The sequence below is a fragment of the Dromaius novaehollandiae genome, chromosome 2, assembly GCF_036370855.1.
Source record: "Dromaius novaehollandiae isolate bDroNov1 chromosome 2, bDroNov1.hap1, whole genome shotgun sequence".
Lineage (NCBI taxonomy): Eukaryota > Metazoa > Chordata > Aves > Casuariiformes > Dromaiidae > Dromaius > Dromaius novaehollandiae.
The window spans coordinates 150,840,015-150,900,962 of NC_088099.1; the positions used below are offsets into that span (position 1 = coordinate 150,840,015).

The 60,948-nt window shown below is 40.7% G+C and overlaps 1 protein-coding gene across 2 annotated transcripts; it reads left to right on the forward strand.

The window, feature by feature from the left end:
* The first annotated feature begins 43,352 nt into the window (after nucleotides 1-43,352).
* On the forward strand, nucleotides 43,353-59,845 carry TRHR (thyrotropin releasing hormone receptor). Of its 2 annotated transcripts, XM_026099713.2 has the most exons (3): nucleotides 43,353-45,051; nucleotides 58,469-58,855; nucleotides 59,587-59,845. In XM_026099713.2, exons 1-3 carry the CDS (start codon nucleotides 44,257-44,259, stop codon nucleotides 59,593-59,595), a joined length of 1,191 nt encoding a protein of 396 aa, XP_025955498.1. In that variant the 5' UTR covers nucleotides 43,353-44,256; the 3' UTR covers nucleotides 59,596-59,845. The 2 variants fall into 2 exon arrangements, with proteins under 2 accessions (XP_025955498.1, XP_025955497.1); XM_026099712.2 differs by lacking the exon at nucleotides 59,587-59,845 and having other exon boundaries at nucleotides 58,469-59,573.
* The last annotated feature ends 1,103 nt before the right edge of the window (nucleotides 59,846-60,948 follow it).

Here is a 60,948-nt window from a genome sequence, read left to right on the forward strand (position 1 = left end):
AACAGGCGATCAGGTTACGATGCAGCGTCGTATTTATGCATTCGGCTTGTCCGCAAGTTTTGCCTTATTATTCCTCTCCCCCATAGGTGTAGGTGCTTCCTGGCTTTGGCTGGTCAGGCAGCGAGCTTGCGCAGGGAGCCTCAGCAAGTTGTTTTTTTCTCTCCAGCTCCATTCTCTCACATGATACGTGCTACTTTCTATGTGTTTGCTATGCTTTACTTCTCTGTATTTGCTTCTGTGCAAACCATTTTCAGTCAGAAAGGTGAAGGAGAGGTTGTAAGCGTAAAGCTTTGTAGCTGCAGGGAATGCTATTTACTGGAGCACTGAAACTTCCCCAGGACTTTCACCTAGATACAGGGAGAACAGGACCTGTGCATTACATAGGGCTATAATGGTGGCATGATCAAACCTCTGCACGATTAACTGCTTCTATCAGTGTGATCTAATTTCCCAAAGCAGAAGAAACTTTTTCAAGGATACTTGCAGCTGCCTCAAATTATTAGTTGATATAAAGGGCATTCCTAAATTGCTAAGGATATGGCAGAGCTGCTTTTTTTTATTTTAGGCTGGCCACATAGTCACTAGATACTCTGAGCCACCAGGAAGCTTTGAGTAGCACCAGATATTTCAGAATGTTTTCCCACTTACAGGTGGGCCCAACTTAAAAAATATGAGGAGTTCCAGGAAAATAATGATAATTTACAACTTTATCCCTTCGGCACTCTGAAAGTAGAGGCTTATGTGCAACTTTTGCAACAGTATGTTATGGATGCTAACAATTCACATGGATTCAGGAGTGATTCGAAAGCTTCATGAAAGGAATCCTTTGGGGTTTAAGTGTACAGAGCTCGTGGGCTGCAAATGTCTGGAGGCTGGGAGAAGTCCCCTAAGAAATATCATCTGCACTTGTCCTCTTGTATTTTTGTGTAGACATCCATTTTTTTGCTTTAGACTGACCCAGTATGTTTGCTTTTATGTTCCTATGTAGAGAACTTTCTGGAGAGCCAGTCCAAGGGAAGCAACCTTTGCCAGGAGTAAAACCAATAGTTTCAGAGTGCCGTGTGGCTTGGCCCAGCATCAGAAGCTGCTATCACCACTGTTGCTGGTGGTGGCATCCAGCACGCATGTACACACACACACACACACACACACACACACACACACACACACACACACACGGATAAAAGAAGAAACCCTGGAAATTCTTCCTTTAACCTAAACTTAAGAGCAGCGTGTTCAAATAAAGCAAATTTGCTCCCTTCCAAATCACTGCATTTACAGGGAAAACATAAATTTTCCTCTGAAGTAAGCTTCAGAGAACACATTAGGGGTCTTAGTCATGTCGCTTAACAAGCTAATGAAAGGAACTCACTCAAGTATGGCAGTGATGGGATGGTATTAACACTCATACACAGCAGACAGTTCTGCTTTAAATAAAATTTCCTGAATTAAAACTCAAGGAAAATCAATAGGAGTTACTAAAAAAGTGCCTGTTCCTATAGAAAGAACATTTCATATAGAAATAATCCCAAATGCACACATAATCAAAGTAATGGCAGTGAAGATTCTTTTCTTCTTGATAGCTTAGCTTTGATTTTGCTTTTTGACCATGATATGCAAAAACAATGCTGTAAAATGGCTGAAGTCAGCAATTGCTATCCTGAAGCAAAACAAATGTTTCTCAACTGAGAAAGAAAACCTCTCTCTCTCCTTTGTCCTTTGGTTTAAGCATTAAGATCTCTGGCTGAGAGAGGCCTTGCTAAAGAGCGATGTGCTGCAGGAGCAGGGCGAGTCACAGGTCAGCAGGATTTCTCAGTGTCAGGGCTGAACGGCTTTACTGCTGTTACCAAAACGCGTGAAATTCCAGAGGTACACACCAAGATGAAGAGATGCTCTTTGGCACCGGGGTCACCCTCATCCATTACCCCTGTGTGAGTATGGCCTCCATGATCCCCACCTGCCCCCAGGTTTGCCTGTCCCTGCCCCTGGCCTGCAGCCCCCCTTCCTGTGTGCCAATACAACCTGCAGGTGGAAGGACGCAGGTGTCCGACCCCCTTTTGGCACTCCTGAAACCCCCGGAGGCTGTCTGAGACAAGGGTGCCTTCTACCCTGCCCTTGCTACAGCTCTGGGTTCGCAATTAGAGAAATAACATTTCAGGAGATGAAATCCCATGTAGCCATAGATATAATTCTCTTCCAGCACTGGATACATACTGCAATCTAAATTTAAACTAGTGTAATGAGTGAAGCTAACAGTGATATTCTGCATTTGAGTTGAATCAGTGCAGGATTTTGAGTGAAAATTTTCAGGGAGAACCTCTGCGCCTCCAGCACCTACTGAGCTGTGATGGGGGTAAGTCAGCTGGGCCCCAGAGCTGGTCTTTGCTCTTTTCTTAGGTACCTGGGGTGGATTCATCTCTGGGTTATAGACATCTAACTTCAGCCCTCTGAATAAAAGTGTCCACCTGTGAGCTGGAGGCTGCTGCCAGCCCCCTAGTACAGATGTCTAGTCCCATTTGAGAGCCCCCGGGGTGCTGAAGACATCAACATGGGGCTGGTAGGACAGTAGTGCAGGACTTAAAGGTAGCCCCGTACTCTTCTGGAATACCAGCTGGATACCCTACGACATCCCAAGAGGCATTGCACACCCCTGCGTGGGCAGCTCTCTACTGACTGTAACAGGAATTTAAGCAAATAAATGCCTCTAATTCAGAGCTGAATTTCACCCCTAGAGTAACAAAGAGAGAAATGAGACACAGTAATAAATAATTTTGAGCTTCATGTACTGATACTATTACTTATTAATTATTTGTTTAAAGTAGGTCCTGAGAACCTAAATCCTTGCCAGGACCCATGAAGTTAGGTTTTGTACAAGCGAGGCTTAAAAGCAAGTTCTGCGCGCACAAAGGGCTTACAGACTCCCAGGGCACCATGGCGGGGAGCAACAGGCTGGGACACGGAGCACACGAGTAAATGCATGTGTGTGCTTGAAAACCTGCAAGGCTGAAAAATGGTTGATACCTCCTGCAACTACTTCTTCTTGAGGCAGACTTTAACAGCCTGGTTGGGAGGTATGCCCGAGAGTGTTTTGTCTTTCATTCAGAGGACAGAGCCTGGGCCCTTTCTTGTATGTTGAAAGGGCAGCGTAAGTAAAGGATAATGTGAGGGTGGCCCTTCAACTAGTGATCAGTGCAGCCTACCACAGAAATGACAGGCTGTACAGATCGGCTCTACTTCGATGGTTAAAAGACTGCTCTTTGGAAAGCAAGGATAAAAATGTCTCATTAGCTCAGCAGGTTCAGGTCTTTACTCCAAACCTTAATTTGCAGGCAAAGCCACCTGAGTACTGCACTTCAATAAAGAAAAAAGAAATTCTGCATATTTTTATCTTTGCCTGCAATACCTTCTAGCTGGCTTGTCTGAGTCACTGACGAACGAGTTTCCACATCAGAGTATTTCTGAGCAGCTTGCATGTATTGTTTTCAGTAGCTTTTTTCAAAATGACTGTATGTTTTCTGTGCCTGCCTACTCTAGTTTCAGCAAAATACCTTTGTTTCCTCTTATTCCCTAAGGGTGAAATTAGTTTTTCTTCTGTTATTAGTTCCCCCCAACAATAGATTTTTTCCTTTTCATTTGTCTCTTAAATAATAACTTATTTTCTGCCTTTACTAATATCCTTTATTAACACTCAAGTGATTGCTTATTGCTAGCAATTTTTATTTGTTTATAATTTTTAGTAGCAGATAGGATATTCTTAAGATTCAGGAAACATTTGGTCTAGTTTTTGTTTTCCTTTTCTGGCCAATAGATGGGACTCTTACCTCTGATATCTCTTTTCTCTTTGATCTTATTGCATAGATAAATAGTGCAAAAACCATGCTTGAAATCTGAAACCCAAAGGATATGTTACCCCACATGTCTCTGAAAAACACATAAACAAAGGACCATAACAGATGTTGACAATTCAGATAAGACAAATACTCAGAGCACCGGAGACAGCAGAACCTCACGTGAGAGCGGTTCCATCTTTTAGACAAACTGTTTCTTGAACTAATTAGAACCACCATTCTTTTTTTTTTCCTCCAAAGAACGATACATATTATAGAAGTCAGTTAACATAAAAATTAACAAATAAGCCAACAAACACGTCAAGTTAACTGAAGGTCAGTTAATCATGAATTTGACTCTTAGATACATGATTGTTGCACAGATTGCTAAAGCTTATCAGGAACTGGCCTGAACTGAACTGAAACACTGGATTTTGTTGGAAAGTGCTGTTTTGGGTGAGGGGTGGTTCCAAAACAAATTGTTTCACAGAAACATTAGTTTCAGCAAATTTCTAGTGAAACACAGGTGGGGTGCCAGCAGATTTCTGCCTAACTTGAAACCCACCAGCTCCCTGGGTAAACCCTGATGACTCCTGTGGTCCCTGCTCTGCCAGCTTTCCCTGCTGAGGGACTCCTGATGGAAATCCTGGGATATTACCAGTGGTGCTCCAAGCCAATGCATGGAACTCCATGGCAGAGGGACTGGGACCTTTCTACCTGCTATCCCGCGTTGGGGAAAGCTCTTTTGCAGACAGCCAGGGAGCTGAATGACCGGAAGACCTGCTATGGTTAACCCAGTGTTCAGAGACTGGCTTCCCAGATTTAATTTCCATTGCATTAATTTTTTAGTGAAATGCTTTAATTACTTTAATTTGTCTTTTAAAATTTTTTTTGGGGGGGGAGGGATAGGAAAGAGACGAGATTAAGTCCCAAAGCAGAATTGCATTGTGCCACAGCAGAATAAATTTTATTTTCTGATTCTGGAACATGCTGTGAAATAGCAGTCTGATATTTGAACAGTTTTATTTCTGAGGATGCATTGCTCTATGTTGCTCTTGTTGCAATGTTGCTCTTGTGCATTTACTTCTAATGTGTTCCCAGGTGTTTGGTTCCCCTGTTTTGCACCTTGTGTGGGGGTGTCTGCACAGCCCCTTCTGTGCAATGGCCTGGATAACACCACATCTGTTAAGATAAGAATGTGAGTGTATGCCGTGTGTGTGTGTGTGTGTATCAAATGCATTTGCCCAGAATGGATCCCATTAAAGAGCATGATGACCATCAACTGATGGTGTTACAGTGGAAAATGACAGTGAGCAGGATTAAACAGACAGTAACCAGGGAATTACATATGACTTTTGACACAGAGAAGGAGTCTCCCTGAAAAGGGGTATAGAAGAAGCATGAAAATTTGTAAGAGCGGGCAGGGACCTTGGAGCAGAAACAGCAGCAGCCAAGCGCCGGTTTGACACCACTAGAAGTCGCCCCTCAGCACCACGACCGCTGTCCTGGGCAGGCAGAGCATCCTCCTGCGGGATGTGCCGGGAGCCTGCGCTGGCTGCTGGGGCAGGACGGGGTGCAGTGCGCAGGACCCGTGGCCGGGATGTATGGGACCCATGCTGGGGTGTGCAGCCCTGACCGTGGTGTGCTTTCTTGCTGGTGTCTGGGTGGATGGGCTGTGGGGAGCAGCACCGCTTCACCCAATGCTGGAGCACCCATGTCTCCCGTGGGATGGGTGCAAGGAGGGGAGCTTGCATGTCCAGGACGGGGGGACCCCTTGCCGCTGTGTGTGTCTGTGTGTGTCTGTGTGTGTGTGTGTGCGTGTGTGTGTGTGTGTGAGAGAGAGAGAGAGAGAGAGAGAGAGAGAGAGAAAGATCAGAGTTTCTGCAGATGAGTTACAGAACCAACCATAAAAATAAAGAAAACTGTGGTGTATATTAACATTTCATAAGTTCTGGTATTGTGTCTATTACTGGTATTGTCCTAAATTTATAGGACACTGTCAGGAGGTTTTACTTCAGACTCTCTTTAGTCTGACACTGGACTGAAAGCCCACTGTCAGTTGGGGAGCTGTAGCTGCCCTCCCGGAGCACATCTTGTGCTTTACTGCCATCCACATGGAATCAGTTTACTGGCTGCTGGTAACTGTGTGTTGCTATTAAATTAATAAACTGCTTTGATCCTCATTTTGGTGTGAACTACATGAACTAAATAGATTTTCCTTCTAATACCTTGTTTTTGAGATGATGACAACAGTACAACAATTGGCATACAGAGATGTAAGGTTTTCTCCTCTGCAGATTTTTGTCCACTTACTTTCGACTTGCTGGACCTCATTCTTTGTCTCACATGATGGAGTTGTACATTTTATCTCTGCTGCCATACACAGGTATCTTAAGTTGTGGAAAGACATTCACTGGTTCTGGTGGAAGAATTTATTGCTTGTGCCCCACCTCGTGTTATGCCCCTGTCCCAGAAGTTCCTGTACTCTGAACCTGGTTGTGGATCCACCCAAGCAAGCGTTCACTAACTCTTTTGGTCTGAACTGGTTGGGTTGGCCAAGAACTGGCAGATGGCAGAGGAGTGTTGATGAAAATCTGAGTGCTGAGGATGATGAGCCTGCAATGAGCTTTGCAGGATGCATGTCTGCCTACACTCTGAGGTGGAAAACCACCCAAGGAACAGTTACAACCTCATGCATTTCTGTAAAACAAATTCTTAATAAGACTAGTTTTTTTATTTAAATGTATTGGCATTTTCTTTAATTCTATTTACTTTAAAAACAATCCTATTTTTAATTATAGCTTGTCCAAGGCCAGATGGCAAGAAACTGAATGTGGAGAAACACAGAAGAGCTACAATGCATAGCACTTCTTTGTTGAGATATCACCTGTGACTGAAAACTGTAGCACCCAAACGAACCTGCTTTCTATTTTTTGTAATAATCACTATTTCACCTTAACTCATTGGGGTGCAATGAAAGTATTAGTATAGTTCTATACTGCAGGTAGACCTAGCACCTGATAAAATGAAATATTAATATTTTTGGTTCTTTCAATCTAAACAGGATTTCCTTATTTTGGAGCAAGCCATCTCCACCATCTGCAGCTAATTCCCAGGTGGCCTCCCCGGTGAGCTGGGTGTGCATTAGACAAACGGTTTTGGCAAATCACGCAGCATCCCACTCAGAGCACACTGAAAAGGGGTGGAGGCTTTGATCACCTACTCATTAAAAAAGTAAAATAAGTGAAAGGACAAGGAAATTTTATGATTACATAGAAGTTCTGCAAATAAAATGAGTCATTCTCTTCAACAGGGACTTTCGTTTTTCCCCAAGCTGTAAGCAGGCTGGCCTGACTGCTTAGTCGGATCAAATGTCATGCCAAATGATCAAATGTTATGTTTGCTGTCTTTCTCTGCTTTTGGCTGTCCTTTGCAATGATCTCTAACTGCTGTTTGGACAGAGGCTTTGCTCAGGACTTTACTTACTAGGCAAATGAGAAAGTGTATATGTTATGTAGCAACTTCATGTCCGGCGTATACATAACGTACAGCATGCTTAGGCAATGTATGTGTGTCTCTATCGTCCCGCAGAGGGATCGTGCTTCCAGCCCACACCAACACCTGCTATTCCCACACATTATCTCAAATTATTTCATTCAGGTTCTGAATGAAGGCACTAAGGTTACAGAATATTGTATTTTTCTGAACATCTAAGATGTTGTTAAATATTTTTCTTGTGTCCAGAATGATGGATTTGTTTCTCTCCTCCTACTTCCCTCCCCTATACTCCACAAAACATGTTGAACTGGGTGACCTGCACATTTAGAAGAGCAAAAGGAAGTGCCTTTTTATGTTGCACGTGGCTAACCTCTTACTTCACCAGTGGAGGAGAATATTATTTCAAACATTGCAGGTGTACTTTGATAAGAGCAAAACAATTTTAATGCCTAGTACCTTTACATACAAATATAAACAATTAAGAGTAATCTATCATGATACTTTAAGGCAGAGCATGGTTATATAAGGGGCCGAGAAGCAATATATTTTCTTCCAGATATAATACCGCCCAACAAGTTAGTAATTTTTCCATTTTCTCCAAAATATAATGGTCACTGTTGATATCTGGATGCTTAATTTATTGAGAGGGTAATCTGAATTGGAAGGGCAGACAGTCCTATTTTTTCATGGGAACCTGAAAACACAATGAGATGCACCAATTCTGACCTATGATGCACCTATATTCCCCTTTTCCAGCCTCTACGTTTGAGAGCATGATGAGTAAGAGCCTCATTACATTGCTTAGCGGAGGTTGCTATGTGGTTAAGTGGTTACTTCTGTCCTGTAGCTGTAATGGGAGCCAGATCTTGGCAGCTCAGGATTCAAGCGGGCTGAATTGCTCATCATCCTCTTGAACCTGTATGCCCTTTGCCTCCCTCCAAGAGCTCCATACATCACCCTCCATGTACAGGGGACAAGAGCATTTTGCAGTGTTTTGCATTCCTGGGGAAATATGAGTGTTGAGTCAAATGATACTTTCAGCTATCTCTGGCCAGACATATTTAATTATAGTCCATTAATGTAATAATTATGAATTCATAATGGACAGTGTTTTGCTTTCCTGTAGAAAACAGTCATCATTTTGTAATGTCTTTCCTTGTTTTCCAAGTACACTTGAAGCCTTCTGTCCTATCCACTCACATTAGGGTGAATGACCTTCTTTGCCTCCAAGTTCAGGTAGATTTATATAAGCAAACATTTCCTTTTTGTAGTGCTTAATACTGCTGCAACAGTATTAAAGTCACCAAAAAGAGAAGAGAGGAATCAAGCAGGCAATGACAACAGCAGTGCCAAGCAAACTGTGATGGCCTTACACAAAGCTGAAGCTGGTCAGTGTAATCCAAGAAAGCCAACATCATTCTCTGGTCTTTATTTTACTTTTTAAAGATAAATATATTAACAAAACTTGCTATAATTTCAATAAATTCTCATTTTCAATTTTTTCTCATTCACCATTGGAGAACAGGGACAAGGAGAATAGTGTGTGCCTATACTAGCAATCTGTAGAATTATCTGGTCTGTGATCCATGATTGCTATTACCCACATTTTGCACATTCTACTTTTCTTTCTACTTTTCTCTCCTCAGTGAAGTGGGGGAAGTGCATCCATTCCAGATGTAAGTATTGCGCAGATCAGAGGATAACGTCTCTCTCTGAACAGATTCCTAAAGTAATCTATGGAAGCATGGTAGAAAAATGAGTTTTTCTCTCTCCTGCCTGCACACATGTGAAAGGACCTTCCACAGTCTTCACAGGGAAGTTCAAAGAGGTCCCAAGATGTTTCATATCTTACAAGAACCACTGAGTTCAAACTGTGGAGAGCTCAGACTTGTGTGCTATGATGCAACTAGGTCAATTTTTGGCATTTACCTCTCTTTGCGGTTCATCATCTCCCATTTCTACATCTTGCTATTCCTTCTCTCTTTTGGTTGTTGGGAGTTTTCAGCATTTCTTTTTGCTCCTCATCCTGAAGAAAAGGAAGAGGTCCCATTCTCTCTCCCAAGCTCAGTTGCAGAGATCCTGAGGGGCCACTTGGCAACTGGAAGAGACTGCTGTCTTCAGCAAGCTATGGTGAGGAGGGAGGCAAAGATTTTCTTCTACAAGAATGACCAATATGAGTAGGAAGAGAAGACTAAATTGCCCACTGCTTCTGGTCATGACACAAGGCAGGAAATATGTCCAAGAATGGAAGCTAAAGAGGCTGGAAGCTGTGTTTTTGAAGATTAAGGACAATTGGTTGGGGGCTGCCTGTCAAGTATATTTGCAGTTTTGGAATAAACCTGAATAGAGTCTTCACCTAGGAGATGTCTGCAAGGCTCCCTAGTTCCCCTCATGTTCCAAGGCTCACTACTCTTCTTCAGAAATCTGGCATAGAGGGGGAGCAGGTGGCCTGTTGTGTGCCCTGGCAATCTGGAGAGAGGAGGACCGGTAGGGTGGAGGCCACCTTGCACATCATCTTGCTTGCCATGGTAATGCCAGCTCAAGAGGGAAAGATATGACAGGGGGCACCGAGTGGGAATCAGAGGTGCCTTTCCCAAGGAGAAAGATATGGCAAGTGGCTTCCAAAAACCATCCAGCCTACTACTTCTGCACACAGTGGGAATTGCAGACCTTTTAACCTGCAGCTCGTTGTGCCCAGTGTCCAGCATGTGCCATACGTATATGGTCTGATATACCATAAGAAGCCATTGGAATGAAGATAAGGCTCAAAGACACCAGGATAAGAAGAACAACTTTGCAGAGAAATCAACGAACAAGCGTTTGCGCCATCTGCAATGCACAAGTATGTTTTGCATTTGCTCTCTACCTTGACTTCCTGAAAAATCTTTTCATTGCAAGTGGAGCAAAGAGCTGATAACTGCTTTACTACATTGGATTAGAAAGGACTGGCTATATAACAATAGCTGCCATTCAAATTACTTACCTTAATAAATGTCATGTCTTGGGGACTGAATGAAGCGTTTGCTTCTTCAAGAGAAGGGAGTAGAGCATTTATTCTGCTATTTTTAAGCTGGAGAAAGAGGCATGGTCCTTTTCTTTCCCAAAATAATATAGTTAGCAAGCTAAATTATCACATGCAAAACTCAGTAACAGGCTTTAATTTTTCACACTTTTACAATACATTCATTAGTTTAACTCTTAGAGCAGCACCGCTTTGTGCTTGGTACTGTACAAACCTACATTAACAGTCAGTCCCTGGCTGACAGTGGTTATAGTCTAAAGAGACAGCACAGCCCAAAAATGCAACAAAGGATACAGTATCCTTATTATCGCTGGGGACCAAGATGCAGAATAAATCATTTGCTTGGGGTCTTGAATGATACAAATGAAATTTTCTTGGTCCAGGTCAACTCAGTCCAGTGCCTTACCCATTGGCTTTATATATAAGTTACCACAAATGTTCTGTTGAGATTACTAACCTTTATAGTTAAAACGAATGAGTTTTTGATTAAATTACAAGGATTTGGATCAGAAGTATATATTACTAGATCAATATTTTCTGTTTGGGATGGCATAGTGTGATACAAGTACTGCGTGGTCATACATTTTCAAGCATTAACATAAATATCATTACTGTGATTAGCATCCTTCTCCCTTTAAAGCAAGAAACAGTCAGTATTTCACCCACAGCTATACTTTTATGTGTACAGAAAATTACAATGAAATTATCTCTGAGAAAAATCAGTATATAAAACAGGAATTTGTAATATGTGCAAATAAGTAGTGTTACGTAGAAAAAAACTATTACTTGATTTAAGAAGCAGCTTATCAAGGAAAAAGAAAATTAAAATAGTCAAAACTATTTAAGGGTTCAGAATTTGCAGTTACGGTCTTACTTGATCCATATGGGAGAGCACAGTAAGATCAGAAAGTGTTATATATTTGAGAAACTATTTTTTCTATTGGCCATTTTTTCTCATACTTTTTCCTCCTCTCCAATGTCCTTTTCAAAGCTTCCTGTGGTTCTGAGTTGAATGCTGATGAGTCAATACTTGGTACAAATATATAGAGTATGTCGAGGGACTTAAAATTTGTCACCACAGGAGATCTCTGGCTTTTCCATCTGGAAAGCTGAAAAATTTAGCAAGACATGTCATTTATTGATAAATTATAAAAATGAAGCGCCAGTGCATTTTCCTCATTTGGTGAAGTTTCACTGGATGAAAATGTTTTTATTGAGCTCTGAATAAGAAAAGGAAATAATAGCTGTGAGCATGTGATAAATATGAGTGAAAGCGGTGGAGACTTCATAAATTCAGCACTGCTGACAGTCAAACCGAATGGTGAGGGTAGAGGCTTTGCCTTCATGTGCCCTGTTTAAGGAGTATGTGAGTAACCGGTATCTCCTGCTCCAAGCACGGCACCACGCGGTGCTGGCTCAGCCCAAGGCAGGAGGGTTTCCAGATAGACAGGGCAGGTCGGGACCGAGGGACGCCGCTCCACCAAGGAGTCTGTCCCCTGCTCCGGGAACTGAGCCGAGGTGAGGAGAGCCCGCGGCCCTGGGCACGCTCCGTGGGACCTACCGTCTGCACCACGGCCTGGGCATGTCCCGGCTGGCTTTCCCTGCACATGTCTGCAGAACTCATTTTCACCCCACTTCCACCTGCAGTTTTCCTCTTTCTAAATCTTTTTTCAGTTCCTGTTGATTTGGTAACGCTCGTAGCCGTCAGTGGTGTGGAAGGTACCACTCCTGCCAAGTCAGAGCAAATTTGGCACAGCCCATTTGCAGAGTATCATCTGTTAAAAAAAAAAGAAAAAAGTGAAAGGATTTTTAGTCTTAACACAAGAAAAAATAAATCAGTCTGAAAAAGCTCAAATCTTTTTATTTATCTGAACAGACTCTAAATGTCAATCCCAAAGATATCCTTCAGACGCATGCAAAGACCAGACTGATTGCTTCGTTACCTATTTCGGGGAGTTACAGTGGGTCTTTTCTCTGCCATGCCTGGTCCTGAACAGGATGATGGGAAAAGCCATTGCTGGGCAGTGGAGTATGATCCATTAAAGTCTGACTGGACAACAGACACAAAATTCAGACCCTTCTTAGAGGACCTGGAATAACAACTTTTAAGCTGAATGAGTGAATTCAAACTACATGAACCTTTGCCACTAAACTACATGAAATTTGCTGCCGTTTGTTACAGACCTGTCACTCAGCCCAGGGTCTCTGCGGTGAAAGTGAACCTTGCCAGAGACCTGGAAACCTCCTAGCAATATTTTCTTACTAAAAGATACATATATTCCCTAACTCAACTAGCTAGAACTGCTAGGATAAGTCACCATGTTTATTACAAAAATCAGAATCTGCCTCAAGGCATCTGGGTTGAAGTTAAACAAGCAAAACATAACATTGCGAAAAAAAAAGAAGCAAGATTCAATTTGTTTTTCTTCTTTTTCCCGGCATGCTTCATATTTGCTGAAGCAAGGAGTCCAGAGTACTGTATTATGGTTCTTGAGATATTGATAATTCATCTTCTGAATGACTCTCTTCTATTATTTATTCATATTTGACATAAACCCTGCAAACCCTGACAAATTCAAGGCCACTGGAGCTAAATGCTCCACAGCACAGAAGTAAAATATAGCTCCATTCCAGTTTTTACAGTCAAACTGCAATGTAAACTTGCAACTTTATTTAAGGAAAAGAAAAACAATAGAGAATAATTTTTTAGTTTATTTTTAGCCCAAGAGGCCAGATTTATTCTAGCAGAAGAAGAAAGTGATTCTGGAGCCTAACTTTTGTTTAATGTAGCATTGCCTATGCACAAAGAAAGAAAGCAAAGTCTATTTTGCCTAAGCACAAAGAATCAGACTAAAGTAAGTGGTTTCTCTTTTTTCTTTTTTCCCTTTTCCTTTTCCCTTTTCTCTTTCTCTTTCTTCCTCTTCTTCTTCCTCTTCCTTATCGTCTTCTGTTTCCTCTTCCGCTGCCTCTTCTCTTTCTCAGCCTCTGCCTCTGCCTCTTGTCAGTCACCACTTGCCAAAACAGAGCCAAGTCTGCCCTTCCCTCAGGGGCAGTTAGCTGGTGGAGCTGAACCCAAAGATTCAGAGGCCCTTCGCTCTGCTCCCAGCCGTGCCCTCCAGCCACCTCTCCTGTGCTGCATCTGGCATGCTTTGACTGCGTGGTGACCCCCTTCTACTCGCTCACCTGCCAGAAAACTAACTGAGCCAAAAAAAAAAAAAAAGAAAAAGAAAAAAAAGGAGGCAGAGTGAGAGAGAGAAAATAATATCCTGTCAGGCAAGCCGACAGCTTATTCCGAGGGCAGACAAGTGTCAGAGCCGTGCACGGACCGGACAGAGCAGTGCGCAGGGAGTGGGCTGGGGCCGGGAAGCAGCGGCAGGGCGGGAGGATTGCCCTTCTCACAGCAGCGAGCCAGAAAGCCGGCAGCACTATGTCTTCTGACTGACCGGGAAAGTGCAGCTCTGTTTGCCATCAGTGTCTCCTGAGTAGCTGCAGTATAAAAGATATTGTACTTCTTTTACTGATGCAAAATCTTCTCTAGCAGTACTTCAAAAAATAAAAAAGAGGCTAAAGCAAACGCATTTTAATTTGGAAGATCAATGTTACCCACAGTTTTACCTTAGTAATAGCATCAAAGAAAGCATCAGATGGTAAAAAAGTGCATTACCAGACTCATGCATCTCAGCAAAGTACTCCACAGTCTGCACTGTGATTAATTCTGGAAGAGCCTGAGGCATATCAGTAAAAATAATTATTGTCACTATTGCTTATGTCAAGATAGAGTCAATCAAGCTAAATTAAATGCTCAGCATTGGGAACAGTTTAACAGAGACATCACTTTCAGACAACTTAACATTGCCATTGACTTCATTAGGAGGAAAAAAAACTGGATAGGATACAGACATCTCATGGCTTATCAACAGTACAACAGAAGATCTCAATTTGCCAAATGCCACAGGTTTCTAGAAATGACAAATCTACAAGATGAAAGCTAAGGTCAAAAAACTGGCTTGTTATGCAAATAAGACAAGGTTACACCTGAGGGTAAAAGGGAAACAGATTTGAAGAGAACCCAGCAACTCCAAATGAAAGCCTTACTATAAAAAGAAATGAAATACAGAAGGTAAACCAGTGCTTACACTTTACAGTATTGTGAAAGCTAGGAAGAAACAATGCAATGAATTGGCAAAATATCAACATTTGCCAGATCAATCAAGATCTACTCATTGCAGTTTTACAATTTTATGGCCAGGTCCGAGAATCTGCTGTTCAGACTCGATGCCTGCCTTAACACCTGGAAATCCACCAGAGATATGGACATATGTTAACCATATGCTACGATTTATTAGAGACAACAATGATTTACTTGTTTGGTTATTCAAGAAAGGACATGGAAATATCAGGGATGTCTTAGACTTGGGTACGGGTTTTAATGCATGTTATAATGCATGACATTATACAGCTGGCAGAACAGGTAGTAACGGTTAACCAGAAGTACTCTTCTGTTGAGTATCACTTACAAGGTAAATTAATCTTTCTTGATTCTTAGTCCTGAATCCTGATTTTGAAAAATGCAAGGTGAGGTATGGATCACATTTTCATCTCAGATACCTGCAGGTGACTCCTCGTCTAGAAAAGACTGGATTTCTATATGGCTATACAGATACATGCATTTGCATAGGTATATATGTATGTGTGAAAGCCATATTTCAATATTTCTTTGTAACTGCCAGAGCAGAGCTGTGCTGGACCTTATTTGTACTATGCAATCCAAAATGGATGTATTTTTCACTCACATTCAGTGAGACCTTTCGAATTTGTTTGTGAGGGAATATAAAAGAGTACATGGAAGTACGTATAAAACGTCAAAACATAAAGTAGTTGCTATGTTACAGACAGAAAGCTGCTATGAATCCATCTGAAGTAATTCTTTTTGTGTGCTCATATCTACAATTTGATGTAGCAAAACATAAACCGAAAATCTCCTAGTAGAAAGACACACCTATCACAACATACAAACTATGTTATTCCATTTCAAATGTTTATATTGCAATTACTATCACTGAAATTAGAAGCATAAAATTGTAACTGACTGCACTGCAAAGCCAAGCTAGAGAAAGGGAAAAATAACCATCATTACTGCATTGTTGTCTGCTTTTATTCCCAGAGCATAGTGTGCTAAGGATATTTAATTGTGTATACAAAGAGCCACTGAGATAACAGTGAAGGTTTTCAGGTTGTCTAAAAGAATAATAAGTTGAGAAAAGAAAAACAGTGTAAGGAGAATTTGATAAGAAGAAGTTACATTAAGATGTAACTACTGTGCAGTTAATAATGTTGGGGTTCTTTGGGGCATTAATTTCTAAGTTGACAGCCCCTGACAGTATTGATAACTACTAGTTCAAGACAGAAGAGAGCAAATTTTCTTCTATGAAAGTGGGTCTTTCAAATGGTATCTGGTTGGACTCCCTCTCAATAGTTAGAGAGAAGGGAGAGCTTTTAAATAATCCTGTTTTGCCTAGGATTCTTGGAGAGAAGAATAACTGTACAAGAAAAAGGAAACTGTATGCTCTCCTCCTCCTCAGAGAAATCTCATAAACACAGAGTACTGCTCCCAAGTACGTTACCTCTGACAAACGGAAATGTTCACTGAGCCTCCTGAGTATGTTGCTGTTCTCTCCCAGCTGTGCTGCAGTGACCATCAGGCAAGGATAAGAACAGCTCTGGAGTGAAGGAGGTAAAAATTTAATTGTGTGTCATCAGAATTTATATATTTCACAAAGAAGACCAGGCTTACCAACCACTGTGCCCTATCAGTTTTCCTTGCATTTATTACATGCACAAAAGAAAAGGAAAAAAAAAGAAGAAAGTTCATTTATCTGCTGAACAAGAGTTCCCTGAGGAAATTCAGTTTTCAAGGAATGCTGTCATGCCTTACAATTTCTCCATGGAAAATGCATTCCTGAGAGTAAAGATTCCCTGTGCTATAACTTTCCATATCCTAATAAAGCTACGCTTTATATTTTGATGACATACAAAACCATTTCAATGGTATGCTACACCTGAAATTAATATAAAGAGGATACTTCAATAAAAGTATAATTGACCAAGTCAAGTGGACCAGATCTGTGTAGTATAAATTGAAGTTTTTAATTAATAAAAAGTTGAACAAATAAGGACCTGGCTTTCCAGAGAGTGCCATATAAATATACCCCACTTTCTGGATCTTGAGCTGGGAGGCACAAGGACAGAAATTTCCTCTGGTTTACACTCATGCCCTGTAGTGCACACCGGGAGGCCAGGTGGTCCCGCAGGTAGGTGGCTGCGGAGTTTGATTCTTGAGGCTATGATTTGAATTTAGGGCTCACAGTTAAGCTGATCTAATGACATTTGTCCCATCCACAGCCGCGTGCTCCTGCTGCTTAGCTTGCATCAGGTCTAGCGATTTTACAGCTGCAGGGAGCATCAATTCATCTTGCTGGTTCAGCAGAAATTAGCCCTGAAAATTAAATTTAAAAGAGAGTATTTTTCTATCAGATCAACCCTGCATTTGCACTGTTGCTGGACCTATAACAGGGAGGAAATGAGCCCAACCAAGAGTGAGGAGAAGAAGGGGGAGTAGGAGAACAGGGAAAGTGTGGGTTTGTGTAACTATCTTGTTAACTGGAACCAGCCTTAGGTGCCATTTCTTTAGTGGCCATTTATTCCTAGGGGGGAATTCACTCCTATGTCCCAGCCAAGACACATTTGCTGAGTGATACAGAGTGAATGACTAATAGGACGAAACGTAAGCAACCCGATTTACAAAGGTTTATTTTGTGCATTTTGCTGTGCTTTGTGTAATCAATTGAGAAGAGATGAAGACTGGGAATTAGTCAAATTCTGCCGCTGTTTTTCTGACAGTTTTGTATTCAAGGGTGGTGGGGAAGAACTGAAGTACAGAAGAAGTATGTCTGTAAAACGACAAAGCTGACAGTGGAGCCAGAAGCAGGTGCAATAAATTAAATGAGTTCTAACTTAATGTTAAACACTGTCTTTAATTTCACAGTAACTTTTGCTTTCACTAGACTTTCAAAATGTGAAGTACAGGAGATTTTAGCTAATTAGAAGCCATCTAGTGCTCTTGTGCAACTGTATCCACCTAGTTGTAAAAGCATTTTTGTATTTTTGAAAAGAGCTGGAACAAGCCTGAGCAATTGCCAATTAGCAGAGCTTCTGGCATCTGAGCAGTAAGGCAAGAAAGAGTCAAAAATTTCAGGTCTATGCTTACATTTATCCTGAAACACCTTACATTTATCCTGAGACAATCAAATAAATGATGCAGCTGTGGGTGCAAACATGTACTTCTTGTTCTTATGCATGGGTCATCAAATAGCTGAGCACTGTAGTTCTGTCATATTAAAGTAAAAAAATGAGGTGTTCTTGCTGGCTTTTCTCAAATATGCGCATTATCAAATAAGTGGGGAGGAAGTCTAAGTTTGTTGACAAACAATTTACCAGTCCCATTCTAACATGATGGATGCATATCACTGCCTTTATAGGATCTATTATTGCTTCCTTTATAGACCCTATTATTGCTTTTTTTCTGTACGTACATACTGGAGTTAACATCCCTTATATCATAACAATTAACATACAGAAACCTCACTCTCATAAATGGATCTGGGAAAGCATAGGAGAGTCAATGCTGGTGCACGTGGTGTCAAGGTCTCCATCAGAGATCTGAAGCCAGAAGACAGCCAGAATCCTAAATAATGGTTTCTTCAAAGACGTTAAGATATCGCGCAGACCCTTTGGTTGCTGACCCCGTCCTGCACTCCCTCGCTTGCTCGTTGGTCGGTCTCTCCCTCTCCCTTTTGCTGATGAACATGAAGGGGTGCATGTGTGAAAGCCACACTAACTTTACACACAGAGTGAGAGGCTCTGAACTAGCTACGCGTTCACAGGAGGCAGATTTGGGAATGGCAATTGATAGCTTTGTGTTTGGTTCAGTGCTGAACAGTGGTTAAAGCAAGACAAACTAATGTTATGAAAGGATCAGAGGAAACAGCAAAGATCTTAATGTCAGTATATACTTTGATGGTGTACTCACACTTCGAAGACTATGCGCAGTCCCTGGTCCTCTGATCTCAAAAAAAGAGAAGGTAGAACCAGAAGAAGTTTAGAGAAGACCTGTAAGAAGGATCTAAGGTACAAGGAATAATTAGGCTAATATATGTCGAAGAGAAAAAAGACAGTTGAAGTGGGATGTGCTAGAAGTCTATCAAATTATAAATACAAGGCCAGGAAAAAAAGAATAATTGTTCATTGTCTTTATCAAAAAGAAAACTGAAAAGTATCAAATGATCAAGTGAAAGATTGGAAAATAAAAAAAAGAGATATTTCTTCTCATTAGTGTCTAATCCAGTATGACTGATCTTATGTTTTGCTTTATAGCCTAATCCCACATTAGACATCCAAACCACTACTGCAAATTTTAAAGTGTATTTAGAGAAAATACTTTGCAATAAGATAAAACTGCTGTAAAGCAGAGTAGCTTCACTGCATAAAAAAAAGGGAGTGGGGGAAATTTGTAGAGGCGAGGAGGGAAGAAAGGCAAGAAAGAGACATTTAAAAATGTCTACGTGGGTTATTGCTTTTTTAATTCTTTGGGAGAGGAACGTCTGCAGGAAGACAGGAGTAACCAAACAAATGATTGCTTTAAAAAAAAAAAAATCTGTTCTCATACTTTCCTGAAATATATTTATCTATACAGTTATTTTGATGAAAATACAGTTATGAGGGTAACAATGTCTTTACAGCCATGGAGCCTTTCTTTATCTTCTGGTCACATAAGCAGTAAGCATGAGTAACTTCCACTGTTACAGGAAAAGCTGCAAAAGGAACTGTCCTTTCAATTTATTTGAACCCTCTTCTATTTAAAAGTTTTAACACAACTCAATTTAGAAAGAATTTTTTTGGTTCCATTTACTAAAAAAGACTGCAAAAAACTGTAGCCCACAGCATTTGAGTAAATTTCAGATTTTCCACAAGATGTTTCCTCCCTGGAGGAATTTAGAGTGCAGAACCTGCGTGTAAAGGTGTGTTGTTTTCCACAGGGGGCTGAAGAAGTTATTGCTTCATTTCCCACATCAAGCTGACAAGTCATGTGGGAAAATATATACTGTAGGCTTGAGATCACATGTTGCTCCTTAGTCTCATTTGAAGATTTCGTGTTGCCTGCATTTTTCTTTGAGGGATATTTTGTTTATCTGAGGCTTACCAATGCACAAAGAACAAGTCTGATATTACTGTGCTTTTAGCCAGGAAGACTTTTATACTGTTTCAGGAAAATAACAAACTAAGAACTGTCAACACTTACTCTACTTAAAGGTCTCCCAATCCTTATGAGATCAGGATCAATGTGTTTTGTCAATAGTTCGTGACAGCTGAATACCATTATGTTCAGATACAGAAATAAGATCTTCCAGTAGGGCAAAGAAAAGGTTATTTCCTCTGTTTAAAGGATAATACATGATAGAAATGGATGAAAAACATTATTTCTGTCTAGTCAAAACCTTAGGGCTGCCTCTGGCTGCTTTCACTCCAGCGCGGTGCATAGCTAGGTCCCTGACAGCATGAACAGACCAGCGTCTGCCGGGCGTCAAAGTCAGCCTGAGCAGGGACCAAAACCTTGGCATTTTAGGGAAGCAGCAGGACCCAACTCATGAGCTTAGAAGAGGAGGTAACAGCAATAAGCAGAAAATTGTAGGGTCACTCTGCCTGAGGGCAAATTATTGCTAATTTTTTAGTGTGAACTGCAGCAGTCCAACCGGAGAGAAGGAACATGGGGAAAATCACCTCTCTGTGAGGACCCTGAATTCAGCTCTCCAACATGAGGCCCGGGCCACTCTCTTCCAACATATTTTCACAGATTCTTTTTGTCTAGAAGAGAAAAACTGTTTTTTTGACTGAAATGTTTCCAATTCAACTTTCATACATAGCAAAAGAGTTATAACAGCTACAGATTACCCTGGCACAGGTTTCTTCATTTTCTGGGAAGGCTGTGTTTCTCTCGTAAAAGAAGAGGCGTTTTAGAAGGGCATTTCTTGAGATATGAATCCTTCTGTACAACAGTATTTTCATTGACTGAAGGACAATAAAAAGTTTCTGAGTTTTTCTTACAATTTCATAGCTTTCAACTTTGACTCAAGGCCTTCTTCCTTTCAGAACTTTTTTTTCTATAATATCCTGAAACTCTGTTTTGTTGTCTGAGGTTTTTTGCTTTGGTATGGAAGCTGTCATCTGTTCAGTGACTCTGTCTCTTTCCATTCCTAAACTTTTGGACTAAAACCTTGAGTCCAAAGCCATGGAAGATGTCTGCTGCTGATCCTTTGCTTTATCCTGACCTTGATTTCTGTCTTTTTCTGATCTGTTTGAAGTGAATCACATGTAACTGATTTTCCTATGTAACAGATGCAAAGGTGCAAGAGAAAATAATAATGTTCTGGAGTACTACCTTAATTTTATTATAATACCTTTTTTGTATCCAAACAAAACATTACACTAAGCTATCCATTACTGTGTGATAAGCAGCATGAAATATACTTTGCTGAGGATTTTTTTGTAATCCTGTAAGTTGAAATTCCTGGAAAACACCTTGATCACTTCTATCTGAAATTACCCTTTTCAGATCATTTATTCTGTAATACTGCAGTAAAGTTAATGATATGTCTACTAAAACTAGCTTGCTAAAATAAGCTTTGAGCCCCCTTTGATTAATGTGCTTGTTCTTGTTAGCAAAAATGAAACTGCAGTCTGTGCGAGGGTTTCAGAAATGCCACAGAGCAATTTCCAGAACATCCTGGAAGCCCACACTGAGAAAGATTCTTCCCAGTTTGTCTCTTTTACCATTCGAGGGTTAATATTTGCAATTCTAAATTAGGATTCATGCAAGCTTTCCTGCACCAGAACCAATGGTCTATTCGGGTCCCTTGTCTCTACTGCTAGACAAATTGGTCTTGGGGAATTTACCATGGGTTTAGGGCAAGAATTCTTGGAAGATTACAATTGCTGAAACGGATCCAGGCACACACTTCTTGTTAGAGCCTTCTCATTGCTGGCCTGGATATTCACCACAAGCTTATCATATTTTGGAACAACCCTGAGCCTGCTCTAACTAAGTAATTCAGGGAGATGGAGTAATGGAAAAACCATGACCCCTTTGCTACCCCACCATTGCGGACTTCAAGCAGAGCTAAAGATTCATAGGAATTCAGGGCATGGCAGCATAGTCCCAATTGCACATCCATACATCTTTGCATCTTTCTTTCAAAAACTGGGATCTTTACAGTCCTGGGCTTTCGAATCATTTTACTAGCTCCCATAGATTTTATGTGCCATTTGACACACAACAAATAAATAGGGATGGTTCCATTTTTTTCTGTATTTTCAAACGCAATAATATCTTGATGTGAAGAAAAAATGGCTGTTTTAAGACTGAAGATTCAGCAAAAAACTTACCATGAGAGACTGTGCCTCTTCCAAATCTGTTCATTTTAAGAACTTCAGAACTTTGCAGATTTGAATGGAGATATTCTTATCTCGATTATTATTAGTGGGGAGAGGATAGATCTTACAAATAGCTCCTGCCTTTTTGCTTTTGAAAGATGACAGATATGATGCCTATAATAATTTTACCTCTATTCAACTCTCATTTCTGTCTCAGTCTTGAGCATGCTGCCTCATAGGCTCGCTCAAAGCCCCATGGCTTTGGTGGTTCTGCCTTTATGAAGCTGCCTCGTGAAGCACAATCAAAGCTTCAAGATCCTGCTGTATTCATGCCTATACAAATTACAGAGAAGGCATGTGAAAGAAGGCATTTGCACATCTTGTGATAGGTTAAAGGTAGGTAGAAAATCCATCCAGACTCCATGAGCCTTCGCTATGTATATCTCTCTATTTAATGTAATTTCAGCTGTGATAAAATGATTTGACCATTAATACTTTGTTGTCAAGGAGATTGTTTGGCCTTTCTCAGAGGCAGTTCACTGTGTGTAAAGCAAAAAGCTTGGGATAATAATTCATTTTAGAAGGGTGCCCACGCATAATCATCAATACTGTACAAAAAGCAGCATACATTAATTCCTTTTTTCTACCTTCATGAAAATCACTAATCTAACTCAGTGTATTTTCCACTTCTCAAACTGGATGGCGTTTGAAATCCTAGAGAAGACCTCTGACAGAATGTTCTAGGTTATTTATGGCTGTCAGGGAGCAAAGATGGGGAAGCAAATTATAACCGTATTTTAGTGCAATGGCAATAGCAAAGAGACTGATTTATGAAAATGATGTTGTAAGTGCAGTCCAGCTAGAAAGAAAATATTTCGGATGACTATGAATAGCAGGATAGGAGGTATTTCTTGTGTCTCTTTGTACGGTCAGTCAGGGTATGATCCAATGTCTATTGGAGTCAATAGGGAAAACTCCTGTTTAAGTTTGCATTCTGGATCCTGTCAGGACTAGATCAGGGCCAAAAAGATCAATTGGAAAGAAACAGCCATGAAGGAATGTCTATAAAATCTGTAAAAAGAACAGGCTGTGAGCATTCTCAGCATAATTTACTGCTGAGTTGTTTGCAAACTTGACACAGCTTGTGCTGAAGGACATACTCCTTGTGGGTGGTTCAAACAAGACTTAGCACTCGGTCCTGCCATTTAAGAACGACTCCACACTAGAGATTCAGAGCTGCTCCTGAATATTTCCCAGGACTTCTTGGCATGCAGAGTGGAGGGTGCTATGGCTGCTTCCTAGGAAAAGCATATGCAGGATGCAATTTGGTAGGAGCAGGGAACTGGCCTGCTAGCCTGTGGCTGCAGACAGGGCATGGTCTCTCTCTTCTTCGCTCCCCTCCTCATCCCTCCTGCCTCTGCCTTTGTGATCATGGACATGGTTGTTTATCTTGAGCTTGTTTTCCCACTCATTTGAACCCTCTCCAAATATAAATTTCACTAAATAGAAGTGGATAGTTTTCTCCTTGGTGAGTCTCAGAGTCACAGAGTGGTTGATGTTGGAAGGGACCTCTGGAGATCATCTAGTCCAACCCCCCCGCTCAAGCAGCGTCACCTAGAGCATGTTGCACAGGATCACATCCAGGCGACTTTTAAGTATCTCCAGAGACAGAGACTCCACAACCTCTCTGGTCAACCTGTTCCAGTACCCTGCAACCCTCACAATAAAGGAGTTTTTCCTCATATTCAGATGGAACTGCCTGTGTTTCAGTTTGTGCCTGTTGCCTCTTGTGCTGTCACTGGGCACCACTGAAAATAGTCTGGCCCCATCCTCTTGACAGCCTCACTTAAGATATTTGTATACATTGATAAGATCTCCTCTCAGTCTCCTCTTCTCCAGGCTGAACAGGCCCAGCTCTCCCAGCCTTTCCTCATAAGAGAGATGTTCATCTTCGCAGCCCTATGCTGGAATCTCTCTCCAGTAGCTCCATGTCTCTCTTGTACTGGGGAGCCCAGAACAGGACACAGCACTCCAGATGTGGCCTCACCAGCGCTGAGTAGAGGAGGAGGATCACCTCCCTCGACCTGCTGGCAACACTCTTCCTAATGCACCCCAGGATACCACTGACCTTCTTTGCCACAAGGGCACACTGTTGGCTCATGGTTAACTTGTCCACCAGGACTCCCAGGTCCTTCTCTGCAGAGCTGCTTTCCAGCACACCAACCCCCAATCTGTACTATCCCAGAAGATAGTATATATGAGACAGGGAGCCAAAAAGAGCTGAAGCAATCTAACAGCTTGCTTGTCATTGCTAAAAAGGGAAAGTCTCCTTTTTCCCTCCTCCTCTGCTCCTGTCCACTTGGTCCTTGCCTCAAACCTGTATCAACTCTGGCAGACCAGACTTCTGGAAAATTCACTGGACCCTTCAGTGATCCAGTTCAATTCACTTTTCTAAACTTTACATTTTCCTGAGACTCCCAAATGATGCCCAGCACATGTGCTGTCATACGCATAGACACAAAGCAGCACTCCATTCACTGCATATCGTATATGCCCTTCCTTTCTTTCTGAATTCCCCATGTTTCCAAATTTTTTCTGATGCCTATATCACAGCTGAATAGCTTATTTGTATTGAAACAGTTCATGAAATGCCTGTTGCTAGGGTAACTGTATGCTTTTTCTGATATGTTTACAAGGACTGAGGCTTCCTGACCCTCTGGTTCTTCGTAAGCAGCTTAAAAATGAGGACTCAAAGGCATATACGTGACATTAAATTAAAGAATCATAAGCCTTAGATGTCATTAAGTCTGATCTGTTGTATCTTGATTGCAACGTGCTTCTAATTGAATAAACTGGAACCAGCCTCATGTTTAACCTTAATTTTAAATATGTGGGGGCTTCAGAACACTAGTTATTCATTTGAAATTGTTTTCACACTCCTCGTATATCTTTTATTGTCGGAATCCATGTACTTTGGTGCTGTTCCCTCCATGAAGCCAAATGACCCTTCTCCCATCCATCATTTTATCAGAAAAGTGTATATACCACGTGTCCTCAAACTGATGTGCAGTGCTAGGTTTTGTAAAGCTTATCCCAGGCTCCTTACTACCTTAGTGAATTGATTCTATTAAAAACTGTGGTGAATTGAAGGACCACGTGTCTTTACTTAACGTCCCTAGCAATCATCTGATGTGGAATAAAGGAAGATCTTCTCCGACTAACAAGCTGATTGAAAAATGGACCAGGTTGCAACTGATAAAACAATGCTATTTTAGTCCATTATCTGCATGTCTTTGTGCTGTCCAGCCTTGTGAATTTTAAGTGACAGTAAGGTCTGCAAATTCTGTCTGAAATTGGCTAACAGAGCTCTGTTTCTTGGAGTGTCAAATGAAGGCAAATATGCCCAACACGCTCTCCACCTCTGCAGTTTTGCCACTGTTTCAACCCATGTACTGACTGAGCAAGCTATGGCTGCAGGGGCTGGAGCCACAAGTTCTCACATTCTTGTAACAGTGCTTATTAAAAGAAGATATTTTGTGCTTGTTTAGTTTAAGACCTGGAGTTCTGAATTGCTTCTTTGTATGGACTATACTGAACATTTTATAGTCTGTGTTATCTAAAGGATGCTTTTCTTTGCGGAGTTGAATGTCATTTGCTGTGAACTTTTCATCTTCTGCATGTGTGGGAACATGGGTGCCAATAAACTAAATTGCTGAGGTAGTATATGGTTTTTAGAAAACAGCATAGCCTTGGCACTTAGCTATGACTTCCTATTTCTTTGCAATTACCTGAAAAATAACAAGGGCCTGACAAAAACACAGAACTTCATCAACCTTGCAAAGTTATATAAGAAGAAGTAACCTTTACACTCTTGCCTGTGCTACTCTACTGTGTCCTGACTTCACATCAGACATTCATTGGGGTCTGGCCCCTCACTGCTGTGCTAGGATCTACTCGGCATCTGCACGTAGGTCACAGCACAGCTGTAGAGGTCCCCTGATCTATATTCTGAGCAGTAGTGCGCCAGGGAGTCTTTTCCAGTATCTCTCTTTTAGCACCATGAAACCACACAGGTTGGAAGGGACCTTGGAGATCATCTAACCCAACTTGCTGCTCAGAGCATGCCCAGCTGGATTAGGCTGTCCAGGTGAGTTCTGAATATCCCCACGGATGGAGACTCCACAACCTCTCTGGGGCCTCTGTTCCACTGCTTGACCACCCCCATGGTAAAGTTATTTTATTACATCTAATCAGTTTCCCATGTTTTGACTTGTGTCTATTGCTTCTTGTCCTGTCACTGTGCACCTCTGACTGGAGTGTGGCTCTGCCTCCTCTGCACTCTTCCATTAGGTACTTGGGAACAGCATATGAACTTGTTTCTCTATTTCTTTTCCTGCAGTGGCTCCCAAGTCATGTCCCTTCAGTGATGTCTGAAACTTCCAGCACATGGAGGAGGAGACCTGGCTCTTCAGATCTCAAAGTGCCTACAAAGAAAGACAGTCCATTAGCCGGATTTATTTGCAGTGCAAGGAAGTGATCCCTCAGACCCACAAGACTTTCACATCTAACCAGTACTATTTGCAACTTTGATCAGTTTTGATATGTCATCTTGCCTCATCTGCTGGCTTGGCTACTTGGCCAGAGCAAGTTAAAAGTTAGCTTTAGAGCAAATGTTGTCATCATGGCCAGCATTTGATTTTTTTCTTGATTTTTTTTTAAGCACATTAACTGAAAGTGGACTGTCTACCCTGCTGAGTGTATGTGTGATTCATAACAGCAGCTCTTTTAGCATTGCTTGATCTTTTTCAGTCTAGACAATGTGTCAAAGATACAGACATGTTGCATGTCTCTAAATGAAAATGTGAAGTGGCATTGTGGTCCACAACTCCAGCTATCTTTGAAGCATGTCTTGAAGAAGATGGTAGTGCAACTACTAGAACCAAGCGAGGATTTAGTCTACAAGGGAGCTGGACCCCAGAGGAGTGTGGTCTACATGCTTAGCACAAGGACTAGCTGGAAATCTTTCTGCACAACAAGGCCAAAAGCATTCTCCCAGAGGAGCATCAGGTACTCAGGCTGATACACTGAAAGTGCTGTTTCATGGATAACCACACACTGTACATTCATGCAACAAAAGCTATCAAAGGACAAGGAAGAAGTCACTGAATGGTACATGTTTTGGCATTAAGGGATTCATCATGTCACCTTCACAGACACTATGAAAGCTTAATAAGCATTAAAAAATTTAGAAAGACAACAACCTAGCCCCCATAGGTATAGTGCTTAAGGAAACCATATTTAAAGGACAGAATTAACATAAGATATCATTCAGCATTTACAAACATTTTCTACTGAAACCAGTGTCATTTACAGGCAAAAGTCCCAGCTTCATTTTCATATAAGTTTTGCTAAAACTGAAATCCAATGCAGGTTTCCAAAGTAACAATGCAAGAGGAATAGCAAATATATAAGAATAAAATATATATAATATATATATATAATAATATATATATATATATAAAAAACAAATTCTCAGGAATGCGTGGCTATGTAAGTGCAGTTACAATCAACAAGGTAACAAATCCTTTCCCTTGAGCTTGCAGGGTTTTTTTTTTTTCTTCTCTCCTTTGTAACTCTTCCGGGAATGTGTCAAGCCAGGAAGAGGAGAGAAAACTGGTGCACAAATATAAATTTACAGAAATGTCAGATTTATGGGCAGGGAACTGCAGAATTCCAGTGCAGGATGGTCTGGATCCAAGCCCCGTTGCTTGTGGCTGTACAGAGCACTGTTGTAGGAGCAGTAAATTGCAGCTGAGGAGGATATGAGCAGAGCAAGGATGAAGTATACCCATACCAGTTTATGACAGCAAAAATGTAGGCAAAAATGCTACTCTGAATGCCCAAGTGACTTGCAGCTTAGATAGACACTCTATATTACTGTTCAACATGATTAATTGTAGTAAAAATAATTTCATCAATCACTATTCACTAGTCACAGCTCTTTCAGAAGACAATAAACAGTGACTTTTGGGATTTCAGGTGGTTTCTCATGTTATTTTATTGCAGAGCTAAAAAAGATGGATTGAAATGTAAAGCAAAAGTTGCTTTTTTCCCCCACCCTTTTCTTCAAAGTAAAGCTTACCAGTGAGCAGCAGTGTTTCACTCCAAGTCATATAAGTCATACCATAATTATTTTCAAACAAATAACCCCTGTATCCATCCTTTTGGTTACAGTGAGGCCTGACCAGCTGCCAGATGTTCAGGGCCATTATATGTGCCTTTGATATACATGCACTTACATCTACACACGCACACACACACAGGGCGAAACACAGACATGACAGAAAATTCAAAGCATTATTACAGTTATAATAAGCTCTAATATCCAGCTTATTGCTCTCAATGCTACCTAATTTCAGTGGTAGGCATGGCCACAGGAGAGATGACGCTAAAACTGTGTGAATGGGAGAATAGCATCAGATTTTTTATTAAGATTCCTAGAATGAGCATATCCATTAAGATCTGAGTTTCATTTCACAGTTTTTCTGTCTTTTTTCCATTTCAAAGTTTTCAGGAGGCAGCTTTTGGGGAGGTTTCTCAAAAGCAATAAGGGCAGATTTGTGGAAGTGCTATCCTGGGTGCCTCCTGTTTACAAGTACCAAATTTACTATCAACAAAATGGATTCAGCGGAGGGAGACTGACAGAGAATTTGGTCCTGAAATCCCTGCCTTGATTTTATGGTGTATTACGATACACAGCGATGTATTTCAAAGGCATGGTAGAAGTCTAGAGACTAAAAAAGTTCATACAGCAGGGGAAATGTCAACTATGTTCAACGCAGGAATCAACTGTTAAAGTAACATGAAAAATATCCATCTGATGTAGAAATACAGCAGTGCAAACAATCGTCCTCTTTCACTAATGTCAAGAAAGACAAAGCTGGGGTACAGCTAGTACCCAGTGAGAACCACATCTGGCTTGGCTATTATTGCCCCATGACCAGCACCAAGAAAAAACAACGTCAGAAGTACTACTTTTAAGAAAACACAGGAGAGCACTCTCTTTGTGATGTGCTTTTTTTTATCCCTAGAGTGAGGAGGGTGCAGCTCTTTGCAGAGCTATTACCCCCTCCAATACATCCTGTGTTTTGTTTCAGAGAAGTACCAAGCTTGTGTGGGCGTCTGCTCCACTTGTTTTCAGTTTCATTAGCTATTGATGGGGAAAAAAACATCTTGTATCTGGCTTGCTCTCCACTCATTGCAGAATGTGACACCTACAGCGTAGTGTCGTCCTAGCTAAAAAGTCCAACCTGATCCTGCACCACAGACTTGCTACTGGTTGGTATGGAGCAGGATCCAGGCCCTACTTCCCTGCATCCCACAGGTTATGGACTGAGGACTGAAAAACACAGGGCCAGACAGGGTGTTTTACTCCAGGGTGTAATCATCCATGGCTTTCCCCATGATCCCATGCAGCCAGGCTGGGCTAGGTGCTGCCTACGCAGGTGCCTGCGGTGAGCGGGCAGCAGGACAGAAGCTACCCCCCACACCTAACCTAGAAGGGTTTCCTTGCTTTGTTCTCCACAGAAAATCTTGGACAACGTGCTCTCACCCTCATTTCTTCAGTTCCCCCACCACCCGATCTCCTTCTTCCACTGCTGTTGCCAAGACCCACTCCTACATCTATGTTACCCCTTTTTTATTTTTCCTCTTTCTTTCTTCTCTGGCTTGTGTGGCTTTCTTAATCCTCCTGGCTCTTTAAAACAAAATCAAAACCCCCAATCACCATCAGCCGTAATACTTCCTTTCCTGCCGCCTGTGCTCCACACCTTTTCCTCTCCGATTTCTCTGGCAGTCATGTATCACCCCATTCTGATGCTAGTGCGAAGGCTTTGCCGCACGGCAACGAAGCTCTCCCTGAGCAGCCACGCTGCCTTTTCAGGCTGCTTTGTCCTATTCCCTGAGCACGTGGCAAGCCGGGAAGCGCAGCGGCGAACGCTGCTGGGCTGCCTGTGCATGCCGCGGGGTAGCCGGGGCCGGCCATAGCACGCATGTGGCCTGCCAGTCGTTTTGGGGTGCCACCACCCAGCCAGCTCTGCAGGTGCTCAGGACTAGTGCTTCGTTCAGACTGAAACAGTCATAAATTCTGAAGCTGATTGCTTTTTTCTAATAAAGGCATTCATTCTCCCACGTTTTTGGCAAATAAGAGAAACTGCTGTTTATAACCTCTCACAGCCTGGCTCATAGCACATATACATTACGCAAGTACGACGCCTGGTCAGAGAGCCAGAGTCTAAGGTCCTTTTAGTTATGGCTCTGCTGGTGTTTACTGAGAGTTGATTTTAGCCTGTGGTGCTAATTTTTCTGGAAATATCCAGTTACTAACACACCACAACTGAGTCTGGCTGTTCACCTTGAAGATTAAACCAAAAGATTACAAAAGACAAATGAAGAGCAGCTCCAGTGTGCTCTTAAATCTACGAAGACACTATAAAATTTCTGAAACCACTGCTAGTAACTTTAGTGCTGCTCCTTCATTGCAATGATTGAGCTCTGGATCACACAGCGTTACCTCATCTTCTGTCCAAATTATAATATGTTTTATTGCATTTTACTCATCTTCTCTGTTGAGAGGCTAAGAGGAAGCTACATCTGAGCTGCCAACAACCTACTGTGCTTCCGATCACTTTGTAAAAACAGATAGTGAGCTATAATCAGCTAAATCTCCACAGGGGGTGGTACTTTGCTGAAGTCAACTCAGCAGGTATTTTCTGCCTGCCATTTTCAGAGTCCTGAGCTTTGAAACCGTTTGGGTAACTTAACCCTGTGTGCCTGTTGCAGCTTTGACTGTGTCACATCACGGGGGACAAGACATATCTCTTAGTTCCAGTCTTGCCATGCTGTGACCAGCGGGAGCAGTGAAAGCAGCATCTCCTTCTTGGGTCATGCAGTGGTGAGCCTGTCTTTGCAACGTAGCTCGTGATCCTTACTGTTTAATGTGGTTATGAAAAGTGTCCACAAAACATAACCAACCTTGAGAGCTAAGGGCAAGGAGAAAACTACTGGAAAGTGAATGTGTTGGGACCATACACTTTTATGGCTGTGTTTATGAAGGGGGAGAGCAAAGGGAAGGAGCTATATATATAGCAGAATGTAGTCTTTCAAGCTGTACAATCCATTAGTAAAAGTGTGTTTTCACAGTCTTGTAAAATAATGTTTCATCTCTTAATTAATTTTTTGTAATAAAGCATATAAACACATCTCTTAATATATCTGAAAAATGTACTTTTGCTAATCTCCTAAAGGATATAACTCCTTTGGTTAAAGAAGTATTAATACAGCTGTGGTGTTTTACAGTGCATTAAAGCTGTTTTCAACTGCTAGATGTGTATCCAACTGCTCATTCACAGTCCAATTGTAATAGAGATGAATGAACCTCAAAACGAGCAAACTTACCATTTTTTGAACCTCTGCCTTCTAAGTAATAAAGGAGTAAAGGAAAAACAAATCAAATCAAGAAAAAAAATGCCTTTTGGTTCAGCTTTATTTCAGAAGATTGCAGCTCAAGTGGGTTTTATTTTATACAAATCTATTTACTATACCTAATTATTGACAAATGATTTCTGCCTCTGATTGTCTGTTATCACCATTTCTTTTAATTAGCTGCCTCACACAGATAAGTCACTACATTGTCTTTAAGATAGTACGTCTCATTGTATTTATCAAGTCAGCCACTTATGAAATAAAATGAGTAGTTCTGTGGGCAGCAGAAATAAGGAAGTTGTATTTTTGCAGAAATCCATCTTCTGGTTAAATTCTCTAATAAGGCACAAAATCTGATCAAAGGTTTTCCCTGCTTTATTGTATGTATAATGGCTATCTCCCAAATGCATTTTCTGATATCCTTTATCTCAGGCTTCTCTTCTTCATGTACCACTTCTGTTAATATTTGTCAGCCTTAATATCTTTGAGACTGCTTATCTTTTTGTCAAATGTATTTGAAGTACATTAATGCATATAAGAATTATTTAGGTTGAACAAGCAAACAAATGAAGAGGCACAAGTTTTGCTTCCTTCTGACACCAGAGTGAAAATCAGCTGGTCAGATCCTGAATTGGTCTAATTGGGTACAGGCCCAAGAGAAATCAAAAGAAAGCATCATAATGTTGCTTTTTGCTTCCTTGGCCATGGGCTAGCCCAGTACTGTCCTAATTCTATCAACAACCACTTTCTGGCTCTGCTGTACTCTATTTCCAAATTTGCAGTTTGTTCTGCTTAATAAATATACATCAGTAAGTGATTTTGTGATTTACTGGCTGTCTTGAAGAGCAAACACATTCAGAGAGATTAACTGAGAGAAAATCAAAACAGCTTTATAAAATTTTTACAAAGCTCATATTATGAAAAAAAGCTTTACAGTTTCAACTATAGAACATGATTCCTCTCTGCAACATTAGAAATATTTTAACTTTTTGAAATGACAAAATAAAATTGTTCTTTTTTAAGTAAAGTTTTTCCAGATTTTTTTCTTCCCAACAAAAGCAATTTATGAGGATTGAAACAAATTTGGAAATTGCTTCAAGTCATCCTATTTAGTGCTATTTATTTTACTGGTATTCATCTGTTTCTTCAAAAACCTTTTTTCTTATTGCACTACCTGCCTATTTGTAAGGAAATGAATCAAGGCTTAATCAACCAGAGGCGAGAGACCTACGAAGCTGACCAGCTGGTGGGTGCCTACTTCAGGCACATCAGATATTTCAGGCAGGTCAGTCTAGGCTCCACTGACTATAGTGGAAGCAAATCACACTTTCAGTAACAACAATCCCCACAGGGTGTGATGAATTTCTAATCCCGGGCAGTGGGCAGCTGCACGAGAGCCCTCCCTCCTCTCCCCCCGTCACCAGCGGGGAATGCTGTGCGGCCCTGCTCCAGCTGCATATGCCGAGTGGAAACTCGGCACAGCTGGAATCAGGAGAGAAGGAGTTACCTTTTGATGGCCAGCTGTAATCTGGAAAGTTTTGTTGCTTTCAGTAAGGTACTGATGTGCAGCTTGAACTCAGAGGGTCTCCAGGAAAAAGGGCACAGATAGAATTACCAAGGATGAGGAAAAACACACAAAAGGTATAGCACAAGCATACAGGGAAAACCTCAGCAAGGAAGAGGTGCAGAATGAGAGTCGTGAGTCTGTAAGTAGTACGAATAAGAGCTATTCCCTAGCCATAAGCAAATCAGCTTTAAGCTTTATTTTATTCAAAATTTGTTTCTTTCACTTGTCAGGTTTTGAGAAGATGAATAAGTAGAAATCTGCAGTCTCCAGTCTACCTGTTTTCAGAATTCAATAGTGAAAATAAAAACAAAATCCAAACCGCCACCTCTGTTGGCTTTCATTTCTTTCATTTCTTAATTTAGCTTGCTTCCCACCTTTTCCTAGAAGAGTGTCCTCATAGGTGCAGTTTGATTCAAACAAAATGTAGAAGTTAATGATTATAAAAAACTATCAATATGGACTTGTCCATCAGGTACAGCTTAACTTGGATGAGAAGTGTAATTTTGATCTTAGCATATGTAAATATTATTTTATGTAAATATATAAAAACATTAGCATGGCCTATATGCACTATGAGAGTGCACCTAAAACATTGTCTCTCAGCAATACCAACAGTTTAGATAAAGTTTATCATAAGACCATAATTTACTCAAAACCTTGTTTATATGCTGCTATAGACATATCAGTTGAAGGTTAATGAGAGGGCAAGCAATGCTTTCTAGTTTTCTCTATTAGATACGTAATATATTCTAAAACACTATTAGCTTATTCATCTTTCTTCCTGCAAGAACTGATCAGTCAGTGTTGTAGAAAAACCTACACATAATAAGATGCTACATACAGGGCATCTGCTTCCAGGGATACAGTTGCGAAGGACGTTCAAAGAAAGAAAATCTGTATCCTTAGCAATGCATGTGACTGACCTTGAAGTAAGTGAGTATAACTAAACTTTTAAAATTTCTATATTTATAATAATAATTTGATTTGCGTATCCTAAAAAGAATCATTATGGGTTTCTTCTACTTTTCTTCTTTCTGCTGGCCCATCTGCCCCACCAGGCAACGCTGTCCAGTATTATATGTTTCTTATGTTATTGGAATGCCTAGAGAAACAAACTTAAATACATAATACTGACCTAGGTGCAGTATAAAAATATAGTAAGAAGTAGCCTTATGTCCCAGAAAGCTTCTAACCTAGCAGTCTTCTTGACTGCATTTCACAGAGCAGTAACTAAAGCTAATCCTGCTAATATTGCAAAGGAACTCAATGGCAGAGACAAAAAAAGGATATAATTTGCCTGGATGCAGAATTCAATAATTCTGCTCAGCACCTGTGCCCAAGCCTACTGGAAGCTGCGGAGAAACAGTTTAGGATCACAGAGTCTTTGGAAAAAACATTCTGCAAGCATGAAAGAAGTTTTAAATCAGTAGCTGAATATAATTTTAAGTAAAGAGTAGAAATTTCCAGCATATGTTATGGTAATTAGCTCAGCCAAAATCTTGGTTTAAGGAACAGTCAATATTGATATGGAAGGTAAAAGAGAATGCACTGATTGCAGTGACAGAAATGAAAGATGTTCTGAAGTCAGGCAGGGTATTAAAGAAGTCGTGTGGTAAATGTGGTGTTCCTACAGTCCAATTAATAGCCACAAAAAGGACAGACTTTTGACAATTGGAAAGAAACTATTCTAAAGATATTTAAATCCCAAAGGATTCAGAGATGGCTGAGCATCTACAGGTATTTCAGAGCAGGCACTCACCTATGTAAAGCAAAAATAACAGGGATTTCATTGCAGGATTGCAAAAACATCAAGTGCTCAGAGGCTGCCTTTGGGAAGTGTAGTCCATGAAAAAGGACAGTTCTGGTGGCTCCTCACTGATCTCTTGCAAAAAGCACTTAGGCGCACCTACGCTGCATGGAAGACATATCCATGCACACCAAAACTGTCAAAAATTTCCTATTGTAATCATTGGAGAGCAAGTCAATACTCCTAGTAGCATCTAAATGCCATTCAGCTGGGCAGGATTCAGTTAGTTAGCTGAAGCTACTACGTACCATGGGCCATGGGAGATGCACTGGCACACCCAAGCCTGGCCCAAGGGCTGGTGAGTACGGCAGCGAGACCCTGTGAGAAGCAGCGTCCCTGCCCAGCCTGCAGCTGGAGGCCACAGAGATATGCCATCTGCAGCTGAAGCAGCACCAGATGCCCATTCCCACCTTCTCCCACCCTTAACTACTATACTGCAGTTTGCCAATCCAAAAATAATGTGTGTATGTACACCTAATCCTCTGTCTAGGAACATATATAGAACATGTTCCCATTGAGATCAATGGTGTCACACAAAAATTTTAAGGATCTACTCTGAGGTTTATTGTGAAGAGGAATTAATCTTTACAAATACCCTTGAAGATGGAAACACTATGTTATTAGTCTTCTTCTTGACTTAATAGAAGTTCTCCTAATGCCCTCTTACACAAACACAGAATATATATACACTATGAAAAAACACAAATTAACCTCTAAGTCAATCAATATTTACAGCATGCAAATGGATTTGCAAGCATGTTAATATACTCTACAGACTCTGGTGACATTTTGCATATTCGAGATAACCAATTTTTTTAGACATTACCAAATCCTTGATGTTTATCTTTTCATTCCAAAGAAATTTAAGTCAAAATCTTTTATATAATAAAACATAAAATAGCAAGACTGGAACAACCACTATTATTGCCTTATACAGCAAGAATGTTTTACAAGGAAAGATTTGAAGGTTTAACAACTTCAGCAATCTGACTAACAGAATATTCCCAGATGGTTCTTAATTGAAAATATAAACACTCATTTACACTGCAGCTTCATCCATGCCTTTTATTTACCGTACTGAATCTTACCGATTAGGGGTTTGGTTATTTTTTGCTACATTTTGAGATTCAGAATAGGGAATTTTCTACTTTTTCATGGGAGAGTGTTGTGACTTTTATTAGTCAGTTAGTCAGTTATACAAGGAATGTGAAGTCAGTGATACAAGGAATACAAAGAGTGTGCATGACTCGACACAGCCTTTTCAGTTCATATCACTTTTATGATTCTTACATGATGAAGTTTTATTTGCCAGAAGCTCAGTGTTGTGAGATCGTCGCCTAAAAGCTCACTGAAATGCATTGGGGCTTCTTGTAATCCAGCCTCTTCCTTAGGACAAATTGCCTAGGATGGGACACCTTAGTTTGTGTTTTTTCAACCATAGCTTTTGTGTGGAAAGCAGTTTCAGAAACTTTCACATTACTATGCAAAAATTTAGGTTGGAAGGCAACTTTGGAGACGGTGTAGCCCGACCTCCTGCTGAAACCCAGTCTAACTTCAGAATTAGATCAAATTGCTCAGGGGCCCAGGCGAGTTTTGCAGCTCTCCGAGGATGGAAGTGCCACCGTTTCTCTGGTACCCTGTCCCCAGCCTCCCCTATTGTGAAGCGGCAACATTTCCAACCAAATGGTTGGAATTTCCCTTGCTGCAAGTTGCGACCTTGTCCTTGCCTTGCGCACCTTTGACAACTGCTTGCCTCTTTCTCCTCCGTAGCACCACCGTGCTGGGTAATTGAAAAATGCTGGTAGACTTCCCCCATTAGCCTTCTCTCTTCCAGGCTAAGCAAACTCCGTTCCTTCAACCTCTCCTTGTAGGTCATGTTCACGAGTCTGCCAACCATCCTCATGATTTTCTGCTGGACTTTCTTCAGCAAATCAAAACCTCTCCTGTACTAGAGGCCGTAAATGGGAGGCAAAGTCAAATGAATGGCCACATGAATGCAGAGGAGAGGGAAATAATCTTACCTTCACCTGTTGTCTATGCTCTTGCTAATACTCAGCTCAGTACTTGTTATTGGGGCAAATAGTAGATAAAGAAGAAAACTACTTCTTCCCTTTGTTTCCCTTCCTCCTCCCCTCACCATTTTTATGAGCAAAATTTATAAATAAAACAGAGAAAATCATTAATATACAAGTATCTTCACACATAGTTTTCAAACTCTGTATAGATGCACTGAACTATTCCTACTGATTCAGCTGTCAAAGGTATGGAGTATCTATCTTTAAGTAACTATGTTTAGGATAAAAGGATCAGTAACATATTCAGCAATTTCTGACTCGCTTGCTGTTTCATGTGGAATCTTTAATGCTTGGCTAACTTTGAATAATACTAATCCAATTGGCTACAGTGTGTGATGAAGTATAATTTTATCAAATTAACTTACTTTTCCCTGCAGAACTCATCATAATGCTTCTAGTACAGACTGAGCTTTGTCACCTAATCGCCTTGTTTCTCTCCGCAGGGTGATGTAATGTATGCACGTGCATAACTTTCCAAGGGTAAGATGCTCCCCATTTTTTATTGCATTTGCCGGCTCATTAGACCTTATTGCTGCCATGAGAAGTGCCACTGGATCTGGAGCTCAGGTAGAATATGGAGATGGGAATGGCCTACTGGAGCAAAATGCTCTCTGAGCTTTCCGCCAGATAGGGAGTGTCAGTGGGGATGCCTGCAATGCCTTGAAAATCTTAGATACGTAACCACTTATTCAACGGGTTCTGCCAGATATTTTGATTGATAGCTAGATAGGTAGGTAGGTAGGCGGGCAGACAAGTAGGGAGGTAGGGAGGTAGATAATGATAATCACCAGTACTATTATCCTGTAGCTTCCATGTATCTGTACTTAATTCTTTATTGTTTCTTTCAGTCCCCTTTCTGCTGTGCCTACCCCAAGTCTTTCAGTCTTTCTCTCACACTTGCTCTCTGCTTCTCTTTTAAAATTCAGGTTTGCAGCCTCTTTCTTTCTGTGCTGATATTTTCTCTGTCACTGTTTTATCACTGATTTTCTTTTTCTCACTCAATTCCTTCAGTGTTCTTCTTCTCCCAAAATTTTTTGTGATGCACTGTTGAAAAAACAAAATCAAAAAGATCCCTTTAACACTTTCCTCTATTTGCTTCTAGACTGACAAGCATTTTCTCACACTTTATTTTTCCTTTTTGAACTTTTTGGTATTGAATATAGGTCTTCAGTGTCTATTTTGTTTTTTCTCTCCCTTTACTTGAAACATGCCCATTAAAATTTACTTCCAAATCACCCTATAGTTACTCACTGTTGCTGAGTATGAATGGGGACAGGTACTGCCAATTTTCCTGCTCTGAATCCTGATTCTCAGTTGCATGTGAGTACACAGGAAAAAAAAAAAAACGAAACTTAATTTTGCAAGGAGATAAAACATTACTCAAGCATAATCATTACAATATATCTCCTTGGTTGTTAAAAAGACAATTCAACTATGTCTTGTGCATATGGAGTTTACTGATTTCTGAAGGAACCACTAAAATACGAATAGCATCTGGTTATCTAAAAAACAGTTAGCTCTGAGTACGTGTTCTGCTGAGTTTAAATTTCATCAGTAACTATTAACCTCATCTAAGATGTAATAGAAGAAATGAGACTCCAAACAGCATGAAATTGCACAATTAGAGTGCTTCGTCTACACTATTTGACATGTGCACATTTTTGATATCATAAGTCATGCCATGTTCTTAGCATGGCTCATTATATTTCAATTAATTCCTTCAATGAAGTAGTTCAGATTGCAAATGTCAGCCCAACATAAAGATGCTTTTCTTGACAGCTGTGCAAGGCACTTGTTGAAATGTAGTATGATATAACACTTCTAATGTAAAAATAGCAAAATACGAACTAGTAAGCAACTTCTATATTCTATCACTGAAGTAATAAACATCATCTGTACATGAAATACTTGGAATTGTATTTTACCAGCAAAAATATCCCTTTCCATTTTAGTTGGCAATAGTATTTCGGGGTGCTCAGGTCTACTGAATGCCGATGATAAAAGTACAGAGTGATTTAGTAGTGTCATAACCACTTTTTATCAGCATTCTGTATGATGATCCTACAGAGTTAACAGAGCTATGGAGCTCTTTTAAGTACAACTGGAAAATGTGAGTATATTAGTAAAATTCTAGGCATCCTTTTTAGTCTAAAAGAATATTAAATGATCATTTGAGCTTGAAGCATTTATTTCTTTGAAAAGCACAACTCAGCGCATTTGTCAAAATGTTATTTATCAGCCTTATTTTTTTGATGAAAAATTATGGTCAATATAGAATTCAATATTTTAAAGATATTAAAAGGAAATATTTTCCCTTGCATTTTAACATTTTAAGGTACAGTGCCTTTTGTAATTGATATCCTGAAGGCTGCTATTCCTTTTCCTTTTCCTTTTCCTTTTCTTTTTCCTTTTCCTTTTCCTTTTCCTCTATCATAAAATGACAGTTTCTCTGTGTCTCTGGTGCACTTATTATTGGGAATGACTGTATCATTTTGACATTTATTATCTCTTTTTCTTCACAGGTAAGAAGTGGTATAGGAAATGGGAAAACAGATAGGTTCAGACCCCTAAATGGTTCAAATCAGCATAGCCCTATTAAAACCAATTGGTGTATGATCTTTCTGCTTTAAACTTGCTCCTAGAGCTGAGTGACCAGAATTTAAGTCTCACAAGTACTTTTGAGTGTTTTTGCTTACTGCTTTCTCAGGCAGCAGGAATTGTTTTAAGGAGCTTTTTCCGACAAAAGGTTTGGGAGGAAGGCAGGATAACCAATGTGATCTACAAAAAGTCAGTTATCCTTGATGATAATCTTTATTTGTAACTTTGATTCAACTTCATTGGCCACAGAGCTTTGCATAAAAGCCTGAAAAACACTGATCCCTCAAGATGGTGATGAATTCGTAACCATATCATGACTGTTTCTTCTACTACTCTTCAACTACTCCGGTTTATATCCCTGTCACGGACATCTGGAGACCCATCCAACTGTGCCATAGCAAAGTAGAGCGCCCTAAAGAGGCCCCATGCTCCTTATCAGAGAACTGTCCAAACTTCACAACTTTTTAGATGCTTTCCAGCTTGCTGTAAGGAGATTGAATTCTGTAAGACTGAAACTCCCAGCACAGAGAACCTCAGTTCTTAGAGTTATATGCCTGTAACTTGCCAAGATTGGCAGAGTTTAGGGATTTCTCCTTGCTTTGACTAGCCCAAATATTATGACTTGACTTTGCACGAGGTACCAGGGACCTTTTTCTAGCTATTGGAGTCCTGAAGGTATTTCTGTGTTTCTTAATGCTCACCTGATGATCTTCCACATCCCACTGAAAATCCGAGCCTTGTGATCACACTTCTCTTCTTCAAGGATGTATAGGAGAGGAAGCAAATGAACACAGACATGTCCAAGGATTACAGTCATGGAATCAGAAGGCAGTGAGGGCCAGAACAGACCTCAGGAGGACATCCAGCCCTTCCTCCTGCTCCCAGGCAGAATCAGCCACCTCTAGGACAGATGTTTTTTTACTTACCTCTAATGCTGGAGATCTAGTTTCCCCAGACTTTCTGTTACAAATCCTCAAAAATCTTCACTGGTAAAAGGTTTTTCCAACCTGAATCTCCCCTATTGTAGCTTCAGATCATTAGTTCTTCTCCAATCATTGCCAGGTATAAATCCAAAACATATTTAGAGTTGATCATGCCAGTAACTAGGTACTAACTTTAAAAGTCAGCCTTTGGACAATACTGAAGTTACATAATCAATGGTGACTTTTGCTCTCCATAACTGTTCTGCTGGGTAAAACCACAAACTTGGAGACCTTTGTAAAGCAGTATGTACTTGACACTCCCTCAGAGGTACACATAGAATTGAGAATCCAGGTCACTTTTTCTATGAACTCTGCATACAGAGAGGTAATAGAGTATCAAGTTGCCCTTTTCACCTAGCTGTTTTCCAAACAGAAAAAAACATCAGGGAAGTGATCTGAGTTAAAGAAACAGAATTAAACATAATTTATAGCTCGTGGGGGAAAGTGTTTATAGTAATTCACTGTTCCATCTCAGTGTGTGTTTAATGTTTGTTGATGGGTTTTCTGTGCCTCAGGTGAACATAGATGCATTTTAATAGAGACAGATGGGAAAAAAATTGTACAAGACTGTTAGCTAAACAGTATACAGCACAGGGTGTATCAACAGTCAGGGGAGATAATACCCCTTCCTCTCCTCCCCTACCCAAAAGTTTGCACCAACGGAAATGTATTAGCAAGAGGCAGTACATATCAGGAGGTCTGTTTTTCTAGCTGTTGTTGTAGACTTGCTAATGGCATCAGTACTCATATGTACATGCAATGTCATTTGATGCTGGGGCCAACATGTGTACAAAATGGTGTAACAGACATGCATTAAAAGTTGCAGAGAGATCTATGGTCCATCTGCTTTCAAAATACCTCTGGCGCAGCTGCTGAGCTTGCATGTATTAATGATGAATTGTTTTTGACACTAGCCATTGTCAAAAAGGCTGTAATCTCACACCCCTGAACCACACTTACTGGTGAACTTCACACAGCATAAAGTGGAAGAAAGAACCAAGTCCACAATACCAGATGATTTAATTACATAAAACATATCTTTACACTCTCTTGAAATTCCTTTGATATCAGAAATTACTGCAGATTTTACAGGAACATAATAGGAAGGGGAAGTACTGTGTGGAATCATGGAAGGAAAGGGAAGTGGTCAATACAAGATGTTGATCAGTGTTATCAAAATCCTGTGAACACCTGCTGTATATATATTTCCCATCTCACCATGAGCCAAGCCGTCTATTTTCCATAACCTATGGCCATACAGTGACAACTCTGTTTTTTTGTTTCCCAGAATGCAACACCTGGCAAAAAGCCATAAAAAGTGAACTACTGGGTCAGACAAGATGTGCTGTCCTCTCTCTGATATAGACCAGCAGTGGATGCAGAGGGAAATGGCACAAAAACAGACAAGCATGAAATAATACTTTGCTTGCACATCTTCCAGACTTCCCATAGTCACTTCAAACTCATGTGGACTTTTAAACATACTCCAGCTATTCTGAGTCCTATGTCCTTGGCCGTTATTGCTGGCGCTACAAACATTTTCATACTTTCAGATGCGCTAGGTCCTCAGCCCCTACTCAGGCCACGCACATCACCTACACAAGCTAACAGAATACAGGCAATATAAGGAACAAAACTTCACTGCAGAAAAGCAAAGGTGTGGGAGAAAGACATCAGACCATCAAGTAACTTCATTTCCCAGCTTGATCCCTGATGCCAGTTCCCTGATTAAGTCCACTCAATATGTGCTAGTTTACACCTGAGCTCCCTCCTGGCATGTTTTAATGCTATGTGGCTGAACTAGGTAGCCCAGGCTACAGGCTATGTAGCCTGGGCTACATCCACATAGTTATAGAAGCACAGATTGCTAATGGGGAATCTATTTGGTTTGAAGGACAAAATGCTGTACAGTGTAAAAAGGGAAAGGAGGAGTCCTGTTTTCTGACATGAGGTGTTTGAATAGCCTAGGCCTTCTTCCTCTTTCACTTGTGTCAAAATAATGGGATCTGCAGATCGCATGGAGCAGAGCCTCTGATGAGATCCATGGTAGAATCCCATTGGTAAAGCTGCTGATTACTGGTAACCAGCAACCTGAATTTTCCACACCCTGCGACTGATCATCTGTTAGGTCACTGGCAATGACTCTGATTCACTTCATCCCTGTTTCTTCATCTGTTAAATAGGAAAAATGGTACTTGCTCTACTTGGCAAAGTGCTTTGGAGTTAACAGATGAAAAGCTTAAGTACTAGCTTCTGGTCAAAAAGGAAGCACAAACTGGCAGAAAATGACTGGAAAACTTAACCAAATGGCTTCAAACCTCTGAAATGGCTCGAGTCTAATTTCTAACTCTAATTCAGTCGGTATTCCCTTTTTGTCGTCACCTTTAGTCTATTTAACATTCTAGTTTTACAAACATTACAACATGTGCCTGTCCTAATCCTTGTCTCTTAACACTAAAATCTGTTTGAAACCCAAGTTGCCTTTCCCCAGTCAGTTGTGCAACGTGCTATTTTTGGAATAACCCTTGCAATCCCGAGGAAACAGCAAAAACGATTACACAAAATGGAAAAGAGGGACTTTAAGACAGGTTTAATCTTCTGCCTTTTAATACAACCCTATAAGCAGAAACAATGAGTTGAAACACTGATGGGGGGCTGGCAAGGGCACTTCAACAGAGCACTGGAGCGTGTTTTCCTGCTGTTTCTTTCTGTGAGACATTAAGATTCACAGCAGGTTCAAAAGAAAGGCTCTGCGCACACTTCCAGGTGCTGTTTGGCTAGGAAATGTGTTAGCAGTTCTTGTGTAGCTACTGCACGTGTAGCTTTTTCATCAGCGCAACTGCAAGCAATTATTTCTACTGGTTATTTATTCTTCTGTGGCTTTACACAACCTGACTGAGCAAGGAGGAGTTTATTCAGCCGGAGGAGAGTTCTCGCTGAGAGAGCTGCAGTGGATTAGCAAACTCCGTGTGTGTGCGTAACTGATCTCATTTCTGTGCTCCGATAGTTTTGTTGTTGCTGTGTTATGATCCAGAAAAGAGCTGGAAGGGCTGAGGAGTGATGACAGCATTAGTAGCAGAGGAGTTGTAAAGTGAATTTTGTCTGTAAAGTAATGTGTAAACTAAAGTTTTCTGCTGATTTCAAGAGCTGTGGTGCTTTTCTTTCTGTAAGCTGTGAACGGGCACATCCAGCTCCCCACAGAGCCTGAGGCCAGTGTAAATTACCACCGCTTCCACAGGGACAGGGACACAGGGGAAATCGGAAGTTTAGAAATCCGTGTATTTTTGTTGCCAGTTGATCTCCCCTTTGTTTGTCAGCGTGGATGGAGATCGGTGTGCTCAGTAAGTGAGATGGCCATCTGAGAGCAGAGGGGGAGAGCAGCGTGAAGTGGAAAACCTGAGGGGCTTTGCGAAGCGCTCTCCTTTCACCTCCCCCGCTGTCTCCACCCTCGGCGCCTTGCGGCTCCTCCTGGAAAGCGGCGATGCTGAAGTCTGCCAGGACCGGAGCAGCACAGTCCCGTGCAGAGCTTGAGCCAGCTGGCGGTGCAGCAGGGGCTCTGCCTTCCCTCCCGCCTCCTCCTCCTCTGCAGAGGGGAAGCACCCATCGCCACATGCTGCGTTTTCATGAATGCCTCAAGCCAGCTGTGGAAAACCAGCTTTTTAACCTGTGCAAATGAAATGGAGTCTGAGGAGGATCTACCTGTCTGGTAACTGACGTTACAGAGACGGACAGTCCGGGTGCTGTAGGGTGAGTGGAAGACAAGGCGGCAATGGGACTGTGACTCTATGGCGAATGTGCCGCAGGGCTACGCGCCATCCACGCTCTGCTCCGCGCAGCGGTTTGCAGGGAGCCATGGGGAGCACGTGCTGAGACCGAGCGCCTGGCAGAAGCACCACCCGGCTGGTGAACATGGAGAATGGCACGGGGGACGAGCAAAACCAAACCGGACTGCTGGTAACGAGCCAAGAGATTGTCACAGCCGAATACCAAGTGGTTACCATTCTCCTGGTCCTTGTCATCTGTGGACTGGGCATCGTGGGCAACATCATGGTGGTTTTGGTGGTCCTCAGAACCAAACACATGCGAACTCCCACTAACTGCTATCTGGTGAGTTTGGCTGTGGCAGATCTCATGGTGCTGGTGGCTGCAGGACTGCCCAATATCACAGAAAGCCTGTATGGATCCTGGGTGTATGGCTATGTGGGATGTCTCTGTATTACTTATCTCCAGTACCTAGGGATCAATGCTTCTTCTTTTTCCATCACTGCCTTCACCATCGAGAGATACATAGCCATCTGTCACCCAATCAAAGCTCAATTCCTATGCACTTTTTCGAGAGCCAAAAAGATCATTATTTTTGTCTGGGCTTTCACCTCCATATACTGTATGCTCTGGTTTTTCCTGCTAGACCTCAATACAGTAGTCTACAAAGACACTACTGTTGTGTCCTGTGGCTACAAGGTGTCCAGGAGCTATTATTCTCCTATCTATATGATGGATTTCGGTATATTTTATGTTGTGCCAATGGTACTGGCAACTGTCCTCTATGGGCTGATTGCTAGAATACTGTTCCTGAACCCTATCCCTTCGGATCCGAAAGAAAACTCTAAGACGTGGAGGAATGACTTGGCTCCCCAAAACAAGGCTGTGAATTCCAAGATGACTAACAGAAGTTTCAATAGCACTATTGCTTCTAGAAGGCAGGTAGGCAACTGAATTTGAAATGGCTTTCTGAAACATAAAACCCGCTTGTTTTTGAGATCACTAGCTTAGACATTTGGAAAGGGGCAAAACATATTATCCCTTTTTATTATGCTGTCAAGCCAAAATAATATGATACATATACATATATATTTATGAATACTTTTTTTTCTTGTCTATACATTATTGCCTCCTGCTAGAACTGGGGCAGATGATATTTAATTTCCTATGTCAAAAAGCAATTAGGAAGTGTCCATAAGGAATGAAACACACGTTTGACTGTACTTTCCTCATATTACAGCCTGTCAGTAATGCTGTCAAATATACAAAGTGACTCTTGATTTAGTTTTGAGATCTGAGGAGAAGGAAATTGCCTGGGAGTTTAGCAGACTTGAGGTTTAACAGATTTTGAGTGCTAAGGCACTGTGTCACTGCATGAACAAAGTGAAGTTTTTACTTGCTATGAAACAGTGAAAAGTCTACTTAAGCAAGTCTGTATATAAAAATGCTCTATAAATGTTAAGCATCCTTGTTACTCTTTCTTTCAGGAAATATTTTTATGTATTGATGGCTCAAAACTGAGGCATAGATTTGACTGGCTTCTTTATATTTTTACTTATATGTGCTGCAATGTGTAATTCTATCACTAGAATACAGTTAATGGAGTAAATACTTTATAGCTATTCACAATAAAGCATACTACCTTGCACTCAGACAGCACGGAGCGGTTAGCACTGTTGGGTCCAGTCCTGGGAAATGCAGGGTGCATCATTCTGCCATCGCCCCTTGGGAAGAGGCTGGGGCTGTGTTGGTGTGAGTGTGGGGCCCCGCTGCTGCGCACCACGCCACGGGGCTGACACCCCCTCAGCTGCTGGGGTGACCAGCTTCGGAGGGCTGCCTTGGCACAAAGGATGCGTCAGGTGGCAACGCTGAGGGGCTCACCTCTTCGGATAAGCTGAGTGCAACCTGGGTGAGGGATTGAGCTTTATTATCTTATTTCTTTATGTAGATTGCTACCGTTTAATGAAAGGGACTTTTTCCCTTAGCATGAGCCATTGACCTCAAAAGTTGACTGACCTGCATGCTATAATACCAAACATTCAGAGCACTAGAGGTTTGTAGGTTTGCCTAGAAACCTACAAACTGAAACATCTGAGCTAGTTTTTATTTAATTATGTCTCCACTTATAGGTAAATATTTGGATTAGAAGTGCTTAATTTTTTTGTCTATTAATTAGTAGAAAAATAAAATAAACTACTTTTCAAGTTGTCATCATTACTTTAGTATACATGCTTAATTATATGTACTTAGTGCATTATATGTGCTCATTTGAAAAACAGAAAAATCTTTTAAGTATTTGAGCATTGCAGACAATAGATAGTATTCTATTATGAAAACCTAAGAGGATTATTATACGATGTCTTTTGTGTCTTATAAAGATAGCAAGATTTCTTCTAAAAGTGTAAGTAACTTCATGGATTAATGTAGCTTCATTATCAGTAAAGCTAGCACGTGCATATAATACAATGGAGGAAGCAAAGCAAGGATAGTGTGACATTATTAGTAATATTATTTATAAAATAGCAGCATTCAAAATATACCAAGTGGTGTAAAATGGGAAAACAAAGTCCATATTCAAAGAGTCTAGAGTCTCAACAGCCACGAAGACACGAATTTCCCACTGTTTTAGGAAAGACTTAATACAGGTATAACTGAGAGCATATTTTGGCCCCACAGTGAATTCTACTCTCATTTAAAGAGATATATATATATGTATGTATGTATATACACACATATATATGCCTTCTCAACATGGTGCTTTCACTAAAGTAACAATTGCATATGATTTCCAGCATGTGAGCTGCAGAAAAAGTGACAAAAAGTGTGGTCTATAGTTCCTACTTCTGTGGCAGTTCTCATTCTTATCCAAGAATGTTTCTACAAAATGAAATTATTGCATGCTCCATTGAGTTATTATGAGTTAATTATTATTATAATTGACTTATTATGAGCTCACATTTATACCAGAATAAAGCAGTAAGTTAGATAGGATTCCTGAATACTGATATGGGTTTAACCCAAGGTATTTCATAGCCATTTTTGACTGTGATTACTCCAGCATGGCAGAGCATGTGAATTGATTTACCCATGCAGTCTGACCTGGATTGCTTCACTAATCTGGATTTAGCTTGACCCAGACCGACAGATCATACCATTTCCTTTAATCACCTTGGGACTTCCCATTACCCTATCAACATTTTGAAAATCTCCCTTTGTTAAAACTGGTTAAAACTTGCTATTACCAGGATAAGATAGGGTTTTGTCCTCTAACTTATCATACAGTCACTGTGTTTTATTTCAGGAGCACTTTCTGAAGCTGTTTCTAACTCACAATAGAACTCATGACTCCTATTTTTTAGAAAGTTTTTACCATATATTATAATATTAGCATACAGTGTGTATTGTCAACTCTGTCTTTCTATGTCAGCTTCCAAGAATTGGGCTCAGACTTCTACGTATGGTCACTCACATGTTATAAGAATGCAATTTCAATTATTTTTTTGAAAAAATGGCAATACAGCACCTAGGTCCTTGGTATGAGGAGTAAGCCCAGAACTAGAAGTTGATTGACTGAAAAAGTGAAGACCAATCTGGAAAACATCTTGGATTCAATATCTCAAGCCTGACACCAATGGAGAGAGCAAGGCAAGGGAGCAGCAACCCTGACATGACATCTAGAATAGCTCTATGCTCAGGGAGGAAGCAAATACAGCGTAAAATAACCATTTCCCCACAGCTGTGGAAGGCAGCTGCTTGAACTGAGGCAAGGGAGGCATATGGCAGCTTGGCAGTGAGACAAAAAGGAGGGAGGGAGATCGCTGTTGCAGAAGCAGCATAGATGGACTAAGCTCACTTTCCTTAGAACAGGTATTTTCAGTCTCTGACAAACAGATTTAATGCCAGTTATAAAGGGGGGAGAAAAGAGGTTAAGGACTTTTGTTCTGTTTCCAGAAGAGAACAGTGATTTAGATTATTTTATGATTTAGAAGTGAGGCCTGAAATATTTTTTAGAGTAGTCAGTCAAGCCTAGTTTGACATATTTTTCCTGTGAGTGCTCTAGGGATGAGCACAGAATGAGATGATATTACATCACCAGTGAAGGATAATCAGTTATTCCAGGTAGAAAGTGGTCCTCTGCTTACTCATTCTATTCCCTGTCTTCATCCTCCCACCCACATGATTTAAAAGTCACTGAACTATGTTAGTTCAAGGAAATATTTATCTCACTCTAATGTCTGCAAAACTAACAGGAACAAAATCTATTTACTAAAGGAACAATAGCCCCATATCAACAAGTGCTGGTGGACAAGTACTGTTGGAAAAAGCCATCAAGCTGCTATTCAGGGTCCCCCAAAGCACTGCAAGACAAAACTGAACGGGGAAGATGCGCAAAAAAAGACATAAAAAGTTCAGCCCTTCCTTTAAAATCTCGAAGGAGAGGGAAAGTATCTCAATTTCCAATACATTTTTAGTTCACTAAATAGCATCTGTTTCTGCTGATTTTGGGCAGTTACTTAGATTACGAGTTATTTACATTGCAAGCAAGAGTTCTACTGAGAAATTAAGTACTGATACGTAACAATAGGATGTGTTAAACTCTATTCTTCATTTTGCTTGTGGAAAGCTAAAACAATCCCATGACCATGGATTATTTATTCTGTTTTACGGAACTATACTAAATAGAAGGGTCTGATAAATGTATTTTAAAATTTTTCAGAAAGAAAACTAGCACTATGTGGTAGTCAGGCAAGTTGCATCAGAGTCCATTTCCAGTTCACTTCATTTTCCATCGGGCTTATGTACCAGAAGGAACAGAAACCACTTCATTCCGTTTCTGAGATGCATTGGCACTGTCAGAAAAAAAATTAAACTGATCCACTTGTTATGAAAAGCAATAAGAGTCATTTATTTCCTTTTCAGGGCTTTTGATCAGCCACTAAAGTTAGCAGGTAAGACTTGATTGTCTCCTTAGTGAAGATCTCTGCCAGAAGAAGGTGCAATATTGATATGCTCCACCTTCTGAGAGGAATCAGCTTGTGCTCAAGGCTACATGGCATTGGGCTTCATTGCCGTGAGCCATAAACTAGTATTAAGCTTGTTTTAGGTACCAAAACATGCTGGTTAACTTTCAAGCATGTGCTTCATTTGTCTCTTGAAGAAAAACCTTAAAGAACACCTATTATGTCTGATGGCACTGGTGATGTCTGCATTGAATGGGGTTTCAGCCGTGCTTTGCAAAAGAAATAATCTTGCTAGACTGGACTTCATATATAATTGAACAATACTGTGGAAAGGCACTTGACTACCTGTAAGAGGTTTCAGTGATAAAGAAACAGTGACTTTATGGACTACAGTTTATGTAGTTTTCTGCAAGAGCAGATTAGGAGAAAAATAAAAGGGTCACTAAGAGAAAGGTGGGAGGTCGTTGACCACAGAGAAATTATAGAATATTTTTGCTAAGTTACATGCTTTGCACAATTTGAACCTGAGAAAACAGAATGAAATAGCCCTGGTGTACATATTTCCTTGTAATGAAGTTCAACTGCAGGGTGGGTGAGAAAGCAAAGTTTTCCAACACACAGCAGTCAAACCCAGTTCATAGTAGCTGAAACTTCAAAGCTTACCAGAGGAAAGATCAATAAGAGTAGAAGACAGTGTCTTGGCAAACATTATCTCTTAAGGACAGGCAGTTCAAAGACCCATTTACTTTATTCGGAGTGCAAGAAGGGACTTCAGTGCAAAATCTATATTCAGATTTGTTTCACTACTGTATGGTCATTTGTACAGATAATCACTACTCCCAAGGAAGTTAATTGAAATTGATTTCTTCTCACTTGCCATAAAACACAGACTATGAATCTGAGACAGTCCCATTAAACACATCTTTTGAAACTGCGAGGAAATCCAAGCCCTCCTGAAGCATTTAGGAAATTGCAATTGTTGCCATGAGACTAAGGTAACTGCTGCATATAGTAGCAACAAAGCTTGAAGGCAGATATTTTAAGACATTTTACAGCCAAGAGGAAGTATAACATCTCAATCCCTTCAATCAGTAAGAGATCAGCAACTGATTTCAACAAGGCCAATGTTTTAGTGGCACTCTTCCTTTAAGTAGGTGTCTAATGAGATGTCACAGCCTGTCAGTATAGACAAAACTGCTCAAGATTTCAGAGAAAAAAATGTGATTGAGATTTCAACATCACAACCAGCATAACACCAGAGTGAAGCTTTTCTCTCTTTGCTTCCTATTAGGACTGTATTTTATAATGGGGCTTCTACAAACATTTCGCTTGTCCTCTACGAAATCTCATTTCTTAAGAAGCAAAGAGATTGCAGATGTTATTGGTGTATTTTTCCATTTAAAAGGCTTTGAAATATAGTGAAGAGAGTATGGCACAAGGGTCAGTGGGAATTGCACAGCGGTGGAAGGCAAGACAGGAGCTGGTTTAAAAGAGACATCGGTTTTTACTTTGGAAACATTCACGATTACAAGAATGCTTTAGGAATAGCTACTACCCTCACTTCCCTGAAGAATCTTTTTCCCAAGTTTGAAGAAAACTGGCCTAGATACTTACGAGTAACAGTTTATAGTGATATGAATAGTCAACTTCTGTCCAGCATCTCTTTTTCAGTTACTTTGTCCCTCCTGAGCAATTGGAAAGGCAAAAAGTTTGCAAGAGTATTAAGGCAAGTATTAAGGCCTAGGCACCTGTGTATGGACATTGAGACAGGATACTGGGCCTGACCGACCTTTGATCTGATCTAGTATGGATGTTTGTATATTTTTATGGGTAACTATCGGCTGTTCCAATATTGGCTGTTCCACTGCTCCAAAGCCTGTCTTACAAACCAAGAAGGGTCTTCGTCTCAAATCCCTCAGGACTTTGGATCTGAAGAATCTGCCTCCAACACTTTGTTGTAATTTCAGTACTAGTTGAGCCAAACTAACAGCTTGCTGATGCCAAAAGGGAGAGATCTTGTTCCTTCTGCTTCCATCCCCATTCTTCCTTTCCCTCCTCCTGCTCCTCCCTTCTTGGCCATGAAAGTCTGTCCCCATTTTGTGCTGGCTTTGGAATGTGTCAGGTCTCAGCTCTCACTAACTCCATAGAAAACTTCCACTTTTTTTCTCCAAATAAGTTGCCTGCTGTTTCAGTGAATTAAATTGGCTCTGCACAGGGTTTGATGAATACTAAATCCAGAATAAAATGGAAAGGAAAATGGGTGTCTGGGAACAAAGGAGGCAGAGAAATGAAATTCTTACAGTGATGCTGAGCTGTTGGATTAGTTTAAGATGTAACATGCTATTTGATCCTTAGCCAGTAGCCTGGTACCTCAACAGAAGATATGCTAAGGTAAAGGCAAACCATTCAAAGCATTGCTAAGATATTTTGAAAGGAAAGCAAGCCACATGTCATCTTCTTACACCAGGATCAAATATTCTCAGCTGATCTAGTGCAAACACTTTCTCTATACAGGCAATTCTCCCTACGTTGTCTATATCTAAAAGTACTTTTCTCAGAGAGCATCCTTCCTCGAGCAGCTTTCAAGTGTTCATGACTCTTCTTTTTCATGAAGTCATCCAGATGTTACACAGATTCCTCCACTGCCCATTTCCCAGACTTTTATGTGTAATCTATAGACGTCTATACAAAGATCTTTATAGGTCTAGAAACAACTCTTTGATTCATCAGGGTAAAATACTCCCTGTTCCTGTCTTCTTAGTGGTTCAGGATATAATCCCCAGTCATTGACACCAGTTCTGCTACTATTAGATACTAAGGAGTATAAATTTAGTCCAGATAAGGCATGGACACAGCACTGCCTTTTGCTAAATTAGCCTGGGTGCATGTTACAGAGTCTGTCTTTTCATGCTGGCTTCATGACACCTGTGGAAGAGCAAGTGAAACTTGATCTGACATAACATTAAAGTGGCACAGACAGATGGTATCTGAGCTGGGATAAAACATTACACTACAAAATCAGCCCTTGAAAATGAATACCATTGACAAAACAATGAACGCATTTGAAGCGTGCGCACGTGGATCACGCTTCGAGACATGTGCTTGCAACATTTCTGACTCCATCGTAGGAATTGTGATGTGCAGTTTACTGTGCTGCTGCTGTGCTGCTGCTGCGCTATAACGCTGGAGTGTGCATTTCAGTGTGGCCTAGCTCCCTCAAACCTCTCTTCAAGCAATAACATAACCCAGCTCACCTGGTCACCTTTGGATACAGATTAAGTTCATGGTTAGATATGTCATACAGAAATCTTTACTCAGAAGGAAAGATGAGCAGGAATAAATTGATATATTCACTGATAGGCTAAAGACATTTGGCTTTTTAGTCTATTATGCAGCTGTTCTTCTGCCGCTTTAATTCACATTTTTCTGATTACCGTTGCAAATGCAGCTGCAATAGTTAGACCTCTTATTTTTCAGGCCTGCGAAAGATTGCTTTAACCTCGCAATTTCTGCCTTTGCAGCTCTAAAATGGCCTGTTATTGGTACTTGCAAACCATCCACACTCTTAAATCTTTCAGAAAACTCATTCATTGACTGTATCCTAATCAAAATGAGTAGCAATGGAGCAAACTCATTAACTGCAGTTATAGGCATTTATAGTGCATAAATAGTAATGTGTGTGAATAATTCAATCTGGAAAAAATACAAGTGTTTGTGCCTAGGCTTTGGCCAGATTGTCCATTACTGAAAATTGCAGAGAAACCAAATTCAATACAATCAGCTCATTGCCTCTTTCAAGCAGCAGTTCGTATTCAACTTATATTTATATTCACACACATATTACAGCTCCAACATTATGCATGCCTGAAACTCGAGCTAATAATTCCTTAGTTATTGTTCATAACCTTCCCCTTTGTAATCTTTGCATCAGCATGTACATTCATTCTACTTAACTCACTCCAAAGGCCAGGTGAAATAAATAGATCTTGGCATTGTATGAGCAGAGTATTTGCAGCAAACCCACGGGCTCCAAGCACCTCTCTCACGGCAAGTGTTCGAGAGAATGCTGGAGTCTGAATTGTGGAAATATATCAAAATATCGTCAAGAATGAAAGTTTCCTTGTAAATGCTGGGTGCACATTAGAGGAGGCAGACCAGCTACTGAGATTTATTTATACTTGCAAATACATTTAATGGTATAACACTGAATTAAGAACAAGTGTTGAAGAGCAGAAGACAAAAACCTCAAAGCTTCTTTCAATGCATTTGTTTGAAAACAGTCATATGTATGATAATAAATAAAATAAATCTCAGCATGTCTTTTTCTTTTGTTTTTCATGTATGGCACCACCACCACAATTCCACTTACTTGCAGTCTTTGCTTCCACAAATAAAAAATAAGGGTTCTTTTCTGAACTTTGAAAGATTTGTCTATTTGTTTTGTCATTTTATTATGGCTGTTATTTAGGACAATGGATTCAGAACAGATGTATACCTGTGATGTACAAGTTCAAGGTCAGTGCTGAAGTTATCCCTTTTTCTTACCTAAAATTCATAGACACCAACCATTTCAGGCAGTCTATTCTCATGTCTTTAATTAAAAAGACAAGAGGGAGAGAAAAGCTACATTTCATGAGTAGAAAAAGTATTTTTCAAAGAACATCAGAGCAGATTTCACAAGAAAACAAAAGTTCACTAGCAAGTAACACCAACCAACAAATCTAGATATGTTTCTTTACAGCACATACTACAAGGGAGAAAAACTATGTTTTTTTTTTTTTTCTTTTACTGTGGGTGTTTTATCTTTATTTTTCTAAAGGGGTTTTCTGTCTAGTAGCACAGGTACTAGGATCTCTCAGCATCTTGTAAATTTTTTTTTTTCCTCTGAAGACTTGAATTGTTTGTTTAGCTCAGAAAACAGAAATGAGAAAATGTCTTGAAGAGTGTGCCATTGCAGGAAGGAAGAAGAGGATGAAAGAGGATGAAAGAGAGAACTTATAACTTAAAGATAGAAAAAGGATTTGCCTTTCACAGAAGAAAAATTTTCTAAGAGTACTTATTCCATGAGCTAACTGGCTTGTGATGGAGGGTGGCTTATGTGAAACCTTCAATCCCATTGCTTGATTCCGTTCACAGAGCTGTTATATCAAAACCTTATGTGTGCATGTGTATGTTTGCGTGTGTGTGTGTGTATTTACTTAGTTGTCCTCATCATGCAATCTTCAAGGCTTCTTTTGAATTACAGAATCACAGATTGGCATGTACAATCTTTGTGCATTGCAGTGAACACCATGAAGCCCAAGAAAGGGCATTTAAAACACCAGAATGATTCTGTAGCAGAGTAAATTAGCAAGTATGACTATGACTTTTATCAACCAGTGTAATAAAGATTAATATTCAAAGGATAAGGAAGCAACTACCAAATTGTGAGTACTGTGGTAAAGAAGATCTCTTATAAAAGCACTTCTTTAGTATGACGAGGTCTTGAAGCAAGAAGAAAAAGAATATTTCAGAATTAAAATACTGGGAATCTAGTTAGTAAAAACATTCTCAGAACCCAAAGGATTGGACTTGAAGAGTGGTTACATGCAACATGTTCAAACTGAAGCATTTCAATATCATTCAGAGTACACTTGTAATTTGGACTGAAATAGATTTGCACAAAGCCTTTTAATCATGTTTTCAATTTCCTTAACTAAGAATAATTTGTACTCTGAGTATAGAATATGCAACGCACATCCACAAGAAAAGAGCAATCAGGGTATGCTTGCCATCACCTGAGTAACTAGTAAGCTCTCCAGACTGATGCAAAAGCCATTGCCTGTGCTTTCGGGGAGTTTGGCGTATGGCTAGAAAGAATAGGTAGCAGATGCCTCAAAAAATTTGTCCTCCCAGCACATCATTGACATAAAATAACTAGCTCCCTGCCCCAATATGTTTAGTTACTTTTAATATTAAGTGATTTGAGAATGAATATGGCAGTTTATTTAAGCACACTGGACCAAACTTTTCTCTTAGCTCTTTCTATGCAGCCCCGTCAATCCCAGTAAAGATTTTTGTTGTTGGTAAGAAAACAGCTTTTGCCTAAATCAGGTTTAGAAACTGTGTTCATCTTTAATAATAAATTCAGGGGGGAAAAAAAACCAACATAGCATGCCATGTTGCTGGCTGTGTGCAGATGCGGTGCAGTGAGCAAGGAGCTGCTGCTTTGCGGCTGAGTGAGACTGAGCTGGGTCCAAGTCAAGAACGACTATGACAACAGTGGGAAACTGCCACCACACCAATACATTCAAGCATTCAGAAATACCAGCTTTGGTATTTCTTTGGCAGTCTCATCATTGGCTTCCGCTGACACTGTCTGAACCACCAAAAGGAGGCACCAAGAAGGTGCCCTCCACAGCCACATACTCTTGCCTCTTCTCTTTCATTGACTTTAGACTCTGTGACAGGCTACGAGTAGATATGAGTTGATCATTCCCCTGAAAACTGAAAACTAGCTCTACAAAATATTGATTAGTTTTCAGTTGGACCAGCAGGCTGATCTGATCTGCACCGTTATCACTGGGGCCAGTGTATGGAGGGAGGTGGGAATACACCACCAGAGGTGAGAATGGGGTTGCTTCTTTCAGCTGCAGGCATAGGCTTCAGTTTAAGTCAAGTCTATGAAATCACAGGGTCTGCATGAGAGCTGCAGACAAGATAATGTCTTATCTGGCATAAAGCTTGATACATTTTTGAAGACATTCAGATTTGCAGACTGAATTGATCTCACATCAGTGCATTTTGTGATATGGCCATAGTATTTTTTATATGGTACAAAGAGCCATTTCTAACATATCATCAAATCACAGCCTGAGGAAGGGGAACAAGGCAACAGCACAAATAATCTCACCGTATTAAACAGAAGGAAAATGCGTATCAAGCCACAAGTATATACAAGTTCTGTTAATCATTTGTGTACTACTTACATTGGTTTTGAGGCATATAGGACCCAGTTACTTGAAAGGTAACAGCTTTTTTTTTCATTGCTGTACCATATTAATTATGTGACTTAATATTTAATGAGTGAATCTCATTTCTCTCCGCTTCCTGACAATCAGTATAATCAATTTACTTCAGGTACAGCATGGGATTCGCACTTAGAGCTGCATCATTGTAACCTGCTCTTGGAGCAATTGTTCTTTAAAGACATTTTCAGGACATATTTAAATTGTCAGTGATCGACAGGTATGATAGCAAAGTCACCTGCTCAGCTTCTGGCAGTAAAGCACTTGGATTCCTGTGTAGACTGTTACCCTTTCTTTCTTTGAATGCTTGAGGTGATGCAACAAATCTGTTAGCTGGACTGAGTCCTGCTGTTAGTCCAAGCTCTTTGAAGAGTCATAAATACTTTCTTCCATTAAATGTGCATTATTTCCCATGGCAAATGATTGTTCCCAATTAGACAGATTTTCCCTGTTTCTAGAAGCACAGTGGAACCTTGATTCCAGCCAGACCTGGAGGGAGGAGAGAAAGCAAATGAAGAGCCCTGAGCCTTTGTCAGCCAGAAATGGTCAGCACTGCTGAGCTGCAGCTCAGCACTGAATTGTGTCGCTCTTTGCACCCATGTCCCCAGGACTGCTCCTTTTAGAAGTTCCTGGGATATAAGGAAAATTTATCCTTTTAACTAGCTGATGCATTCACATTCACATTGTGCTCCCTTATTAAGAAGGTTTAGGAGCAGTAAATAGGAAAATCAGTCTGAAAGTCATAGGGAGGTACATATACTAAATCTAGACTATTTACAAGAGAACTCTTCTCACATTTTTTCCCCCTAATTTTTAATTATTTGTATTCACTTCATTTCAGCTATCTCAGGCATCCCAAAGGTTCTTTCTTTTTTTCTTTTTCTCAAAGCAAATTTACACAACAGATGAAAGTTCTTATAATAATAAAGTTTTACGGACAATCTCTCATCTTTCTGGCTCTGTAGGCTATAACTGACATCTCAGAGTAAACATCAAACAATGAAGATCTAATTAAATGCTGAGGATTTTAGGATTAGAAATAAATCTAAGTGAAGTTTTTTGCATTAACTTTGGCTTTTGGAAAGCCTTTTAGTGTAGGTACTAAAAGAGTTTTAGGGTAGGTGTTAAAGCAGATAATCTAAATAGGCTTTGGGTTCAATTACAGTGCAGGCTGTATTCGTCAAAAAGGGGAAATCTAATGTCATTGGAAGAAAAATGCTGTCCTTTTTTGTGCTTGAATCAACACCTCTTTCCAGATAAAGCAGTTGCAAATTCTCAGCTCTGCAATAATTAGTTTACTGGGAGGAGTGGCTGATACCCCAGAAGGCTGTACTATTGTTCAGAAGAACCTTGACAGGCTGGAGAGATGGGCAGAGAGGAACCTCATGAAGTTCAGCAAAGGGAAGTGCAAAGTCCTTCATCTAGGGAGGAATAACCCCATGCACCAGTACAGGCTGGGGGCTGACCTGCTGGAGAGCAGCTTTGCAGAGAAGGACCTGGGGGGGCCAGTGTACAAAAAGTAGACCACGAGCCAGCAATCTGGCCTTGCGGCAAAGACGTCAACAGCATCCTGGGCTGCACTGAGGAGAGTGTTGTCAGCAAGTCGAGGAAAGTGACCCTTCCCCTCTACTCAGCATTGGTGGGTCACATCTGGAGTGCTGTGTCCAGTGCTGGGCTCCCCAGTACAAGAGAGACATGGACATATTGCAGTGAGTCCAGCAAAGGGCCACATCTCTCATAGGAGGAGATGCTGAGAGAGCTGGGGCTGTTCAGCCTGGAGAAGAGAATACCCAGGGGGTCTTAGCAACGTGGATAAATACTTGATGGGAGGGTGTAAAGAAGACAGAGCCAGACTCTTCTCAGTGGTGCCCAGTGACAGGACAAGAGGCAATAGGCACAAATTGAAATACAAGTAATTCCATTTAAACATAAGAAAAAACTATTTTATTTGGAGGGTGGCCAAACATTGGAACAGGTTTCCCAGAGAGGTTGTGCAGTCTCCATCCTTGGAAGTACTCAAAATGCAACTAAACATGATCCTGGGCAACCTGCTGTAGGTGACCATGCTTTGAGCAGGGGGTTTGGATCAGACGATCTCCAGGGATGACTTCCAACCCCAGCTCTTCTGTGATTCTCTGATTCTGTGGCTGTCATCTGTAAAGAATCATTTAACAAAAGTTAGGACGAATTTGGAGCCAGGGGTGTTTGTTCTTCTTACTATAGAAAACCTTTCTGAATAAATCATTGATCAGAAATTCACAAAAGTGATAAGTCTGTCAGTAGTTTACCTTTACACTAAAGGTGGCACAAAATAAAGCTGTTGCTTGTAAGCATGTATATTCCTGCCCAGCTTTGAGTACTACCTTTCTGTCTATCTTTTTGTTCCCCCAGGTTACCAAGATGTTGGCTGTGGTGGTAATCCTATTTGCATTTCTGTGGATGCCCTACCGAACACTTGTTGTTGTAAATTCCTTTCTCTCCAGTCCCTTCCAAGAAAATTGGTTCCTGTTATTTTGTAGAATCTGTATTTATTTAAATAGTGCCATCAATCCTGTAATTTACAATCTCATGTCCCAGAAATTCAGAGCAGCCTTCAGAAAACTCTGCAACTGCCAGCAGAAACGGGACAAGAAACCTGCCAGTTACAGCGTGGCCCTAAATTACAATGTCATCAAAGAGTCTGATCGCTTCAGCACTGAACTAGAGGATATTACTGTCACCAATACCTATCTGTCCTCTGCAAAAATGTCCCTCAGTGATACATGTTTGTCCTCTGAGGTAACAATTTACACATTTTAATATTTGGTGTGTATTTCTCAAGATCCAGGGCATGTTCATTTGCTCCCGGTTGTTCACGCTTCCAGCTGCGGCAGCACGGTGAATGACTGGGGAAGGCTAGCGGTGCCTGTGGATGCACCGCCAAATGGGGCAAGGTCACTGCTCTGTGCAGAGGGAGAATTACCCCACCACAGAAAGTGATGCTCTCAAAGTGTCTTGCGCTGGGCAGGATATGACCTGCAGGAGCTGGGATATGGGGAAAGCTGAGGAGAAAGACCTGGGTTAAGCCTTATTCCCTGAAGAGCAATGGTGGGGCACCTGTGCTTGGTGCTCAGACACTGTGCTTCACTGGGAGCTCGGTGACTCCTCCTGGGCCTGTTCTCACTGTCTGCAGGAAGGAAATGGGCCATTTTCTTGAGTGTCACCCCAGCACCCCCCTGACTCCTACTCAGCATTCACTAGCCTGGTGCCACCAAGCAGATGGCACCAACGGAAGGTACCAAGCTCCCACACACCATCCCTGCTTCAGACCCATTCCTGTTCTGCAGGGATTGTGCCAGTGTGTAGCCCATCTCTCTAGCCCACCTCTCTTCTAGATAATGATGCATGTCACTGTTTTCATGCTGCTTTTTATGCAGTGCTACTTAAATACTGTTCATAAGCCTGTACACCTTAGATCTTACAGTATGGATGATGCACAGAGAGACTTACATTTTTCTTTCCTTTTGCAGGTGATATGAGAATGAAGGAAGATGTTTCTTTCTCAGTGTGCTTCTTCTCTCCTAATTTTCAGGCCTGAGGCCCACATTGTTCTGCAAGCATGCAGTCATGTAAATCTGTTGGATGCTCTGTTCCCACAAACCTGTGTGAAATGCAAACGCTCTGCTGCTCATCACATTGCAGGAGTTACCACATGTCTCTACATACCTGTCTGCTTCTCACACTTGGGGAGTGAAAAGACTATACTACTGAGTCTGACTGAATGAAGCACTTAAGCACACACCTAACTTTAAGCAGGGGGGCCCAGAGCAGCCAGCACTGCTGCTTATTGCAGCAATTAGCTGTCGTTCACTCCCTGCTCCCACAGCCGTGCAAATCTAATTGTAGGCATCATAACGCTCTTCAATAAGCAGATATCAGATGGTAAAGAGCATGAAATCTTTTTTTTTCTTTCTTCTTTTTTTTTTTTTTTTTTTTTTTTTACCTTTAACAGCATGAGATAGGAAGTCTGTGTCATCAGTTCACAGCGGGGAATAAACAAATTAAAAAATCACTAGGAAGCTTTCAAAAATTTATTTTTTTTAGCAAGCTAGTTTATAGATGTGCTACTTGAAATATAAGTCTTCTCTAATACTGAATCCTTTCTGAACTTCACATAATAGTGTATTGTGTTGGAACCGACTTTTATACTTTGCTAGTGAATTTTACTGTGGTTCAATAGCAATTGTCTTTCAGGCTGCTGCAAGGGGATTATAGCTTCAATATAGATGGTGTCTAGGGAAAAAGAGGAAAATTCAGTGTAAAATGTCAATGTTTCTTCATTTTCTTCTCAAAGGGTATCCATTAGAATACTCCAGGGTATAAAAAGCATTTTTAAGTCAGTCAGTTGTATATTTGTCTGGAAAGAAACAAAATACCGAGAAAGCATTACTTTCCTTTCTTAATTTTCCAAATTTTGTAATTGCAATGTTTCATTTACATGACCACCTTTAGCACTGTTTTTGATAATCTGGAGCCAGAGACAACAAATTATTTAAATGATCCATATCCTATAGCCCTCAGATTTAAATTTCTCTGTGAACCCATGTCTGCTGCATCTGAACCCCCGTACTCCACATTCACTGGATGGCAAAGAGGAATGGAAAAATCTGACTCCTGTTGAACCTGTAACCTTGCTTCTGTTTTAGCCTTGTAGTGCTCCCCAGGTACTTTGCAGCTTGGCCAGGTGATTAACAAGGCACGGAAGAGATCAACGGCAGCAGGAGGTTTTTAACCAGCAGTGTAGAAATGACAGACTTGTTCCAGAAAGCCCTTTTCGTCATCCCTCTCTTTACATTTTTGCATTGAAGAATATCCTGAGAACCACAGGGGCT

Bases quoted from the DNA above. Each gene is read 5' to 3' on its own strand.
- TRHR (XM_026099712.2), top strand. From the start codon at position 44,257: ATGGAGAATGGCACGGGGGACGAGCAAAACCAAACCGGACTGCTGGTA. The intron at 45,052-58,468 runs GTAGGCAACTGA...TTGTTCCCCCAG, and splicing joins CTATTGCTTCTAGAAGGCAG to GTTACCAAGATGTTGGCTGT.